Raw genomic sequence first — 72,089 nt, forward strand, 5'->3', positions numbered from 1 at the left:
ACTGCCCGTACCCTGAGGCGGCCCATCAGTCGCCCCTTCAGCTTTGCTAGCCTGCAGTCCAAGATGACCCCCTTCTCGACTGCTTCTTCAGTGGTCTGATTTGCCGTTTGTAGGAGTCCTGCAAAACGCTCTTTCGACTCCTGGTTACCGCGATCCAAAGACCAGACATCGAACCAGAGTGATGAGTTCTGCCCCTTTATTGGGTGTACTCACATAGCTATAGCACAGCAAGGAAACGAAGAAAGAGTTAGGAGTCCTAATCAGTAGGGCAGGCTCTGCAGGGCTCGATCTAAACACATAACAACTAAACATAGCAGCAATGCCTCTTATATACGAAGACCCCTCGTACCAGTTAGCCCTCCCAGTATTTGCAGGATGTCTCTGATTGGGACAGTTCCCGTTCTGCAACCTTGTAGTGTAGAAGTTTTGTGCCCTTGCTGTGGGTTGCTCAGGCGGAGGGAAGGGGTGAATTCACAGATAGGGCACTCTTCCCACAGGCCACAGTCTAAGTGGGAGGGAGAACAGGTATTGAATCCCTATTTTACAACTGAGTTACCTGAGGTGCAGAGAAGTGAAATGACTTTCCCAAGGTCACCCAGCAGACAGGTGGCGAGCCGGAATTAAAACCCAGGTCCTCTGACTCCTAGACCTGTGCTCTTTCAACTATGTCGCACCACTTCCTGTTATCATATTATCACAGGATACCACTTCTAGTTACAAGTGAGTAAGGACTGAGTCTAGCTGAGAAAAGAGTTGATTATTCAAGAATATTTATTCAGCACCTGAAATGATAACATGGGGACCAGTCCCTCTAGGCTGTAAGCTCACTGTGTGCAGGGAACGTGTTCATTATATAATAATAATGATGATATTTGTTAAGTGCTTACTATGTGCCAAGCACTGTTCCCATCTGTACTTTCCCAAATGTTTAGTTCAGTGCTCTTACACAGTAAGCGCTCAAAAACTGCAACTGATTGATTGACTGACCAAGCTTTGTTCTCTATTGGGAAGGGATGAAGAGGGATTGTGAGTGGGTGCCAGCCTCATAAATGTTTTATTGACCGATGCATAGGGTAGGAACGTGGAGACACAGAGATCAGACGAGTTTGATGATTTCGGACATAGTAAATCCAATCTAGGAAAACATTTTGGAATGCCACAGTCACAATAAGCAGATTTAGGAGCTCAGGAGACCAATCCATGAAAGCATTTAGACTATTACATGCAATTTAACTGCCGAACCCAGACAAGATAGTTTGGATGAAACAGAGGGAATACTTCCCATACACCGTTGCTCCCCGTGGTTTCGGGGGCAACTCTCGGGTTCTTACCCTCTCCGGGTCTTCGGACGTCTCCGGACGCGGCCTGCGCGTTCACACCAGGAAGTGTCAGCCAGAGGTTCAAAGCTTGGTTGCCGTTTATTTGCTACCAGCGATTACATGGTTGAAAAAGACAGAGAGAGAGAGATAGAGAGAGAGAGAGCGAGAGGGAGAGAGAGAGAGGGAGAGAGAGAGAGAGAGGGAGCGCCCCCCCTTGTCCTGTTCGTCTCTTATACCCTCCGTTGCCCGGGGGCAGGGTTTTCTCGGGGAATGGTGTATCGAGGCTTTGCCATGTAGCACACGCCGCCCTCCAGCCACTAGCCTAGCAACAGCTCTGTCCAGTCACGAAGCGTTTGCTCTGGCTCGCCCCCAGCCACCCGTTGCCAACCATCACTGGCTGCGGATATGGCCTTGAGGTTGCCTCCGAGCCTTGCAGGTGCAAGCTTGTTTTTCTTGCCCTGGTCTCTTTATCTCCTGTTGTTGAGTCTGTTTGGCCTTGAGCTGTTGGGTATGGTTTGTGTGCACATACTGCCTGTCTCAGCGCCTTCCCCCGCTCCCTACGTGTCCCCCTCTCGTTATGGCGGGGACCGCTAAGGGCGTCCGCGCATTGGGAGCATCTCGACCTTAATCTCGCGGACCACCCGGGCAATAGTGGAGCAAAAGAGACGAAGGAGGCACGGGAGGCACATGAGCAAAAGCAAACCCCCCCTTTGATCCTTCCGAGGCCCATGGCCACCGGGAGGATCACATACGACCCTCCTCGGGATAACAAAGGTGTTCCGCAAAGCCGGCGCCTAAAGTAAAGGATAAGAAAAAGACAAAAACATCCAGGCAAAAAGAAAAGATAGAAAAATCCAACAGAAAAATTCAAGCACAACTGAGCACACACAACAATCCAGGCACAACTGAGCACACACAACAATCCCCCTCCTCAGCGAAACACAGCGTCCAGACGGCGCTGCATGTCTGTGACTTCAGTTTTGGAGAAGGGTGTGGTCGGGGTTTGTAGAAGCATCAGGGTAGATGAAGCGCGTCGGAGGCAGGCCTTCAGGAGCTGAAAAACAGCACAGCAAAAAACCAAACCAGCGGCAAGACACACAAATAAGCAACCAGACAAATCTCACGGGACCGAGGCCCATCCGGTAGAAGGTCGACGCAGCCGTAAAGCTGGGACAGCAAGTGGCTCAGAATCCTGAGAGTCAGCAGAAACCGATGGGGGAGTACAATCAGGAGGCGAAGCATCAAAAACGGCTGGTTTCACCTGGGAGTGGTGGATCCATGAGGGGCGCTCAGCAACACGAACTGCAGAAAAGGAAGACAAGAGAACCTGGTAGGGTCCCTCCCAGGATGGCTTAAGTGAAGCGTTGCCGACCACGTGCTTAACCCAAACCCAATCTCCAGCGATGAATAGATGCAGATGATCCGTGAGAGGGATGCGCTGATGAAGGATTCCAACAGCCTGCAGCTCAGCTAGAATTCCCTGGAGAGACAAAACATAGGCTCGCAGGGCATCATCGCCCTGGTATGGTGCATGTAAAGAACATTCAATTCCAAGTGGTCGATTCATTCATTCATTCATTCAATCGTATTTATTGAGTGCTTACTGTGTGCAGAGCACTGTACTAAGCGCTTGGGAAGTCCAAGTTGGCAACATATAGAGACAGGTCGATAAATTTCAGATAGAACAGACTCAGTAAAATGTGATCCTTGATCAGAATCAATAACAGCAGGTGGCCCAAACCTGGGAATGACTTCCCGCAAGAGGCATTTCACCACTGTAAGAGCGGTTGCTCGGGAGGAAGGGAAAGCCTCCATCCCCCTAGTCGGGTGATCAACAATGACTAGTAAATATCGGAAACGACCAGCCCTCGGAAGTGTCACAAAATCAACCTGCAAACCCTCAAAAGGGAAATAGACCCAAGGGCGTCCCCGCCAAGGGAACCCGATGACCAGGGTGAGCATTGAAGCTCTGGCAAGTAGCACAACTGGCTGTGACACGTTTGGCAACAGGATGGACACCTGGGGCAAACTAAACTCGAAGAACTGTGGCTGCCAAGGCATCTGAACCAAAGTGAGTCTCCTGGTGAAGACCCAGACAAACTGGTCACAGTGCAGCAGCAGGCAAAATAGGGCGTCCATCAGGGACCCAAAAGAGTCCGTCCCGTTCCAGTGCCTCATATTGCCGAGGCCACTCAGCTCTTTCCTTATCAGTAATCAGGGAGGGCAACAGCGTGCCAGGCATAGACGTGGGGGCCAGGGTCATAACAGGAGCTACACATACAAGGGGGGCATGCCGAGCTGCCCAACGAGAGGGCTTGTCGGCTAGGCGATTGCCCAAACTCGGGGAATCAGTTCCTCGGGTGTGGGCATGCACTTGCACGACAGCCACCTGGGCTGGGAGCAAGAGGGCCTGTAATAGGCATTCTATACGATCCCCATTAGCAACCTGACGACCCGCTGAGGTGAGGAACCCCCGACTTTGCCACAGGGTACCTGTAGCATGACAGACCCCAAAGGCATACTTAGAGTCTGTATAGATGGTCACACGCTTCCCTTTACCGAGTAATAATGCCTGTGTAAGGGCTTCAAGCTCAGCTGCCTGCGCACTGCAAGAAGCTGGGAGTGAGCCGGTCCACAGCACAGAGGTTAGGGTAACAACAGCAGCGCCGGTGAGGCGCACCCCTTGGTCCATAAAGGAGGAGCCATCTGTAAACAAAGTTAGATCAGAAGAGGACAAAGGCTCATCGCGAAGGTCAGATCGAGGATCGACAGTTTCCCGAACTACTTCATCACAATTATGAATTTAGTCAGTCATGGGAGAGAACTCAAGCAGGGTAGCTGGATTCAAGGAGTCACAACGCTCCACATGTACCTGCGGATTTTCCAATAAAGTAACTTCATATTTAGTCAGGCGTGCCACAGATAAGGCTTGGGTGGCTGCTCCACGAAGGAGGCGCACAACTTCATGCGGAGTCCGAACAACAACGGGATGTCCCAAGAGGATATCCTGAGACTTTTCAAGCAGCATTACCACCGCAGCTATGCAGCGCATACAAGGTACTTGACCTAGAATGACAGGATCAAGGACACCTGAATAATAGGCTACTGGTCGATAGTGAGGACCGAGAGTTTGGCACAAAACACCTGAGGCCACTCCGCGGCGTTCATGAATGTACAAATAGAACGGCTTACTGTACAAATAGAACGGCTTACTGTAGTCAGGGAGTCCCATGGCAGGGGCTGAACTCAGGCATGATTTTAGTGTCTGAAAGGCTTCTACAGCCTCGGGAGTCCAGTCCAGGGGCTCTGGGGAAGTCATTTTTAGGAGCTCAAAAAGGGGTCTGGTTAACAACCCAAATTCTGGAATCCAAGCTCGACAAAACCGAGCCGCACCTAGAAAACCTCACAGGGCCCGCTTAGTAGTGGGGCAAGGCATGCATTGAATAAGACTTGCTCGCTTGGGGGCGATTGCTCCTTCTCCCGCCCGCAACATGAACCCAAGATATTTTACCTGGGGCTGACACCACTGCAATTTCTCGTGACTAACTTTAAGACCAAGCTGATGCAAACAAGCTAGGGCCTGGAAGGAACCTGACCGACACAGATCCTCCGTGTCCCCAGCAATAAGGATATCATCCATATACTGGAACATACTGATCCCTTCGGGTAATATGAGGGGAGATAGGGCTCTGCACAATTCTCTCGAAAAGGTAGTTGGCGAGTGAACAAAACCCTGGGGAAGCCTCGTCCAGGTTAGTTGACGACCTTCCCAGGTAAAGGCAAAAAGGTACTGGCTCTCACAGGACACCGGGATAGTAAAGAAAGCACCAGTTACATCAATACAAGTAAAACAGGTTGCTTCGGGGCTCACGGAGCTAATTACTGCCGTGGGACTAGGAACCACAGCATGCATAGGCAAAACGTAAGAGTTAATTGCACGCAAGTCCTGGACTAACCGATAAGACAGAGGGGAGCCCAGTTTTCGCACAGGCAACACAGGAGTATTACAGGAAGACCGACATTCGACTAAAATTCCCTCGTGTCTCTTCTCTTTCTCCTTCATACACATACAATTTCCTTCAGAGGCATTCTCTCCACCCATCATTCGCCCTTATGGGACACCTGCTTCGCAGGGTGTAGATGCCTCAGCAAAAAATTTCCTTCAACTGCAATTGCTTCACCTTCTCTTTTCTTTCTCCTTTTCCCTCCTTCTTCCTTTATACACATACAATTCTTTTAACCATCGTCTCTTCTCTCTCACTAAGACGAGTGAAAAAGTCATCAGAGGTTTCCCTTTCCCTCTGGATCGTCCCGTGGAAGGAGTCCCAATTAGTAGGTTTCCGGCCCAATTCTTGTACGGCAGCCAGGAGAGTCTGCTGCCCTTGAAAGGCTGCACGGAGGATACCGTGTATAAGGAAGTCCACGTCCTTTAGCTCCCCCGGGTGGGAGCCTTCATAGGCCGTCATCTGTTCCCCAATAACGTCCCACCGCTCCTCCGTGATCCCGGAATCAAATATCCACGGGGAGGTCATAATTATCTTCCCTATAAATTCCCTTATTGTTTTCAGCTCAATCTTTATCGCTTTACTTCTCAATATCTTGTAACAGTGCCGGGTGTACAGTTCCTTATCTTCTGGCTTATATATGGGCAACGATCGTGCCATCCCCATCTCCCGCCTGACCTTTAGCTACCTGGCCTACGGAGTACTCTCCCTGGTCTTCCCCAATGGGGGTACCCGAGCCCCACGTTGGGCGCCACTCGTTGCTCCCCGTGGTTTCGGGGGTAACTCTCGGGTTCTTACCCTCTCCGGGTCTTCGGACGTCTCCGGACGCGGCCCGCGCGTTCACACCCGGAAGAGTCAGCCAGAGGTTCAAAGCTTGGTTGCCGTTTATTTGCTATCAGCGATTACATGGTTGAAAAAGAAAGAGAGAGAGCAAGAGGGAGAGAGAGAGAGGGAGAGAGAGAGAGAGAGGGAGCGCCCCCCCCCTTGTCCTGTTCGTCTCTTATACCCTCCGTTGCCCGGGGGCAGGGTTTTCTCGGGGAATGGCGTATCGAGGCTTTGCCATGTAGCACATGCCGCCCTCCAGCCACTAGCCTAGCAACAGCTCTGTCCAGTCACGAAGCGTTTGCTCTGGCTCGCCCCCAGCCACCCGTTGCCAACCATCGCTGGCTGCGGATATGGCCTTGAGGTTGTCTCCGAGCCTTGCAGGTGCAAGCTTGTTTTTCTTGCCCTGGTCTCTTTATCTCCTGTTGTTGAGTCTGTTTGGCCTTGAGCCGTTGGGTACGGTTTGTGTGCACATATTGCCTGTCTCAGCGCCTTCCCCCGCTCCCTACGATACTCTTCCTTTTTCTAAGCTGATTTCACCTTTCCATGCCTTTCCTTGGCCTTACAGCCCACGATTGTCCTACCACTGATGCGGCTGCATCCATGAGTGTGATATTAAGAGAGACTTTCTCCTGCACACTTTGTCCATGAACATAGTGTCCCTTGTTTAGTCAATTGGCATTCAGATGAGCCTTCCTCAAACATCATTGAGGTATGTAAGTTACCTGTGGGCAGGGAATGTGTCTACCAACTCTGTTGTAATAATAATTATAATAGTGGCAACTGTTAAGTGCTTAGTATGCATCAAGCACTGTGTTAAATACTAGTGTAGATACAAGATAATAATAACAATTCTGGTATTTTTTAAGTGCTTACTGTGTGCCAAGGCACTGTACTGAGCACTGATCGGGTCCTACATGGGCTTCACAGTCTAAGTAGGAGGGAGAACAGGCAGTGAACCCCCATTTTGCAGATGAGGGAACTGAAGCACAGGAAGTTAAATGGCTTGCCCAACGTCACACAGCAGGCAAGTGGCCTAGATGGGATTAGAATTCAGGTCCTCTGAATCCCAGACCTGTGGTTTTTCCACTAGGCCATGCTGCTTCTCTCCCTTATTCTCACCGAATTACTTAGTCCAGCTCTCTGCACACAGTAAACAATAAATACCATTGATTGATTGCTAAAAAGGGGATAGTCTGGTCTACCACCAGGAGGCCTTGCTTCTTGTGAGCAGGCATCACATCTACCAACTCTTGTATTATACTTTCTCCATAGCTTAATACAGTGCTTCACACCTAGTAACTGCTCAATAAACCTTTTTATTAACTGATGCTCCTCAGTTTCTGATCCATCCACACTTTGGCCCACTCCCTCTCCCCATTCATTAACCTCTATTGTGAGGTAGTAGGCAGGACATAGAGCCAGAAGATCTTTCTTTGAGAGAAAATAGACCTGGTTAGAGTTCCAGAAGCATCAGAAAAGTCCAAAAGGGGCATTCACCTGGGAGCTTGGTACTGAGCTTAAGTGGTGAGAGTCAGATAGGAGTTGAACACTGATGAGTTCACCCCAATTTTCCATCATTCTTGTTTGTATGTTCTTTCTCTCTTTGCAATTAGAGTACTTTGATTTGTCATTGCAAAACTTCCTTCAGTGGGAGAGAATATGCAGAGAAACTGAAGAATTCAACAATGCTCTCAGCAGGTGTCCCTCTGGGAAACTATGCAATTTTGCAAATAGCATGATTGACCCTCAATATGCTAACAGCCTGAACTGCTCTTTTTTAGACCTCTCCAACCCATTGCACCCTCTGCAGGTCCCACTTGGACTTGGTGAACAGCAGAAGACTCCAATTGAAATTATCATGAAGTAAGGTGGCTCAGTGGAAAAAGCACGGGCTTGGGAGTCAGAAGATGTGGGTTCTAATGCCGGCTCCACCACTTGCCTGCTGTGTGACCTTGAGTAAGTCACTTAACATCTCCGTGCCTCAGTTACCTCATCTGTAAAATGGGGATTCAGACTGTAAGCCCCATGTGGGACAACACAATTACCTTGTATCTACCCCAGTGCTTGCAACAGTGCGTGGCACATAGTAAATGCTTAACAAATACCGTAAAAAAGGCATGAACATCCTCTCTGTGCACCATCTCTGGCATTTTTATTACATTATCCTTCTGGGCAAAGATACCCTCCACTGATTATAGCCAGACATAAATGGTATAATTGAACGTAAGGTCAAAGATACTATGAATAATGCTACTCTTTGGGGGACTTTGGGTAGGGTTTTTTGTTTTTGGGGGGAAATTAGAGTAGATAGTAGTGTTCATCGAGAAATCAGATCCCAGACTGTAGCAGCAGGTGGGTTGAGAAGCAGCATGGCATAGTGGATCGAGCACGGGCCTGGGAGTCAGAAGGTAGTGGGTTCTAATCCCGGCCCTGCCAATTGTCAGCTGGGTGATTTTAGGCAATCACTTAACTTCTCTGGGCCTCAGTTACCTCATCTGTAAAATGGGGACTAAGACTGTGAGCCCCCAGTGGGACAGCCTGATCACCTTGTAACCTCCCCAGCGCTTAGAGCAGTGCTTTGCACATAGTAAGCGCTTAATAAATGCCATCATTATTATTATTATTATTACCCCATTTTACAGATGAGCTACTGAGGCCCAGAGAAGCAAAGTGACTTGACCAGAGTCACACAGCTGATAAGCGGCGGAGCCAGGATTAGAACCCACGACCTTACCTCCTTCCCTTCCCCACAGTACCTGTATATATGTTTGTACGTATTTATTACTCTTTATTTTATTTGTACATATTCTGTTTATTTTATTTTGTTAATATGTTTTGTTTTGTTCTCTGTCTCCCCCTTCTAGACTGTGAGCCCACTGTTGGGTAGGGACCGTCTCCATATGTTGCCAACCTGTACTTCCCAAGCACTTAGTACAGTGCTCTACACACAGTAAGCGCTCAATAAATACGATTGAATGAATGAATGAATAGCACACAGTAAGAACTTAAAAAATATCAGTATTATTATTATTATTCCCCGTAGAAAGCTAAAAACACACACTACACTCTTCTGGAAGAAGATGGAAAAGAAGCACCTAAAATCTGGAGAGGTTTCTAAATAAAGAAAGGGAATACACAATTAAAGTCAGCTGCTTCTCTCATTTCAGTTTCATTTTGGACCATTTATCTTCTGGCTTCACACTTTTCTTCTCCATAATTTCCTCATGGCATTTTTCACCTCTGCATTTCTCAGAGTGTAGATTAGGAGGTTCAGCAGGGAGATTACCAAGGTATAAAACGCAGCTAACGTTTTATCTACAGGCAAAGTGGTCATGGTTCGCTGTCACCAGTCACCTGGGGATGGGTTCACTCGGGAATCTGTACGGAGAGTAAGAGAGAGAGAGATGCCGGGGACAGAAAGCTTGGGTTTTATATAAAATTTATTCTGCGAGGTGAATTGAATTATGTAATTGTTTAGGCGCAATGAATCGAACTTACCTTTCAGGAGGAATGTGATTAATTAGTAATATGAAAGCTTCCCTAAAGGGAGAAAATCCTCATACGTTAGTCGCACGTGGGTGAGGAGACTAGCTCTAGTCACGTGCTTTCCCACACGGGAAGAATCCACTTACTTTGCCCGTGCGTGGTGGGGCGGCTAGCTCTCGCCCACCTGTGCTCCACATGGGAGGAATTCACTCATGCATTGCCCGCATGCGTGTTGAGGCGGCTAGCTCTCACAATGTGCTCTCCCTACACGGGAAGAATCTACTTATGTTTCCCTTCCGCAGCGGGGTACCTGGCTCCCACTCACGAACTTTCGGCGAGACACTCCCCGGTCCCGCGGCCCTTTTCTCAGTGGCTTACTCCTGGTTGCAGAGCAGGCGTCTGGCCTTCTGGGCAGAGAAAGACACGTTGGGACACTGCTGCAGCTGCTGCTACTGCACGTCTCGGTCTTCTGCCCAGAAGGTCAGAGGCGACTGGTATTTATTTCCTGTGGTTTGGGCCGTCCCGGCTTCCGTCCACTGCTTGCTCAATCTCCTCCCCTTTCATCCCCCATACCTAATTTGGTCGGCATGGAGGTGAGGGACACCTATTTTTCCGCCACGCCCCCTCTGGCTAGAGACGTTACGTTAGAGGTAGCATTTTTGACGTTGGGATGGCCGGTGCCCAGGGTCACATACCTACAACCCCTTGGCCCTAGCCACACGTACTCACTTGACCTTAACCTTCCCTGCGTCCCTTCCAGGACGTGCGGTGGTGGGTTGACGTGCCCTTCAGCATCATCCCTCCCTTGATCACAGGGACCAATGTCCTTCCCCAGCTGGCCACGGAACCTGGGAATGTGGATCCATGGGTTGGGGCAGAGGATAAGGCCCAGTCCTTGGCCAGGGGTGATGGGAGGCGGAGCCCTCAAGGTTTGCGGACCAAAGGTATGGAGGGTGATTTAATGCAGCTGAGTCATTCCACCGGAGGGTGCCAACCCTTCCCTTTTCATTCCGGGGGACTGTTCGAACCCACTGTACCGCGAGGGGCACACCTTGACTGTGAATGTGGGTCACATCCACCCCTGGGCCCAAATCTAGACGGCTGCTTTCATTTGGACTGATGTCCACCTGGGAGGCTGATCCCTTCCATACCCTGGCCAGCCAGCCTATCACCGTTCCCTGGGGTCCCGGGAAAACTCTCTCTCTCTCGAGAGAGAGAGAGAGCTGCCTGAGCTCAGTGGCTGTGAAGCTTGTATTCTGGGTGGTGACCTTTCCCTGAGGATTCTCTTCCTTGATAAAAGGGTAGAGGGGCTTGGGCTGCCTCTTGGGGTTCCCTGGGGACACCTCCCAATCCCGCAGGGAAGGGGGCGGTTTCAGTTCTGGTATGGGATCGGGATCTTCCTTCCCCTCCTCAGAGGAATTTTCCCCACTCAGCCCCGATTACATTACCCGCTTAAATTCCTGTTCAGTAATGGGGAGTTTCCTCCACCCTTCTAACTCCTTAGCTACCCGGGGTACCAATTTCCACTCTAAAAGGTTGCCTGCTGCATTTTTACCTCAGCCGCTGTCTGCAATAAGAGGCATTTCATGTCATTTTCCTTTAGTTTCACCTCTAGGGCTTCCCTTTGCTGCCGCCACTATCGTCGGCCCCGCGGGGGAGCTTGCAGTACCATTGCTTGGAGATAGAGAAGGGTGGTCTTTCCTTCCCTTTTCCTGATTTGGGTAGCCTTCTATTGAGCGTTCACCTTCGGTAGAGGGTACTGTTGTCCTCCAGCAGACTTGGCATGACTGACTTCATTTTGTGCAGGCCGAGAGCAACTCCTTTTTGTACTTTCTGCTAGGCTCAGCAACAGGATGTCTTCAAGGCCAGTAACAAGTAACACCTATCTATCCAAGGTCGTAGGGCAGATAACAACATCCTGTACAAGGCAGTGAGAACAGAGACTAATGTTAATTTATAACATCGTATCGGTCCTAATTGACTCCCTGAAGTTCCCATTGCTCACCCCCGCGTTGCTGTAACTCAATAAAAGACACAGTGGGAATGGGATCGGGGCTGCTTGCCACTCGTATCTCTCTCGGTAGGAGAACGGGAAAGTAGTAAACCTTCCTCCTTTCCTGCTCTATCTGTACTCATGTCTCCGAGTCATTTTTCCTATCTGCATCACCACCTTGGGTTCTCGAACCCTGTGGACGATTTACACCGGTTAACCTATTTTGTACTCTATTTGTCGATAACAGTAACTTCTTTTGGCGACCACAAAGGGACTCGAGTGCTGTGATCTGGATAGAAACGACCTCCGTTGGTGAGAATCGTAGACACTCCTTGTCGACGAACTCTGTAAGTAAGGATCCGCTTTTAGGGTCCTAGTCTCCCCTTCTCTCCTTTTGATTTGTTCATTTATAGCGCCCGGTGAGGTTCTGGGTTAGCGGATTTCCCCTCCCTAATTGTCTGCGGGAGGGAGGTGCGCCCCTTGGGTTAAGGGATAAGCGGGTTGTCGACCTCTGAAGATGTTCTGAGGGGTTTAGGAGACGTCCTAGGGGTTCCTTCCGGGTTAAGCAGAAAGGGGGTCCGGTTGTTGGAACCATGGGCTCGAGTTACTCTAAAACAGTGTCTGACTAAAATTCTCCAATCATGGAACGAGGGCCACCTTCCCATAACTAAAGGAATGTCTAAAAGACAACTTGTAGGATGTCACAAGGCCTGGACTAATTGGTGACCTCATTCGCTCCCACGGCTTCAACTATCATCTCTACGCTGATGACACCCAGATCTACATCTCTGCCCCTGCTCTCTCCCCCTCTCTCCAGGCACGCATCTCCTCCTGCCTTCAGGACATCTCCACCTGGATTCAATCGTATTTATTGAGCGCTTACTATGTGCAGAGCACTGTACTAAGCGCTTGGGAAGTACAAATTGGCAACATATAGAGACAGTCCCTACCCAACAGTGGGCTCACAGTCTAAAAGACCTCTTGGAGGACATGTGCTTGCAATAAGACTTTGAAGGAGGGGAGGAAGATCGTCTGTCATTTATGAAGATTAATGGCACTCCAGGCCAGAGGTATGATGTGGGTGAGAGTTTGGCAGTGAGGTATATGAGATTGAGGTGCAGTGAGTATGTTGACATTAGAGGATTGAAATGTGAGGGCTCGGTTGTAGTAGGAAATCAGGGAGGTAAGGTAGGAGGGAGCAAGGCGATTGAGCGCTTTAAAGTCAATGATAAAAGTTTCTGTACAATACCGAGTTTCATGGGAAACCACTGAAGGTTCCTGAGGAGTGGGTAGATGTGGTTTTGTTTTCTGTCTCCCCCTTTTAGACTGTGAGCCCACTGTTGGGTAGGGACTGTCTCTATATGTTGCCAACTTGTACTTCCCTAGCGCTTAGTACAGTGCTCTGCACACAGTAAGCGCTCAATAAATACGATTGATTGATTGAGTCTGGAACCAACAGCGTGATTATTTCTGGCCCGTGGGGTGTCTTTTGATCCTCAAATTCTTCGGAAACTCCGGGAGGTTTTATCCTGTTCCCGGTCCGATGAAATGTGTTATTGGTATTCTTAGGCTAAAATGAGTAAGGATCATCATCATCATCATCATTCTCAGTCTCTTTTGCAGGCTCCTCCTCCCCCTCCCATCCTCTTACTGTGGGGGTTCCCCAAGGTTCAGTGCTTGGTCCCCTTCTGTTCACGATCTACACGCACTCCCTTGGTGACCTCTCCTCTCAGACTGAAGCAGCAACATCGTCACCTGTAGGAGAAAAGGCTGTGTTGCCTCCAGCCCTGTATCCGCAGTCCCACTCAGAAGACCTGATAGGTACCTCAGGTCCTACCCCACCTGCTTATTTGCCTCCAGTACCGCTGCTAGCCCCCGTTCGTGCGAACTACCAGCAGATCCCAGGGGCAAACGGGAATATCATAGCAGCCGGAGTAAGGGCTTATGTCCCCTTTGAGACCCGAACCCTTTTAATCTGGCAGCAGAACACTCCGCCCTTTCAAATAAATTCTCAGGAAGTGTATCGAATGGTCCTAGGAATTTTTAGAACCCATCTTCCTACTTGGGCAGATGTAGGGGATCGGGTAGCCGATATTCAGTCTGGAAAAGGGCTGCTTTGTGCAGTGCAGCAGCCGTGCTGAGCCTCCCCACACAACCCCAAGCCCCCAGCCTTTCTGTCTTTAGCCACAATGAATTGATTGCTTTTATCGTCTGTCTCCCTCGGAGACTGAAATTTCGCTGTGGCCCGAAATGTGTCTCTGATTGTTTGGTTGTACTACCACAAAAGCAGAGTACAGTGCTCAATACACAGAATGCACTCAATCAAAACGATTCCTCGATCAATCGGTCAATTGATTTATTTAAACAGAACACCAAAATACAGACTTGTGAGACAGGAAGAAAAGTCATACGATTTACAGTTATGTGAAAGGAAAGCAGCTGGATCTGGTAGCGAGAGCTCTAATTATGTTTCTTGACTATGTCACCCTGTGGGCAAGTCCCCTCTTTGTAAATGACTGATTGATTAAATTTTTTTCTTTCCTTCTTTATTTCTGAAGTATATTAACTTCTGTCTCCCCCTCCAGACTGTGAGCTTACTGTGGGCAGGGATTGTGTCTGTTTATTGTTATAGTGCACTCTCCCAAGCTCTGAGGACAGTGCTTTGAATACAGTAATCGCTTAATGTATAGGAAGGAAGGAAGGAAGGAAGGAAGGAAGGAAGGAAGGAAGGAAGGAAGGAAGGAAGGAAGGAAGGAAGGAAGGAAGGAAGGAAGGAAGGAAGGAAGGGGGAAGGAAGGAAGGAAGGAAGGAATAAATGAATGAATTCTCGGAGTCTCACTGACCTCATCTGTAAAACGGGAAGGTGAAGTCTGTGAGTCCCATGTAGAACAGGATTGTGCCCAACTAGAATAGCTTGAATTTACCCCAGCTCGAGGATGGTACCTGGCACCTAGCCAGTGTTTAAGAAAAAATATCAGTAGAAGAAAAAGCAGAGACCAATGAAAAAGCAGGTGTTGAGACAGATTTCGAATTGGACGAGTAGGAGGATGGTTTGGACCTGTGTAGTTGGAGCTGTCGGAGAGCCCTAGTACATATGATCCCTGGCCCAAGGAACTGGACAATGTAGACGGGAGGAGGGACAAAAATTATACTTTCCCAGTAGAAGGACGTCATAGAGGATAAGTACAAAAGGACTGAAGCTTTGGTTGAGGGCTGATGTAATACTCCAGAGTTGCCACAAGAGGGCAACTGCTCGGCTTCATCTGGCCCCGGCCGGCTCTTCTGGATTCCCAGAGCCCCGTCACTATCGAAACAACCTCGCATCCCCCTTAAGAAGCAGCGAAGCAATTTGGAAAGGGCACAGGGCTGGGATGTGGCAGACCTGGGACCAGGTTCCAGTGGTGATATTTTTGCGCTGTATGACACTTTGGTCAAGACACTTTAGAATCTGTGTGGCTCAGCTGCCACAACTGTGAGCCTGAGAATGAACTAAGTGTTCTCTCTCTTCCACATGCTACGATCTCCAATGTGTGACGCAGGCTGCCAATGATCTATGCCGACGGTCCCCACACGCGCGATTGTCCATGAATGATAGCTGAACAAACACCACTTTGATAATGCAAATAAACTAGAGCCAGCCCAGGGACCCGCACCCAGCCAATCAGGCCATGTGGCCAAAGGAGGGAGGGTGGCGAGGCGGCTTGGGACATAAAGACTTCTGGGAGTCGTAATCTGACGCTCTCTCTTAAGGTTGGTCACCTCCACAGAAAGAACTACTACCGCCAAGGCTCATTCCGTCTGGGACCGCAGCCATTGGCTGGAGCGCGGAAAGCGCGGACGCCAGTTGCTAAGTCTGTTTTCCGATGGAGAATGATAATAACTAGGGGATTTGTTAAGTACTTGCTACCCCTGCCCTTGAGGTGTAGTGTAGAAAACACGGAAACCCTAAACTCGCTCCAAACCTGGAGTATCAGTTGAGCGCCGATATAATACTCCAGAGTTGCCACAAGAGGGCAGCTGTCCGGCTTCATCTGGCCCCGGCCGACTCCTCTGGATTCCCAGAGCCCCTCCGCCTTCCAAACAACCTCGCATCCCCCTTGAGAAGCAGCGAGGCGAGTTGGGACGTGGCAGACCTGGAACCAAATCCCGGTTCTGACGCTTCTGTGCTGAGGGACCTTAGCCAAGGCACTTTGTAATCTGTGTGCCTCAGCTGCCACACCTATAACCCTGAGGATGAACCATCTGGTAACCCTCTTCCTCAGGTTGGGAAACCCCAGTGTGAGAGGCAGGCTGCTTCTGCTCTGGTCGTACGGCCCCCACACCAGCGAGTGGCCAAGTGTAATCGCTGAACCAACACCACTGCGAGAAGGTGGAGGCGGCAGAAGCCAGCCCAGGCAGCCACCCTGCCAATCCCGCCTTTCGCATTGGGAGGGTGCGTGGGGTGCCGCATCGAGTAACAATGCCTTCTGGGAGTCGTAGTCTGATGCTGGCTCTTAAATGGCGTTCACCTCCACCTCACGAACTACCAGTCCCATCGTGTCCCGGGTCGGGGCCCGAGGCTATGGGTCAGCAGGAAGACGCTGGCAGCGGTTGTTTAGAATGTTTTCCAGTTGAGATTGATGGTAATTATGGTATTTCCTAAGTGTTTTCTACAACTCCCTGTGAGGTGTAACGCAGAGAACGCAGAAACCCCAAACTCGGTCCAAATCTGGCTCCTTTCCTCCCATTCACTCACTGGAGAATTTACCACACAACCAACCGCCAATGCTCTGAGCGGCCCCATGCACTGAAGGGCGGTCCCTTAAATCGGGAGGGGTTTTTAGACATACATTAATTGGCACAGGCCCGTTCCCCCCAGTCCATGCATCTGCCCTTGGCCCTCCCTAAGATGCTCCCATAGGAGCGAAACCTCATTAGTACCCGGCGCTGCCCGTCGGATCCCCTGGAGCCAAGACCAGGCACTGACCTAGTCAATCATACCCTTAGGGAGAGTTCTTTGGAGGCTTGAGGCCCAAAGTCTTCTGGCAGTCGTACTCAGATGGTCTCCCTGGATAGCGATCGCCAACCGAATCACAATTTTCGTCGTGCCCCACGCCCTGTGTTGTAGCCGTTGGGGGGCTCGCAGCAGGCTCGGGTAGCCGATATTCAGTCTGGAAAAGGGTGGCTTTGTGCAGCGCTGCGGCCACGCTGATCTTTGCCCCGCAACCCCCAGCCCCTCTGCCCTACCGTCTATAGCCGCAAAGAATTATTTACTATTGGTGTCTGTTATCCCCCACTCCCCAATCCCCACTGGAGACTGAAAGCTCATTGTGTCCAGTGAATGTGTCTCTTTGTTGGGTTGTAGTCCCACCAAATCTGAGTACAGTGCTCGATGCACAGAACGCACTCAATCAACACGATTCCTCGATCAATCGATCGATTGATTGAGTCAAACACAACACCAAAATTCAGACATGTAAGTCAGGAAGAAAAGTCGTATGATTTACAGTGATGCGAAAGGAAAGCAGCTGGATCTGGTGGAGAGATCTCTAAGTCCCACTCTTGACTATGTCACCCTGTGGGCAAGTTTCCTCTCTGTAAATGACTGTTTCATTTTTTACTTTCCTTCTTTATTTATTTCTGTATATTAAAGTCTGTCTCTCCCTCTAGACTGTGAGCTCACTGTGGGTAGGGATAGTGTCTGTTTATTGTTATAGGATACTTTCGCCAGCTCTGAAGAAAGAGCTTGGAATAAAGTAAGAGCTCAATCAATTCTATTGAATGAATGAAGGAAGGAAGGAATAAATGAATTAATTTTTGGGGTCTCACTTACCTCATCTGTAAAACGAGAAGGGGAAGACTGTAAGTCCCATGTGGGACAGGAGTGCGTCCAACCAGAATAACTTAAATTTACCTCAGCTCCGAGGATAGTACCTGGCATATAGCCAGGGCTTATAAAGAAATATCAGTAGAAGAAAAAACAAAGAGACCAATAAAGAAATAGGTTCTGGGACAGGGTTCGAATTGGAAGAGAAGAAGGACGGTTTTGGACCTGTTTAGTTGGAGGTATCGGAGGGCCCTAGTACATACTGTCCCTGGCCCAAGGAACTGGACAATGTAGACGGGAGCAAGGACAAAAACTATACTTTCCCAGTAGAAGGACGTCATAGAGGATGACGAAGTACAAAAGGAATGAAGCATCGGTTGAGGGCTGATGTAATACTCCAGAGTTGCCACAAGGGGGCAGCTTCCCGGCTTCATCTGCCCCCGGCCGGCTTCTCTGAGTTCCCAGAGCTCCGTCACCGTCGAAACAACCTCGCACCCCCCTCGAGAAGCAGCGAACCGAGTTGGAAAGGGCGCAGGGCTGGGATATGGCCGACCTGGAACCAAGTTCCGGTGGCGGTACTTTTGCACTGTGTGACACTTTGGTAAAGACACTTTGGAACCTGTGCGCCTCAGCTGCCACGCTTGGGAACCTGGGAATGAACTCTCTTCCACAGGATGCGAGCCCCGATGTGTGACGCAGCCTGCCTCCGCTCGGTGCCGACAGTCCCACACCCGCGATTTTCCATGAATGATGGCTGAACCAACATCACTTCGATAGTGTGGGTAAACTGGGAACAGCCCAGGCACCAGGACCCAACCAATCGGGTCGTGTAGCCAGGAGAGGGAGGGAGGCGAGGCAGTCCGGGGCACAAAGACTTCTGAGAATCGTACTCTGACACTGGTTCTTAAGAGAATCAATAAACCCCAATAAATAAGGGCTCAATAAATACGATTGATTGAAGAGTGGTCACCTCCGCCTAAAGAATAATAATAATAATGAAGGTATTTGTTAAGCACTTACTATGTGCAAAGCACTGTTCTAAGCGCTGGGGCGGATACAAGTTGATCAAGTTGTCCCACGTGGGGCTCACAGTCTTGAGCGCTATTTTACAGATGAGGGAACTGATGCCCAGAGACGTTAAGTGACTTGCCCAAAGTCACACAGCTGACAAGTGGCGGACCGGCGTTATGAACCCATTACCTCTGACTCCCAAGTCCTTGGTCTTTCCACTGAGGCACGCTGCTTCTCATAAGAACTAACAACCCAAGGTTCCCCTCAGCAGGGCCCGCGGCCGTTGGATGGTGCTCCAAATGAGGTGTAGCGTGGTGTAGCGAAGAGAACACAGAGACCCCAACCTTGTTCCAAATCAAGCATCTTTAATCCCATTCCATCCTGGGAGAGTTTACCACAGAACCAATGGCTCAGAACACTGACCGGCCCCACCAACGGAGGGCGGGCCTTTTACAAGGGCGGGGTTTTGCATCACCTTTTCCCTGGCATAATCCCGTTCTGAGCTGTTCCATGCAGCTGACCTTGGCCCTTCCCAAGATCCTCCCACAGGACCAAACCCTAATTAGTTTCCCCACCTCGCACCGTCGGGTTCTCATGTAGCCCAGCCCAGGTAACCACCTAGACATCCAGACCTTGTAATAGGGGTTTCAGTAGTGGCTCCAAGCCCAAAGTCTTTCACTCGCTTTGGACAGCTTTCGTCTCTGCCTCCCGAAATACCAGTCCCCTCCTGTCTCTCAAAAGGGCTCACAGCCAACGCGGGGAAGGCGCGCAGAAGCTGCCTGAAGCTGATATTCAGCTTGACAAATGGCCGCATTGCACGTAGCTGCGACCACGCTGAGGTCCTCTGAGACCCTTCCCACCAACCACAGCCCCCTTCCACTTCCCTCTATACCAGTAAATCCAATTGTTCCTATAGGTGTCTCTCACTCCCTGGACACTGAATGCTCCTTATGGCCAGGGAATGTGTCTGTTATATTGTTGTGTTGTCCTGCCCCAAGAGCTTAGGACAGAGGTCTACACGCAGATTGCATTCAATCAACACGATAGAGCGACCGACTGACTGATTGATTTAAGCACTCCGCGCCCCAAAGAAACACGGTTTTGGAACAGGAAGTAAAGTGATTTGATCTAGTGCGTTGGGAAAGGAAAGCAGCTTGATCTACTGGATAGAGCTCTGACCAGCCCTCGACAAGGTGACCCTGTGAGTATGTCGCTGACCCTGTATGACATCTTTCTGTAATTTACTCGTTTCCTTCCTTCCTTCCTTCCTTCCTTCCTTCCTTCCTTCCTTCCTTCCTTCCTTCCTCCCTTCCTTCCTTCCTTCCTCCCTTCCTTCCTTCCTTCCTCCCTTCCTTCCTTCCTTCCTTCCCTCCTTCCCTCCTTCCTTCCTTCCTTCCTTCCTTCCTTCCTTCCTTCCTTCCTTCCTTCCTTCCTTCCTTCCTTCCTTCCTTCCCTCCTTCCCTCCTTCCTTCCTTCCTTCCTTCCTTCCTTCCTTCCTTCCTTCCTTCCCTCCTTCCGTCCTTCCTTCCCTCCTTCCCTCCTTTCCTCCTTCCCTCCTTAAGGCTTGTGTTAGGGATAAGGCTAGAGTTTAGCTAGGGATTAGGGTTAGTGTTAGGTATAGGTTCATAGTTAGGATTATTGGTAGGGCTAGGACTCCTGTAAAGATTAGTGATACAGTTATGGTTAGAGACAGGGGTAGGTCTGGGGCTAGTTTTAGAGCTAGCTTTAGGGTTAAGGTTAGAGTTAAGGTTAGGGTTAAGTTTGGCGTTTGGCTTACTGTTAGAGTTGGGTTACAGGTAGTATTATGGTTAGTGTTAGTGTTAGGTTTAGGGTTATGATTAAGGCTCTGGCTACAGCTAGAGTTATGACTAAAGTTAAAGTAAGAGTTGTGTTTGGGTTAAAGCTAGAACTAGGACTAGGGTTAGTCCGAAGGCTTGAGGTTATGTTTAGGACAAGGGTTAAGGTAAATCCTAGGATTAGGTTTAGGGCACAGGTTAGGTTTAGGTTTAGGGTTAGTGCTAGGCTTAGTATCATGAAATCTCTCGCTCCATCCCTTCTCCCCTCCTTAACTTCCATCTTCAACCGCTCACTCTCCACTGGTTCCTTCCCCTCTGACTTCAAACATGCCCATGTCTCTCCCATCCTAAAAAAAATACCTCTCTTGACCCCACCTCACCTTCTAGTTATCGCCCCATATCCCTCCTACTATTCTTTTCCAAACTCCTTGAACGTGTTGTCTACATTCGCTGCCTCGAATTCTTCAACAACAACACTCTCCTCGACCCCCTCCAGCCTGGCTTCCGTCCCCTACTTTCCACGGAAAATGCCCTCTCAAAGGTCACCATTGACCTCCTGCTTGCAAAATCCAACGGCTCATACTCTATACTAATCCTCCTCGACCTCTCAGCTGCCTTCGACACTGTGGACCACCCCCTTCTCCTTAACACGCTATCTGACCTTGGCTTCACAGACTCCGTCCTCTCCTGGTTCTCCTCTTATCTCTCCGGTCGTTCATTCTCAGTCTCTTTTGCAGGCTCCTCCTCCCCCTCCCATCCCCTTACTCTGGGGGTTCCCCAAGGTTCAGTGCTTGTTCCCCTTCTGTTCTCGATCTACACGCACTCCCTTGGTGACCTCAGTCACTCCCACGGCTTCAACTATCATCTCTACGCTGATGACACCCAGATCTACATCTCTGCCCCTGCTCTCTCCCTCATCTCCTCCTGCCTTCAGGAAATCTCCATCTGGATGTCTGCCCACCACCTAAAGGTCAACATGTCCAAGACTAAACTCCTTGTCTTCCCTCGCAAACCCTGCTCTCTCCCTGACTTTCCCATCTCTGTTGACGGCACTACCATCCTTCCCATCTCACAAGCCCACAACCTTGGTGTCATCCACGACTCTGCTCTCTCGTTCACCCCTCAGATCCAAGCCATCACCAAAATCTGCCGGTCTCAGCTCCGCAACATTGCCAAGATCCTCCCTTTCCTCTCCATCCACACTGCTACCCTTCTCATTCAAGCTCTCATCCTATCCCATCTGGACTACTGCATCAGCCTTCTCTCTGATCTCCCATCCTCGTGTCTCTCCCCACTTCAATCCATACTTCATGCTGCTGCCCGGATTGTCTTTGTCCAGAAACGCTCTGGGCATGTTACTTCCCTCCTCAAAAATCTCCAGTGGCTACCAATCAATCTGCGCATCAGGCAAGAACTCCTCACCCTGGGCTTCGAGGCTCTCCATCACCTCGCCCCCTCCTACCTCACCTCCCTTCTCTCCTTCTGCAACCCACCCCGCACCCTCCGCTCCTCTGCCGCTATTCTCCTCACCGTACCTCGTTCTCGCCTGTCCCGCCATCGACCCCTGGCCCATGTTATCCCCCGGACCTGGAATGCCCTCCCTCTGCCCATCCGCCAAGCTAGCTCTCTTCCTCCCTTCAAAGCCCTACTGAGAGCTCACCTCCTCCAGGAGGCCTTCCCAGACTGAGCCCCTTCCTTCCTCTCCCCCTCGTGCCCCTCTCCATCCCCCTCATCTTACCTCCTTCCCTTCCCCAAAGCACCTGTATATATGTATATATATCTGTGCATATTTGTTACTCTATTAATTTATTTATTTTACTTGTACATATCTATTGTATATATTTTATTTTGTTAGTATGTTTGGTTTTGTTCTCTGTCTCCCCCTTTTAGACTGTGAGCCCACTGTTGGGTAGGGACTGTCTCTATATTTTGCCAACTTGTACTTCCCAAGCGCTTAGTACAGTGCTGTGCACACAGTAAGTGCTCAATAAATACGATTGATGATGATAATGATGATGATGATGGTTAATGTTAACTTTAGGGTTAAGGATAGGGTTAATTGCTCAGGGTAGTATAAGACCTTGGGGTTAGGGTAAGGACTTAGGCTGGGTTAGGGTCAGGGCTAGACCTAAGGCTAGGCTTAAGGTTAGGTTTGGGGTTATGGATAGAGCTGGCATTAGGGCTAGGATTAAGTTTAGGGGTAAGTGTCGAGCTAGGCTACAGTTTACCTTCCACCTTGCCTTGATGATGGAAATGATGCTCTCAATACCACCCTCTCTACTCAACTCAGTTCAATAGCTTCCCTATACCTTCGTCGATCTATCTTGTAACACTAACCCACAGTCCTGGATAACTACTAAAATCCACCTCCTCCGTTCTTGTGCACAAGATGCACAGCACAGCTGGTGGAAATCTAGATATTCGACTGACCTCAGCCACTTCACATTTGTCCTTAACTCTGCTTTAACTCTGCCTTAATTCTGCCCTCTCCTCTGCGATTTTGACCCCTTTCTCACCTTCCTTCTCTCCTTTTCCATGCCCACTCTGATACTCGGAGACTTCAACATCCACATGGATGTCCCCGGTGACTCCTCTGCCTCCCACCTTCTATCTCTCCTAGACGCTGCCAATCTCCTGCTCCACCCCACCTCGCCCACTCACCAACTTGGTCACACTCTCGACCTCATCATCTCCTACCGCTGCACTATCTCCACCTTCACCAACTCTGAAATCCCTCTCTCTGATCATAACCTTCTCACCTGCCTCCTCACTCACACTCCTCCCCCCGTAAATCTATATTACTACCTCACAGAGACCTCCACTCTCTCGACCTCATCCATCTTTCTGAGGGCCTCACACCCCACCTCGCCACCCTTGCCTCTCTACCCAATCTTGATGATCAGATTAATGCTCTCAACACTACCCTCTCTACTCAGCTCATCTCGCTCTCTCCCCTTTACCCTTCGCCTCTCTCGTATCACTAACCCACAGCCCTGGATCACTGCCACTGTCCGCCTCTTTCATTCTTAAGCTCGAGCTGCTGAAACGCTGCTGGCAAAAGTCTAAACACCAAGACAACCTTGTTCACTTCAGGTTTATCTTTCCCTGCCTTATGTCTGCCCTCTCCTCTGCCAGGCAAAACTATTTTTCCTCCCTTATTGACACCTATGCCCATCATCCCCGTCAGCACTTCCGGTCATTTAACTCCCTTCTCAGGCCCCCTGTTCCTCCCCCTCCTCCATACCTCACCCCCAATGATATGGCCACCTTCTTCATTAGTAAATTAACACCATCAGGTCTGAGCTCCCCAAAGTCACTCCTCCCCCTTCTCCAACCCCCCTGCTCTCAACCCTCTCCGCTACTCTCCCATCCTTCCCAGAAGTATCTTCAGATGAGATCTCCTCCCTCCTCTCAGGTGCTACTCCAGCCACCTGTGCTTCTGATCCGATTCCCTCTCATCTTATGAAATCTCTCACCCCTTCCCTCCTCCCCTCCTTAACTTCCATCTTGAACCGCTCACTCTCCACTGGTTCCTTCCCCTCTGTCTTCAAACATGCCCACGTCTCCCCCATCCTAAAAAAACCCTCGTTTGACCCCACCTCCCCTTCTAGTTATCGCCCTATCTCCCTCCTACCATTCCTTTCCAAACTCCTTGAACGAGTAGTCTATACCCGCTGCCTCAAATTCCTCAATGTCAACTCTCTCCTCGACCCCCTCCAATCTGGCCTCCGTCCCCTACACTCCACCGAGACTGCCCTATCAAAGGTCACCAATTATCTCCTTCTTGCCAAATCCAACGGCTCCTACTCTGTTCTAATCCTCCTCGACCTCTAAGATGTCTTCGAAACTGTGGACCACCCCCTTCACCTCAACACGCTATCCATCCTTGGCTTCACAGACTCCGTCCTCACCTGGTTCTCCTCTTATCTCTCCAGCCGTTCATTCTCACTCTCCTTTGCGGGCTCCTCCTCCCTCTCCCATCCTCTTACTGTAGGGTTTCCTCAAGGGTCAGTTCTTGGTCCCCTTCTGTTCCCTATCTACTCTCACTCCCTTGGTGAACTCGTTCACTCCCACGGCCTCAACTATCATCTCTACGCTGATGACACCCAAATCTACATCTCTGCCCCTGCTCTCTGTCCCTCCCTTCACGCTCGGTTCTCCTCCTGCCTTCTTAACATCTCCAACTGGATGTCTGCCCGACATCTAAAACTCAATATGTCCAAGACTGAACTCTTTATCTTCCTCCCAAACCCTGCCCTCTCCCTGACTTTCCCATCACTATTGACAGCACTACCATCATTTCCGTCTCACATGCCCGCAACCTTGGTGTCATCCTCGACTCTGCTCTCTCGTTCACCCCTCACTTCCAATCCGTCACCAAACACTGCCAGTCTCACCTCCGCAACATCGCCAAAATCAGCCCTTTCCTCTCCATCCAAACCGCTACCCTCTTATCCTATTCTGACTGGATTACTGCATCAGCTTCCTCTCTGATCTCCCATCCTCTCTCCCCACTATAATCTATGCTTCTGCTATAATCTATAATCTACGATGCTGCCCGGATCATCTTTGTGCAGAAACGCTCTGGGCATGTTACTCCCCTCCTCAAAAATCTCCAGTGGCTTCCTGTCAACCTACGCACCAAACAAAAACTCGTCACTCTTGGCTTCAAGGCTTTCCATCACCTCGCCCGCTCCTACCTCACCTCCCTTCTCTCCTTCTACAGCTCAACCCGCACCCTCTACTCCTCTGCCGCTATCCTACTGAATATACCTCGTTCTCGCCTGCCCCTCCGTCGACCCCCGTCCCATGTCCTCCCGCTGGCCTGGAATGGCCTCTTCCCCCACATCCTCCAAGCTAGCTCTCTTCCTACCTTCAGAGCCCTACTGAGAGCTCACCTCCTCCAGGAGGCCTTCCCAAACTGAGCCCCCTTTTTCCTCTCTTCCTCCTCACCCCCCCGCCCTACCTCCTTCCTTCCCCATTGCACCTGTATATATGTTTGTACAGATTTATCACTCTATTTTATTTTACTTGCACATATTTACTATTCTATTTATTTTGTTCATGATGTGCACATAGCTATAATTCATTTATTCTTATGATTCTGACATCTGTCCACATGTTTGGTTTTGTTGTCTGTCTCCCCCTTCTAGACTGTGAGCCCATTGTTGGGTAAGGACCGTCTCTATATGTTGCCAACTTGTACTTCCCAAGCGCTTAGTACAGTGCTCTGCACACAGTAAGTGCTCAATAAATACGATAGAATGAATGAATGGCAAAATTGCTTCTTCATCCTTATTGACACCCATGCCCATTGCCCTCACCAGTTATTCCAGATGTTTAACTCCCTCTTCAAACCCTCAGCTCCCTGTCTCCCCCAAAGACCTGGCCACCTACTTTATTGAGGTAACTGAAACCTTCAGGCATGATCTCCCTAAAACTTCCCTGCCCCTCCCCAGTCCTTCCTCATTACTGACCCTTCTTCAACTCTCCCATCTTTTCTGTCAGCATTTCAAAATGAGGTCTCCTGCCTTCTTTCAAAATCGACCCCTTCCACCTGTGCATACAACTCAATCCCTTCACACCTTTTCAAAACACCTGCCCCCTCCCTTGTCCCTCTCTAACTGCCAACCTCAACTATTCACTCTCCAGTGGCTTCTTTGCCACTGCCTTCAAAAGTACTCATGTCTCACCTATCCTAAAAAAAGTCTCTTGACCCCACGTCTCCATCCAATTATCGCTCCAACTCTTTCTTCTATTTGTCTTCAAAACCCTTGAGAAAGTGATTTAAATCTGCTATCTCAAGGTCTTTTACTCCAATTCTCTCTCCTTGAACCCCCTCAAATTTAGCTTCCATTCCCTTCACTCCACAGAAATTGCCCTCTTAAAGGTCACCAGTGAGGTACTTATTTCCAAATCCATTGACTTTTACTCCATCCTAATCCTCCTAGACCTCTCAGCTACTTTCAACACTGGAGACCTTCGCCTTCTGTAAACATTATCCAACCTCAGCTTCACTGACACTTTCCTCTTCTGTTTCTCCTCCTAGCTCTCTAGCTGCTCATTCTCAATCTCTTTCATGAGCGCCTTCTCTGCCTCCCACCCCCTAATCGTTGTGGCGGGGTGGGGGCGGGTCCCTCAAGGGCCGTTTTGGGTCTTCTTCTGTTTTTCATCTATACCCATTTCCTTGGAGAACTCGTTAGCTCCCATGGCTTCAACCTCCACATCAATATGGATGATTCCCAAATCTACATCTCCAGCTCTGATCTCTCTCCCTCTCTGCAGTCTAACATTTCCTCCTGCCTTCAAGACATCTATACTTGGTTATCCCATCATCACTTCAAACAGACATCATCTTTACACTCAAACCTTATCCTCCCCCTGACTTTCCCATCATTTTGTAGATGCCACACGGTTTCTCATTCAGCTCATATAGTCAATCCATCACTAGGCCTCTGTCTAAGGTTAAGGTTAGAGTTCAGGTTAGGGATAGAGTATCAGATGGGGTAGCATTTAAGACTAGGAATAGGGTTAGGTTTAGGGGTAAGTCTAAGGCTAGGCTTAGGGCTAGGTTTAAGGTTAAGGTGATAGGGTTAGGGTTAGCATTAGGGTTAAAATTAGGGTCAGTGATAGGGCAAGGGTTAGGGCTAGGGCTAGGTTTGTGGTTAGGATGTTAGACTTCAACATCCACATGGATGTCCCCGGTGACTCCTCTGCCGCCCCCCCCATCTCTCCTTGACGCTGCTAACCTCCTGCTCCAACGCACCTCGTCCACTCACCAACCTGGTCACACACTCTACCTAATCATCTCCTTCAGATGCACTATTTCCACCCTCACCAACTCTGAAATACCACTCTCTGATCATACCTTCTCACCTGCCTCCTCTCTTACACTCCTCCCCCCTGTAAATCTGTATTAATGCCCCACAGAGACCTCTGCTCTCTCGACCCCATCCATTTCTCTCAGAGCAACACACCCCACTTCACCTCCCTATCCTCTCAACCCACTCCTGACGACCAGATTACTGCTCTCAACTCCACCTGCTCTACTCAACTCAACTCGCTCGCTCTACTTTCCCTTCGCCGCTCTCATACCACTAACCCACAGCCTTGGATAACTGCCACTGTCCACCTCCTTCGCTCTTATGTGCTAGCTGATGAACGCTGCTGGCGAAAGTCTAAACAACAAGCCTAACGTTTTCACTTTAAGTTTATCCTTTCCTGCCTTAACTCTGCCTTCTTCTATGCCAGGCAGAACTGTTTTTCTTCCCTTATTGACAACCATGCCCATCAGCCCCGCCAGCTGTTCCTCCTTCCTCAGGTCCCCTGTTCCTCCCCCTCCTCCATCCTTCACCACAAACGATCTGGCCTACTACTTCTTTAGTAAAATTCACACGTTCAGGTCTGAGCTCCCCAAAGTCACTTCTCCCCACTCCATCCCTCCAGCTCTCAACCCTCTCTGCTACTCTCCCATCCTTCCCAGCAGTATCTTCAGATGAGATCTCCTCCCTCCTCTTAAGTGCCACCGCATTCACCTGTGCTTCGGACCCCATTACCTCTCATATTTTGAAAGCTCTCGCCCCTTCCCTCCCCCCCTCTTTAACAACCATCTTCAACCTCTCACTCTCCACTGGTTCCTTCCCCTCTGCCTTCAAACATGCCCACGTCTCCCCCGTCCAAAAAGAGCCCTCTCTTGACCCCACTTCCTCTTCTAGTTATCGCCCTATCTCCCTCCTACCCTTCCTTTCCAAATTCCTAGAACGAGTCGTCTACACTCGCTGCCTCGAGTTCCACAACTCCAACTCTCTCCTAGACCGCCTGCAATCTGGCTTCTGTCCCTTACACTCCACCGAAACTGCCCTCTCAAAGGTCGTGGTGACCTCCTTCTTGCCAAATCCAATGGCTATCTCTATCCTAATCCAAATCGACCTCTCAGTTGCCTTCGACACTGTGGACCACCCCCTTCTCATCAACACGCTATCCAACCTTGGCTTCACAGACTCTGTCCTCTCCTGGTTCTCCTCTTATCTCTCCGGCCATTCATTCTCAGTCTCATTCGCGGGCTCCTCGTCCCCCCTCCCATCCCCTTACTTTAGGAGTTCCTCAAGGGTTAGTACTTGGTCCCCTTCTGTTCTCTATCTATACTCACTCCCTTTATGAACTCATTCGCTCCCACGCCTTCAACTGTCATCTCTACACTGATGATACGAAAACCTACATCTCCACCCCTGCTCTCTCTCCCTCCCTCCAGGCTCGTCTCTCCTCCTGCCTTCAGAACATCTCCATCTGGATGTCTGCCCGCCATCTAAAACTAAATATGTCGAAGACTGAGCTCTGTATCTTCCCTCCCAAACCTTGTCCTCTCCCTGACTTTCCCATCACTGTAGACGGCACTACCATCCTTCCCGTCTCACATACCCAGACCTTGGTGTCATCCTTAACTCTGCTCTCTCATTCACCCCACACATCCACTCCGTCACCAAAACCTGCCGGTCTCACCTCCAAAACATCGCCAAGATCCTCCCTTTCCTCTCCATCCAAACCACTACCTTGTTGGTTCAGTCTCTCATCCTATCCCGACTGGATGACTGCATCAGCCTCCTTTCTGATCTTCCACCCTCCTGTCTCTCCCTGCTTCAGTCTATATTTCACTCTGCTGCCCGGATTATCTTTGTACAGGAAGGCTCTGGACATGTCACTCCTCTCCTCAAAAATCTCCAGTGGTTCCCTGTCAAACTTCGAATCAAGCAGAAACTCCTCACTCTCGGCTTCAAAACTCTCCATCACTTCTCCCCCTCCTACCTCAACTCCCTTCTCTCATTCTCCAGCCCAGACTGCACACTCCACTCCTCTGCCGCTATCCTTCTCACTGTGCCTCTTTCTCATCTGTCCCTCTGTCGATCCCTGGCCCTCGTTCTTCCTCTGGCCTCTGCACATCTGCCAAACTAGCTCTCTTCCTCTCTTCAAAGCCCTACTGAGGGCTCACCTCCTTCAGGAGGCCTTCCCAGACTGAGCCCCCCGTTTTTCCTCCCCTCCTCCTTCTTCCCTCCCCATCGCCCCCTCTTCCCCTGCCCCCTCCCCTCCCCCTCCCCACAACACTTGTATATATTTCTACACATTTATTACTCTATTTATTTTATTTGTACATACGTACTATGTTTATTTTATTAATGATGTGTATATAGCTGTAATTCTATTTGTTCTGATAGCATTGACACTTGTCTACTTGATTTGTTTAGTTGTTTGTCTCCCTCTTCTAGACTGTGAGCCCGTAGTTGCATTTGAACCATCTCTATATGTTCATTCATTCATTCATTCAATCGTATTTATTGAGCGATTACTGTGTGCAGAGCACTGTACTAAGCGCTTGGGAAATACAAGTTGGCAACATATAGAGACGGTCCCTACCCAACAGTGGGCTCACAGTCTAGAACACTGTGCCAATATTTTGCCGATTTGTACTTCCCAAGTGCTTAGTACAGTGCTCTGCACACAGTAAGCACTCTATAAATACGATTGAATGAATGAACGAATGAATACCCAGAGCCCTAACCCTAAACCTTAGCTCAGCCCTAACCCCAACACTTACCTGAGCTATATCCTTAAACTTTACTCTAACACTAACCCTTTTCCTTACTCTAAATCTATAATACTCCTAGCCATATCTCTATCCCTAACCGTAGCCTTAGCCCTAACCCTAACCCAACCCTAACCCTAATTGTATCCCTATCTCTAACATTTACCAGAGCAATAGACCTAACCTTAACCTTAACCTTAATCCTAAACCTGGCCCTAAGCCTAGGTTTAAGTCTACCACTGACCCTAACCCTAAACCTAAGCCTAAACCTAACCTTAAACATAGCCCTAACAATAAGCCTAACCCTATACCTAAACCTAACCGTAATCCTACTCCTAGCCCAAGGCCTAAACCTGACCCTAATCCTAGGCCTAGGCCTAGGCTCAGAGCCTACCACTAACCTTAAAACTAACCCTTTCTATAACCCTAAGCCACCCCAAATGCTAACCCTAACCTAACCCTAACCCTAAACCTAACTCTAGTTCTAGTGCTAACCCTAACCAAAACCTTAATCCTAGCCCTAAACCTAACCCTAAAGCTAACCCTCGCCCTAACCTTAAACTTAACCCTACCCCTATGCCAGTGGCTAAAATTGTCACTGTTTATTGCTGTATTGTACTTTCCCAAGCAACTAGTATAGTGCTGTGGTCAAGCCTTAAATCTGCTCATGTATATGCATTACTATCACTGAATTTATATACGGATTAGTTTGTATTGAGTTCCCACTCAGGCAAACGGCAACTGGCAAGGCCAGGATCCACCTTATCAGCAACCTTAGTAGCAGCCAATCACTGACCGCCATCCGTAGCCTTGAGACCCAAATTATCAGCAAATGTACCAGCAATCAATCCCTAACTACCGCCCGCAGCCTTGAAACCCAAAACCTACGCTTGCTGGTGACTTCTTGCTGAAGACTTCTTCAGCCACAGAATGTCCTCTGGATGACCCAGAGCCGATAATGAAGGAGCTTGGCGTTTAATGAAGGGCTAATGAAGACAACAGCAAACAGGGGCAGAGCAGCATGTGATATGCCAATCAAGCGCACAAACAAATGGGACATGAGGGAAAGGGTCGGACTAGAGTTAGGGACGTGGGGATGCATCACCCAAGGAAGTGGGACCAGAGGCAAATATAAGGATGGGCTCATCCTTAGTTCTTTGTCTTTGGATACCAAATAGCCACTGAAATTTTGTTGCAACGAAATAAATAAAAGGCTGGCCTAACCTAACTCATTGCTTGGGATATTTTCCAACAGTGCTCTGCACACAATAAAGCGCTTAATAAATATGTCTGACTGAATGAATGATCCCTAGTGCTAACGTTAACCCTAGCCCTAGCAGTAACTCTATCCCTAACCCAAACCTAACCTTAACCATAACCCTAGCCCTAATCCTAACCTTAGCCTGAGTCCTAACCCTAAACCTAATTCTAATACTAGTCCTAGACCTCATCCTAACTGGGTTGGGGCGGTGGCGGGGGTGGGGAGGAGGAGAGGGAGGGATGGGGGTAGCCCGGCAACTAGTGCCAAGGTATGGTGAGAGTTAGGGTTAGGGGTGGAGTTGGGGCTATGATGAGGTTTATTGCTAGATTTATGGTTAGGGATAGGGTTAGGACCAGGTGCTCTGTTAGCATTAGAATTATGGTCAGGTAGAAGGATAGGCTAATGTTAGGGTTAGGGTTAGGGTTAACCCTAAAGCCAGCGTTAGGATTAGGAATAGGCTTACCACTAGGTCTAGGTTTATGGTTAGGGTTAGTGTTAGGGTCAGGGTTAGCACTAGGGCTAGGGCTAGGTTAGGGTAGATTTAAATTTCAGGTTAGTGTAAGTGCTAGGTTTGGGGTTAGGGTTATGGTAGGATTAGGGTTAGGTTTAGGGCTAGTGTTCGTTGTAGTGTTAACGCTAGGACTAGGGCATTCTTAGTGTAAGGTTAGGGCTAGGCCTAGGACTAGGTTTAGGATTGAGTTTAGAGATACTGTTAAAACGAGGATTGGGGTTAAGTGAGGTTTGGAGGTATTGTTAGGATTAGCACTAAGGCTGTGGCTAGGGTTAGGCATGGGGATAGGTTTAGGATTATGTTTAGGCTTAGTCTTCTGCCTACATTTGGAAGTAGAGTTAAGGTTAGCCTTCGGGTTAGTGATAGGCTTCTGGATAGGCCTAGGGTTATGATTAAGCTTAAATTTAGGGCTAGACCTAGGGCTAGATTTAGGGTTCAGATTTAGGGTTTTAGGTTTAGCGTTAGTGGTAGACTTAAACCTACTCCTATGGCTAGGGTTAGGTTTCAATATAGGGTTAGGGTTAAAATTAGTGTTAGGGTTAGGCTTCGGGTTAGTGGTAGGCTTAATCTAGGCCTACGGTTAGTTCTATGGTTAGGGTTGGGTTAGGTCTGTAGCTAGTGCTAGGATTACGGTTAGAGATAGGGTTAGGTTTAGGTTAAGGGTTCTGAGTAAGGTTAGTATTAGGGCTAAATTTGATGTAGGGTTAAGGTTAGGTTTAGATTTATGGTTATGGTTAGGGTTAGTCTTTGGGTTAATGGTAGCCTTAAGGCTAGGCCTAAACCAAGGATTTGGATTAGGTTTAGGGCTAGGCTGTGGGCTGTTTTTAAAGTTATGATTGTGGTTAGTTTTAGGGATAGGGTTAGGTTAATGGCTATGGCTAAATTTATGTTTAGGATTAGGGTTGGATTTAGTTGTAGATTTAAAACTTAAAACAAGGGATAGGGTTAGGATTAGGGTTAGGGATATGGTTAGGTTAGGGCTAGGGTTAGGTTTAGTGTTAGGATTAGGATTAGGGTTAGGGTTAAGATTAGGATTAGGTTTAGGGTTAGGATGAGGTTTAGGGTTAGGTTAAGTTTTAGAGTTAGGGTTAAGGTTATAGTTGGGTTTGGGATTAGTGCAATTTGTTGTAAGGAGAGTTTCAAGGTGAAGGACATTTTGGGGACTGGAAGAGCCCATCGACACAATCTCTATGATATGCTTCCATAGCCTCGGGGATTTAGGGTAGGTTGAGATTTAGAATTGGGGTTAAGTTTAGGATTAGGGCTAGATTGAGGATGAGGTTTAGGGTTACGTTTAGGATTAGGGTTATGGTTAGGATTAGAGGTAGGGTTAGGTTTAGGGCTTGGGCTAGGGCTAGGGTAAGGGTTATTGATAGGGTTTGGGTTAGGGTTAGGGTTAGTGTTAGGTTTAGAGTTAGGATTAGGGTTAAGGTGAGAAGCAGGCAACAGTTTGTTGCCTTGGAAGAGTTGCAAGGTGAAAGCATTTTCAGGGCTGGAAGAGCCCACCCACACGACCCCCCAGACATGCTTCCACAGCTCAGGGATTTAGTGTACTGTAGGAGGGCAGGGGGCATGAGGTCTCCTGAGACTGTTAAAGGGGAGCGAGCTATAGTCTTCCTTAGACTCCAAGTGGGAGGGAGCTGCGGCTCTTCTGGGACTGTAGGGGTTGGTGGGAGCAGCAACCCTCCCGGGATTGTAATGGAGGAGAGAGCAGCCCTTCTCTTGGAACGGTGGGAGGAAAATGAACTCCATTTCTCCACAGTTGCGGGAAGGAAGCTAGGGATAGATCTCCTGAGAGTGTAGTTTGGGAGGGAGCCACAGCTCTCGAGGGACTGTAGATGGGGAGGGAGCAGTAACTCACCTGGGACTGTATGAGGAGAGGGAGCCACATTTCTCTTGGGACTGTGTGAAGGAAGGGAGCTGCGGCACTTCCGGAACTGTAGGAGGGGAGGGAGTTGCATTTCTCCAGAGAATGTAGGAAAGGAGAGAGCTGCACCTCTCCTGGAACTGCAGGGTATAAGAGGGAATCACAGCGCTCCTGGAACTGTAGGAGGAGAGGGAATTGCAGCTCTACTGTGACTGTAGAAGGAGAGGGAGCCGCATCTCCTCAAGGACTCTAGGAGAGGAGGTAGGCACAGCTCTCCCCAGACTGTGGTGGGGCTAGGAACTGCAACTTGTCTTTGATTGTAACAGGACAGGGAGCGAAAGGTCTCCCAGAACTGTAGAAGTGAAGTGAGTCACAGCACTCCTGAGACTGTAGGAGGAGAAGGAACCCCACTGTCCTGGGAATGTAGACGTTAAGAGAGACAACTCTCCTGGGACAGTAAAAGGGGTCTAGGCACAGCTCTCATGAAACTGTAGGAGGGGGGAGAGCTACAGCTTTCCTGGGACTCTTGGAGAAGAGGGAGCCACAGCTCTCCTGGGATAATAGGATGGCATTCAGTCAATAGTATTTATTGGGTGTTTACTGTGTGCCGAGCACTGCACTAAGAACTTAGATGGCAACATAACAGAGACATTCCCTGCCCTCAATCAGCCTACACTCTAGAGGGGAAGGTAGACACTCATCTACATTAATAAAATTACTCTATTTTACTTGTACATATTTACTATTCTATTGCAATCAATCAATCAATCAATCGTATTTATTGAGCGCTTACTGTGTGCAGAGCACTGTACTAAGCGCTTGGGAAGTACAAGTTGGCAACATATAGAGACGGTCCCTACCCAACAACAGGCTCACAGTTTAGTTATTTTGTTAATATCTTTTGTTTTGCTGTCTGTCTCCTACTTCTAGACTGTGAGCCTGTTGTTGGGGAGGGACCGTCTCTATATGTTGCCAACTTGTACTTCCCAAGCGCTTAGTACAGTGCTCTGCACACAGTAAGCGTTCAATAAATATGATTGAATGAATGAATGAATGAATGAATAACTGCTCTGGCTGGGAATGAGGATGAATAAAGGGAACAAGTCAGGACAACGCAGAAAGGAGTAGGAGAAGAGGAAAGGAGGGCTTAGTCAGAGAAGGCATTTTGGAGTTATGTCTTCAATAAGGCCTTGAGGTTGGAGAGGGTAAATGTCACGTATGAAGAGGGAGGGTGTTCCAGGGCCAGGGAGGGTGTTCCAGGAATTAGGATGTAGGTGAGAGATCGGTCGTGAGATAGACAAGACAAGATTGAGGGACAATGAGAAGGTTAGAATTAGAGGAGCAACTTGTGCAGGCTGAGAATAGTGAGGTGAGGTAGAAGGGGGAAGGTGATTTAGTGCTTTAAAGACAATGGTAAGGAGTTGTCATTAGATACAGAGGTGGATGCGCAATTACTGGAGGTTCTTGAGGAGTGGGGAAGTGTGCCCTGAACATTTTTGTAGAAATTTTCTGCATAGTCATTCAATCTGACAGAAAAGAGTCAAGGATAATGCAAAGTATGGAGACATAGCTCTGCAGGAACTAGGTGGTGAGAGATTGTGCCACGGTGACCCTGGGCACCGGCTACCCAAGGTCAAAATAATAATAATGGCATTTATTAAGCGCTTACTATGTGCAAAGCACTGTTCTAAGCGCTGAGGGAGGTTACAAGGTGATCAGGTTGTCCCACCGGGGGGCTCACAGTCTTCATCCCCATTTTACAGATGAGGTAACTGAGGCCCAGAGAAGTTAAGTGACTTGCCCAAAGTCACACAGCTGACAATTGGCAGAGCCGGGATTTGAACCCTTGACCTCTGACTCCAAAGCCCGTGCTCTTTCCACTGAGCCACGCTGCTCCTCAATAAAATGCTACCTGTGACGTAACTTCTCTGGCCGGAGAGGGTAGGGAGGAAAGATAATGGTCCATCACCTCTGTGCCGACCAGATAAGGTATGGGGCGGGGGGGGTGAAAGGGGCAGAGATTGAGCAAGCGGAGGACGGAAGCCGGGACAGCCCAAGCCACAGGTAATAAATACCTGTCGCCTCTGACCTTCTGGGTAGAAGACCGAGACGTGCAGCAGCAGCAGCAGCAACAGCAGCAGTAGCGGGAGCAGCCGCAGCAGCAGCAACAACAGCGGCCCAGTTGTCTTTCTCTGCTCAGAACACCAGACGCCCGGTCTGCAACTAGGACCAACCCACTGAAGAAATGGTCGCGGGACGGTGAGTGTCTTGCCGAACGTCCTTGGGCGGGAGCCAGGTGCCCCACTACGAACAGGTAACATAAGTGATTCCTCCCGTGTAGGGAGAGCAGATGGTGAGAGCTAGCAGTCTCACCATGTGCGGGTAATGTAAGTGGATTCTTCCCGTGTTGGAAAGCACGTGGATTCTTCCCGTGTGGGAAAGCACGTGGCGAGAGCTAGTCGCCTCACCACGTGCGGTTAACGTACAAGTGTATTCCTCCCGTTAGGGTAGCTCTAATATTACTAATTAATCACATTCCTCCCGAAGGGAAGTTCAATTTACTGCGTCCAAAAATTAAATAATTCCATTCACCCGTGGAATAAATTTTGTATAAAACTCAGGCTTTCCGTCCCCGCCCCCCCACCTCTCTTTCTCTCTCGCCGCACCGATTCCCAAACGAACCCGTCCCTGACAGCCTATACACAGACTGTTTAGCCAGTGGATAAACAGAACACTTCCTATTCTGGACTTCATTCATTCATTCAATCGTATTTATTGAGCACTTACTGTGTGCAGAGCCTTGCACTAAGTGCTTGGGAAGTACAAGTTGGCAACATATAGAGACGGTCCCTACCCAACAGCGGGCTCACAGTCTAGAAGAATTCAGAATTAATATCATCAAACAGTACTCTCTTGAGCAGGGCATGCAGCACACCGCCATCAAATGAAAATTAATGCACACATTTCGAGGAACGAGGACTTAGCTTGGAGTAAAAGCAGGAAATGCGGAGCTCAGATTTACTGGATCTAAGTTCTAAAAATCCTCCTCTACTCCCATAAGCACTTATTGCAGTGCTCTGCAGAGAGTAGATGCACAATAAATACTAGTGCCTTACTGGAATCAGATAATGCATGTGGCCATGAATAGGCATTTGGGCTTCTGCATGAGTTTGTTATCGCTTGGAAATGCAACAAACTGAGCAATTCCTAGAGCCATCTCTCTGCCTGTCCTGCAGTCACCATAACCTCAGGCGTTGTCTGGTTTCTCTTGAATCCTGGTGATTCTAGCCCAGGCATAGTGGTCTGGTTACTAGACCCTTGCAGTAAAAGGGTTGAATTGGAAAATGAGTAGGATTTCATGAATTCAATTCTGAAGTGGACAGACATCTGAAATGTGGAGAAATATATTGGCTGATTTATCAAAAGGAAGGTTTTAAGATGGAAACATCCAGATTTAAAGTCCTGGCCAGTTTAGGTATTCAGAGAACACTTTTTTCAAATGATTTTTGACCTCACATAATACAATTTCCATAAAAGAAAGAAATCTACATTTTAAAAGAAAGGTCTGTTAAATATATTATTACAGTGTTACTACACTTCTTGAAACAATAAATTATTTTACTTTAAAGCTCAAACTTGGAACACTAATCTGCTTAAGAAAATACTGAGTTTCTAAACAGATACTACTCAGTTCAATTAGCTACTACTGTTCTTCTCTCTATGTTTTGAACCAAAGCAGCGTGGCTCAGGGGAATAAGCCCGGGCTGTGGAGTCAGAGGTCATGAATTCAAATCCCAGCTCCGCCAATTGTCAGCTGTGTGAATTTGGGCAAGTCACTTAACTTCTCTGGGCCTCAGTTACCTCATTTGCAAAATGGGGATTAAGACTGTGAGCCCCCCGTGGGGCAACCTGATTACCTTGTAAACTCCCCAGCGCTTAGAACAGTGCTTTGCACATAGTAAGCGCTTAATAAATGCCATCATTATTATTATTTTGTGACATACCCACTGGAACATACTATAGGTATTTACACTCCCTCTTTAAAAGAGTACAGCAGTTAAATGGAATCCCCACAGACTCTCGAACAAATGGAATTAATCACAGTAATCTCTCCTAATAAAAGACTTGTTGACAAAGACACTTCTTTTCTTAATATCAAAGTGTGGCCAAACAGGCCGGCTTATTCAAAGAGCCGTCTTTACTGAAACCTAGGGCAGAGGTCCCAGGTTTCTTTGACTTTCAAGGGCCAACCTGATACTACCCAGTTTAACAGTCCCCCAGAACACCCTGCCACATGTCTGCAAAAGAACACTGCATTTCAGAAATCCCCTAGGCATTTCCAATTAAGAAAAATGAAAGGCGTCTCAGAAGAAAAGTGGTGACAGAATCTACTTCCACCATACGTTCTGGATCTCTTCACTCAGGCTGTGTTCTTTGGCCTCTGCAAGCATCTGGAATTGGACACAAAGAAGAGTTGAAATTTGTAGGATAATGAAGGCAAGCCTTAAGGGTTTTATTGAGGTTCCATGGGCTTATACACTTCCCTGAAACCTGCTGCATCAGCAGAAAGGGAAGCTACTCATCCCTGATTCCCTTTGCATTGGAATGTCCAACCACGTGGCCCATGATCCCCCAAGCCTCTGGAGTGGGTGGGCCCTGCCTGTCATCACACATTGAAAACACTGGGAAGGCTGGAGCTGTTGTAACACTGAGAAGCCTAGAAAATTGAACCCCAATTCAGCTATTGCCCTTATTCTTTTCATTTGTGAGCTATTTTTATCATTTAAATCCTCTGTTGTGCATCTCTTGTCATTTCGCTCATCACATTTTTAGACTGTGAGCTCTCTGAGGGCCAGGGACCCTTCCCTACCCAATTCTCATCCTCGTATCTCAGCAACCAATAAATATCATTCTATGAATGAATGTATGAATGAATGAATGAATGAATGAATAAAAAGGAGACCCTGAGATGTGCATTTAGTTATTTCTTCTGCTTGAATTATTTGTAAATATTTTTGTACCTATCTCCCCTGCTAGAGAGCATACGTTCCTTGTACACAGGAAATATTTCTTGTACTTCTGTTGACCCTCTCCTAATCATCATCATCATCATCAATCGTATTTATGGAGCACTTACTATGTGCAGAGCACTGTACTAAGCGCTTGGGAAGTACAAATTGGCAACATATAGAGACAGTCCCTACCCAACAGGGGGCTCACAGTCTAAAAGGGGGAGACAGAGAACAAAACCAAACATACTAACAAAATAAAATAAATAGAATAGATATGTACAAGTAAAATAAATAAATCAATAAACAGAGTAATAAATATGTACAAACATATATACATATATACAGGTGCTGTGGGGAAGGGAAGGAGGTAAGATGGGGGGGATGGAGAGGGGGACGAGGGGGAGAGGAAGGAAGGGGCTCAGTCTGGGAAGGCCTCCTGGAGGAGATGAGCTCTCAGCAGGGCCTTGAAGGGAGGAAGAGAGCTAGCTTGGCGGATGGGCAGAGGGAGGGCATTCCAGGCCCGGGGGAACCAAGTACTGAAAACTCAGTTAGTACTCAAGAGATACCATTACTGCTACTACTAATTAAAAATTGTGATATCTGTTAAGCACTTACTATGTGCCAGGCACTGTCCTAAGCATTGGGGTAGATACAAGATGACTGGGTAGGACACTACTACTACTCCTGCTGCTACTATTACTACTACTACTACTTTTAACACTCCCATTAGGTACGTACGACAGTGCTCAACACACATAGACATTCAGGACACAGCTTTTTAAAACAGTGCCCACTACAACATTTCACTAAAATTAGGCACTCAGTACAGTTTCCCTGAAAACAGGAGGCAGATTGTACAGTGCTCTGCACAGAGAGGGCGCTCAACAAATCCTGTTGATGAAAATAGCCAGAATATGTTGCTTAAATGTTAGTCTTCTGTTGTCTGTGAGAGCTTCATTTAATTGTATTTATTGAGCACTTACTATGTGCAGAGCACTGTGGCAAGCACTTGGGAGAGTGCAATATAACAATAAACAGACACGTTCCCTGCCGATAACAAGCTTACAGTCTAGAGACGAGCTGGTCTGTAAGAGATGATTTCCTGTACTTAGTCTAGTTCTTTCATTCATTCATTCAATTGTATTTATTGAGCGCTTACTGTGTGCAGAGCACTGTACTAAGCGCTTGGGAAGTACAAGTTGGCAACATATAGAGACGGTCCCTACGGAACAGCAGGCTCACAGTCTAGAAGGGGGAGACAGACAAAAAAACCCAAAACATATTAACAAAATAAAATAAATAGAATAGTAAATATGTACAAGTAAAATAAATAAATAGAGCAATAAATACGTACGAACATATATACATATATGCAGGTGCTGTGGGGAGGGGAAGGAGGTAAGGCGGGAGGGTTGGGGAGGGGGAGGAGGGAGAGAAGAAGGAGGGGGCTCAGTCTGGGAAGGCCTCCTGGAGGGTGTGAGCTCTCAGTAGGGCTTTGAAGGGAGGAAGAGAGCTATCTTGGCGGATGTGCGGAGGGAGGGCATTCCAGGCCAGGGGGAGGACATTCCAGGCCAGGGGGAGGACGTGGGCCGGGGGTAGACGGCGGGACAGGCGAGAACGAGGCACGGTGAGGAGATTAGCGGCAGAGGAGCAGAGTGTGCGGGCTGGGCTGTAGAAGGAGATAAGGGAGGTGAGGTAGGAGGGGGCGAGGTGATGGAGAGCCTTGAAGCCGAGGGTGAGGAGTTTTTGCCTGATGCGTAGGTTGATTGGTAGCCACTGCAGGTTTTTGAGGAGGGAAGTAACATGCCCAGAGCGTTTCGGCACAAAGACGATCCGGGCAGCGGCGTGAAGGATAGATTGAAGTGGAGAGAGATAGGAGCATGGCAGATCGGAGAGGAGGCTGATGCAGTAATCCAGTCAGGATAGGATGAGAGATTGAACCAGCAGGGAGCTATTTGGGTGGAGAGGAAAGGGCGGATCTTGGCAATGTTGCGGAGCTGAGTCCGGCAGGTTTTGGTTACGGACTGGATGTGAAGAGTGAACGAGGGAGCAGAGTCGAGGGTGACACCCAAGGTTGCGGGCTTGTGAGACGGGAAGGACGGTAGTGCCATCAACAGTGATGGGAAAGTCAGGGAGAGGGCAGGGTTTGGGAAAGCAGATAAGGAGTTCAGTCTTGGACATGTTGAGTTTTAGATGGCGGGCAGACATCCAGTTGGAGATGTCCTGAAGGCAGGAGGAGATATGAGCCAGGAAGAAGGGAGAGAGAGAAGGGGCAGAGATATAGATTTGGGTGTCATCAGTTTAGAGATGATAGTTGAAGCCGTGGGAGTGAATGAGTTCTCAAGGGAGTGAGTGTAGATAGAGAATAGAAGGGGACCAAGAACTGACCCTTGAGGAACCCCTACAGTAAGTGGATGGGAGGGGAAGGAGGAGCCCATAAAAGAGACTGAGAATGAATGGCCGGAGAGATAAGAGGAGAACCAGGAGAGGACAGATCTGTGAAGCCAATGTTGGATAGAGTGTTGAGGAGAAGGGGTGGTCCACAGTGTCGAAGGCAGCTGAGAGTTCGAATAGGATTCGGATAGAGTAGGAGCCGTTGGATTTGGCAAGCAGGAAATCATTGGTGACCACTGAGAGGGCAGCTTCCTAGGAATGTCGGGGATGGAAGCCAGATTGGAGGGGGTCAAGGAGAAAGTTGGCCTTGAGGAATTCGAGGCAGCGTGTGTAGATAACTCGTTCAAGGAGTGTTGAAGGAATGGTAGAAGGGAGATAGGGTGATAACTAGAAGGTGAGGTGGGGTCAAGAGAGGGTTTTTTTAGGATGGGAGAGAAGTGGGCATGTTTGAAGGCAGAGGGGAAGGAAGCAGTGGAGAGTGAGCATTTGAAGATGGAAGTTGAGGAGGGGAGAAGGGACGGAGTGAGAGATTTCATAAGATGAGAGGGAATGCGTTCAGAAGCACAGGAGGCTGGGAGTAGCAATTGAGAGGAGGGAGTAGATCTCATCTGAGGATACCGCTGGGAAGGATGGGAGAAGAGAGGAGAGGGTTGAGAGCCGGTGGGTTGGAGAAGGGTGGGATGTCTTTGGGGAGCTCAGACCTGATGGATTTAATTTTACTAATGAAGTAGGTATTCAGATCGTTGGGGATGATGGAAGGAGGAGGGGGAGGAACAGAGGGCCTGAGAAGGGAGTTCAATGTACGGACGAGCTGAAGGGGATGATGGGCATAGGTGTCAATAAGGGAGGAGAAATAATTTTGTCTGGCAGAGGAGGGGGCAGGGTTAAGGCAGGAAAGGAAAAACCTGAAGTGAACGAGGTTGGCATGGTGTTTAGACCTTCTCCAGCAGCGTTCAGCTGCTCGAGCATAAGAGCGAAAGAGGCGGACAGTGGCAGTGATCCGGGGCTGTATGTTAGTGGTACGAGAGCGGCGAAAGGAAAGGGGAGTGAGCGAGTCGAGCTGGGTAGAGAGGCTAGAGTTGAGAACAGTAATCTGATCATCAAGATTGGGTAGAGAGGAAAGGGAGGCGAAGTGGGGCCCTCAGAGAAATGGATGGGGTCGAGAGAGCGGAGGTCTCTGTGCGGGAGTAATATAGATTTACAGGGGAAAGGAGTGTGAGTGAGGAGGCAGGTGAGAAAGTTATGATCAGAGAGAGGGATTTCAGAATTGGTGAGGGTGGAGACAATGCAGCGGTAGGAGATGACGAGATCGAGGGTGTGACCAAGTTGGTGAGTGGGCGAGGTGGGGTGGAGCAAGAGGTTGGCAGCGTCAAGGAGAAATAGAAGGTGGGCAGCAGAGGAATCACTAGGGATATCAATGTGGATGTTGAAGTCTCCAAGGATCAGCGTGGGCATGGAAAAGGAGAGAAGGAACGTGAGGAAGGGGTCAAAATCGTTAAAGAAGTTGGAGGTGGGGCCGGAGGGGAGGTAGATGATGGCTACAAGAATCTCGAGGGGGTGGTAGAGGCGAATAAGGTGAAGAGAGTGATCGTCTGCCAAATTTGGAAGGGGGAGGGAGTTCCTAACTGGGGCGGGGGGTGGGGGGGGGAGGCTGGCTGACATGGGAAAGGTGTTGGAAGTGAGATAGACAAGGTCAGGACACAGCAAGTAAACTGGCACATTACTGTATCCACTCTGATGATATTGTATCTAATCCAGTGTTTTGTGTAGGGCTTGGCATATATTAAGTGCTCAACAAAATACCAATATCATTACTGAGGTCCTCAGGCTATAGGGCACAGGATGGTCTGGAGAGGTTTGAGCCACATGCCCTGCCAGTAACACTTTGATAATGTTAAAGGAGCCTTCAGTGCGGTCCCATTCTGGAAGCGAGTGCATGGCCAACCCTCCTTATAAAGACTAAGAACGTTACTGTTCCAGCTTCCAATCTGCTGGCCCTAGCTAGATGCCTGGGGGCATCTTGGGTGTGGATGAAAGGGGGGGACATGCACTGGTCCCCAAGAAGAGACTGCTGTCATGGTAGTGCTCCTAACTACACCTAAAGGAGAAGAGATACGGTGCCTGTGGCAAGACAACCTAGCCTCCATCCAGAGATTTGGGTTTATTTATTCTTTCCCCTGTATCTGTGCCCAGAATGAGCCCAGACCTTTATGTTCATGCTCCAGATGACCTGGAATCAATGAACAGTTCCTGTCCCTTCTCAGTCTCTCAGGTCAACCCTCTCACCCAACCACTTGCATAAATGAAAGAATTCATTTCACTTTCCTGCTCCACAGCTTCTTCATGACACTTTTCACCTCCGCGTTTCTCATGGTGTTGATGACGGGGTTCAACATGGGGGTGATGATAGTGTAAAATATGGCCGCCGACATGACCACAGGGAGAATGCACTTGGGCCTTATGTACATGAAAATACATGGAAAGAAGAACAAAACGACTATGACAATGTGGGAGACACAGGTAGAGAGGGATTTCCATCTCCCTGCAGAAATGTGAGTCCTCAGGAAGTGCCAGATGATGATGTAAGAAAAGACCAGTAGGAGAAAACTGAACATACACATCACCCCACTGTTGGCCACGACCAACAGGCGATGGATCTGGGTGTTTGTGCAAGGAAGATTCAACTAAGGGAACAAGTCACAGATGAAATGATCGATCACGTTAGGGCCACAGAATGGCAACTGGACTATAAAGAGGATCTGGATGGTTGCTTGAAGGAAGCCTCCTATCCAAGCCACCCACATTAGCAGGCCACTCACGTGCTGACTCATAATGGCTGTGTAGTGCAGGGGCTGACAGATGGCCATGTAGTGGTCAAAGGCCATCGCCATGAGGAGGATGATCTCAGCACTGGTGTGCAAATGACTTACAAAGAGCTGTCACATGCAGTCGCGGAAGGAGATCGTTTTCCTCTTCTACAGCAAATCTATAATCATCTTGGGAACCACACAGGATGTATAGCAGGTATCTATGAAGAACAAATAGGCCAGAAAAAAAGTACATGGGGGTGTCCAGAGTTTGACTGGCCTTTATGGTTATGATGATGAGCAGATTCCCCATCATGGTGACAAGATAGGATAAGAGAAAATGATAATGTTCTCTGACTGTTCGGATTTTGGGTAAAACCCAGGAGCATAAATTCAGTCACATTTTTTTCTCCAGGTTTTCCATGAAGGACATGGGTAAGAGTTGGTTTATCTAGAAAGAGAATAAAAATCTAATCCATATTGGAGTCATAATGACCAAATATGAAGACATTTGAGGGTTCTCTATTATGGATATTTTGACATATTTCCAAAATAATTAGGCTAAAAAGGACCTCCAGGTTTCAGCTCTTCTAATTGCACAGTTATATAGCAGCACTGATTGAGAATCTAAACATCAGCTCTGTTCACAAGACAAGGGAGGAGAAAACTCACTTCCTGTCCTTGAAGAGTTTTCCATCTAACAAGGAAGTACCACAAATATAAAAAAATGTGCATAACAATACCACTTCACATAAACTGGATCCTTTTTTATGGAAGTAGGTAAGTACTTACTATGTTCCTGAGCGCTGTACTAAGTTTTGAGATAGATACAAACTAATCAGTTTAAAAACGTCCATGGCCCAAAAGTGGCTCACAGTCTTAATCCTCATTTTACAAATGGAGTACCTGAGAGACATAGAAGTGAAGTGACTTACCCTAAGTCGCACAACAGGCAAATAGTGGAGTCAGTATTAGAACCCAGTTCTTTCTAACTCCCATACTCGTGCTCTATCTACTAGGCCATGCTATGTCTCTAATCATTCAGAACTAAATACAATCCAGATAGTCAAAAATCCAGAAAATCAATAATGTGGATGGGCTAGACCTTAAAGACATTCCCACCACTATCTGACAGTAGGCAATCAATCAATTAATCAAAAGTATTTGTTGAGAACCTTCTTTGTGCAGATTACTCTGCGAAATGTTTGGCATAGTTTAACAGATTTCTAAAACATAATCTTCACTCTCAAGGAACTCATGGCCTAGGTGGGGGTCAGACCCAAAGAACATTACAGAAAAATAAGAGAAAGAAAAAATGGACATCAATAAATTCTATCATATTTATTGAGTGCTTATTGTGTGAAGAGCACAATACTAAGCACTTGGGAGATTATCGCACAGCAGGGTTGGTAGACATGTTCCTTCTCACAACGAGCTCACAATCTAGAGGATATACACATATTCAAAAAGTCAAGGTACCATTTGTAGGTGTCCAAAGACACTAGGTTGTTTAAATAAAGGTGTAACAGAGTAGTATTTCTGTCAGAAATATTCTTAGCCTCGTTTGTACTGCAACAGCGGAGAGGAAGATGGTGGTAGATATTTTACTAGTCTACAGAATGGTTGATATATTTTAAAAGGGAGAGAGCAATTTCAGGTGAGCAAGGAAAAGGTGATCCACCTAAGGGGAAACAATCCAAATTACAATTATATGAGAATGGACTCAGAGTTATCAAGCATGGTTCAAGGGAGGAGATCTCAAGGTAACTTGATTTGTGATCTGGTTGCTCCATCTTGAGAAAGATAAAGTGGAACTGGAGAAGAGCCAGAGAAGAACAACAGAGATGATCAGCGGGCTTCCTTGTGGAAAGAGAACTAAAGCATTAATGTTCAAATCTGAGAGGTGGTGTGATTAAAGTCATTAAATTTATGAAGGCTGCAGACAGAGCAAATCTGGAATTGGTAGGCATTCATTCATTCAATCATATTTATTGAGCACTTACTGTGTGCAGAGCAGTATACTAAGCGCTGGAAAAGTACACTTCAGCAATAAAGAGGCAATCCCTGCCAACACCGCGTTTACAGTCTAGAAGAGGGGAGCGAATAACACCACATGTGGAGAAGGTGACAAGCTGCAAAGATTTGGGAGGATGGTTTAAATCAAACAAAAGAAAACACTTCACCCTGCAGTAATGAGCATTTCATCTTCACTGTATTTTGTTTTGTTTAATAGTACGTTTTAAGCACTTACCATGTTCGAGGCCCTATACTGAGCACTGGGGAAGGTACAATCTGATCAGATCGGACACAGTCTATGTCCCACATGGGGCTCACAGTCTTAACAGAGCTCACAGAGAAGTGAAAAGAAGTGAAGAGAAGTGAAGCTACTTGCCCAAGGTCACACAGCAGACATGTGGTAGAGGCAGGATTAAATCCTAGTTCCTCTGACTACCAGGACCGTGCTCTGTCCACACACCAAGCTACTTCTCTGTAACTGTTCACTGTAACAGGAAGAAGTGCTGGTGGAAAATATTAGTAGGTTCAGGAGATTCGACTTATTGTGTGGATGAACAGATCAGAATGGTATACTAGAGGGACATAGGGATGTTGAAAGGGAGATTAGGAATGTAAGAAAGTAATAATTAATCACTAATATTAATTGAGCACTTACACTATGTACAGAGCATTGTACTAAGTGCTCGGGAGAACATAATACAACCGAGTTGGTAAACATGGTCCCTGCCTACAAGGAGCCTACAGTGTATTTGGGGAAACAGACATTAAAATACCAAAATAAATTATGGATATGTACATAAGTGATGGGGGGCTAAAGGTGGGATGAGGAGCAGCATGGTTAAGTGGATAGAGCACAGGCCTGGGAGTCAGAGGTCATGGGTTCTGACCCTGGATCTGCCACTTGTCTGCTGTATGACCTTGAACAGTTCACTTCACTTCTTTGGGCTTCAGGTACCTCACTTGTAAAGTGGGGATTGAAACTGTGATCCCCATATGGAAGAGGGATGGTGTTCATTCATTCATTCAGTCGTATTTATTGAGAGCTTACTGTGTGCAGAGCACTGTACTAAGCGCTTACGACGTACGTCAGCATCATATAGAGAGGGTCCCTACCCAACAATGGGCTCACAGCCGAGAAGGGGGAGAAAGGCAACAAAACAAAACACGTAGACAGATGTCAAAATTATCAGAACAAATAGAATTAAAGCTATATGCACATCACTAACAAAATAAATGGAATAGTAAATATGTACAAGGAAAATACAGAGAGTAATGAATCTGTACAAATATATACAAGTGCTGTGGGGAGGGGAGGGAGGTAGGGCGGTGGGATGGGGAGGAGGAGAGGAATAAGGGGGATCATTCTGGGAAGGCCTCCTGAAGGAGGTGAGCTCTCAGTAGGGCTTTCAAGGGACGAAGAGAGCCAGCTTGGCGGATATGTGGAGGAAGGGCATTCCAGGCCAGGGGAAAGACGTGGGGAAATGGTCGACGGCGGGACAGGCGAGAACAAGGCACAGTGAGAAGGTTAGCAGCAGAAGAGCGGAGGGTGTTGGCTGGGCTGTAGAAGGAGAAAAGGGGAGGTGAGGTAGGAGGGGGCAAGGTGATGGAGAGCCTTGAAGCCAAGAGTGAGGAGTTTTTGCTTGATTCGTAGGTTGACAGGCAGCCACTGGAGATTTTTGCGAAGGGGAGTGGCATGTCCAGAGCGTTTCTACACGAAGATGATCCGGGCAGCAGAGTGAAATATAGACTGAAGTGGGGAGAGACAGGAGGATGGGAGGTAAGAGAGGAGGCTGATGCAGTAATCCAGTCGGAATAGGATGACAAATTGAACCAGCAAGGTAGCAGTTTGGATGGAGAGGAAAGGGCGGATCTTGGCGATGTTGTGGAGGTGAGACCGGCAGGTTTTGGGGACGGATTGGATGTGTGGGGAGAATGAGAGAGTGGAGTCGAGGATAACACCAAGGTTGCAGGCTTTTGAGATGGGAAAGAGTGTAGTGGCATCCACAGTGACGGGAAAGGCAGGGAGAGGACAGGGTTTGGTAGGGAAGATAAGGAGTTCAGTCTTAGCAGGGGTGGGTCACCGCTCTCTCCATTTTACAAGTAACTTGGCCAGGTTCTGACACTAGTCCTATGAAACAAAAGTTCAAGTTTCCTCTTTCTGGTAAATGATCCTTCTTTCTGTTCTCTTTCACATTCAAGAAAATCTAACTATATATACACACATACACTTGTCTTTCATACTCAAAGGCCATTATGATTACGAACTGCTGGAAGTAAGAGAGGAATTTCTCCAGCCATTTTTCCAGTGTGTAACGCCACTGTCCAGAGAAATACACAACAGAATCACAATTGGGATGGCAGAATCCTGACAGCTTTACAGCTGATGACTTAGCCTCTGATGGGATATGGCTGGGGTCAATATTCAAGTGACAGTGATAGCCAAGTAAACACAAAGGACAGAAATGGCCAAGAATTTTCTCGTGTCCATGCATAGAGTGGAGGAGAAAGTCACTCATTCATTCATTTGTACTTATTGAGCACTTACTGGGTGCACAGCACCGTACTAAGTACTTGGGAGAAACACAATGTCTCCCATATGCACTTACACGGTTTGCACAATAAAGAAGATAAACTACAAATAATTGATCCACAAGCTTCCTTGGAGGATTTAACCAAATAGCAGGGGCATTGCTCCTTCATGGAATGTACCAAACAGCAGTAACTCGGATATAGTTCATTAATTGTGTTTTTGTCAATCACTTGCTAGCTAGAGCTCAAGTTACTTAGCTTACTAGCAAGTATAGCTAGGAAGCCACTGACTTAATATATGCCAAGCACTGTTCTAAGGGCTGAGGTATATAAAAGTTAATTAGGATAACTTTGTTGTTATCTATTTTGCTCAAGAAGGAATGCTGATGGAAGAGCTCAAAGAAACAGATGTGGCTTTATGGTAACAAGTCGGCAGAATATAGAGACGGTTCCTACCCAACAACAGGATCAGAATCTCTAGTGTTAGAAATCCTTTCTTTCAATCCTGAGAAGTTTTCAGAAAATTATTTTCACTTCTAGGGAGAACTCCATTAACATCCAAGAGTCTGATGAAGACCATGTCTCTAATGGCACCAAATCTTCTTTTTTACGAAGGTTTGAAAAAGAAATGACTAAAGTGGATTTTACATGGAACAAACCTGCATGTCCCCCTTTGTAGGATTTGAACTGATCTTGGGAGATCTCACTTCTGTTTCCTTGAAGAGTACTTTATATAGAAAATGTTCACTAGGAGGTGAACGCCATGATATGAATTACCTTAATCCATTATGAACAATAACAACAACAGAGTTTCATCATTCTCGCAGTGCTATTTCCCCACTGGCTGAATTCACTGAGGAGTTTCTCAGTGTCCAGGAAATTTGCTACCTTCTATACCATCCTGCTATGGTGTGTAACATCTGCAGAGATTCTTCAAGGATGAATGCATCCATACGCCAGACAGATGTGAATAAGCAACAAGTTATTTGGCTAGGTATATATGCCCGATTTCGGCCTGATACCTCCTTACAGAAGTTCTGATTGGACAAAATATTTCATATTTCCTAACTAGGCATTTGAAGGTGCACTAAACTGGCCCCGATAAAGCAACAGCAGCTGAACTTTCACTACTTCATTCAAAGGTATTTAAGGAGCATGTACTGTGTGCAAAGCACTGTACTAAGCATAGAGGAGAGTACCATGCAACAACTGACAGATTTCCGAACCATAACAAATTCAAAGTCTGGAGGGAACCGAAGGGATATCTTTGATATCTCCATAGCAGTGAAGTCCAGTATTTCTTCAATCAATTCATTAATAGCATTTACTGAGTGTCTGCTGTATACAGAGCAATCAATAAATCATATTTATTGAGAATTTACTTTGGACAGCACACTGTGCTAAGCACGTAGGAGAGTACAATAAAGTTGGTTGACATGATCCCTGACCTAACGAAGCTTGCAATAGAGTGGGGGAGATAAACATAAAAATAAATCACAGGTAAGGGAAGCAACTGAGTATAAGGATATATATACATATGTGTCATGGATGTGTGAGTACAAAGTACTGTACTAAGCATTTGAAATAGTAAACTAATTATACGAATGATACTTACTAGGGTACCAAGCACGGTACTAAAAACTGGAGTAGATGTAATCAATAAATCAACCAATCAATAGTATTTATGGAGTGTTAACTGTGTTCAGGGCACTTTACTAAGTGACTGGGAGAGTACAATGCACCAATATAACAGACACATTTCCTGTGAACACAGAGCTTACAGTCTAGAGGGGGAGACAGAAATTAATATGAATAAATAATTTCCAGATATGTACATAAGTTCTGTGGGGCTGGGTTGGGGGATGAATGAGGGGACCAAGGCAAGAGAGAAATGAGAGTTTAGTCAGGGAAGTCCTCTTGGAGGAGATGTGCGTTCAGTAAGGCTTTGAAAGTGGGGAGAGTAAATGTCTGTTGGATAGGAAGAGGGAAGGTATTCCAGGCCAGACGTAGGACATGATGATGATGATGGTATTTTTTAAGCACTTACTATGTGCCAAACAGTGTTCTATGTGCTGCGGTCGATACAAGGTAATCAGGTTGTCCCACGTGGGGCTCACAGACTTAATTCCCATTTTACAGATGAGGGAACTGAGGCACAGAGAAGTTAAGTGGCTTACCATGGCGAGGACATGGGTGAGGGGTTGGCAGTGAGATAGATGAGAACGATGTAGAAAGAGAAGGGTGATGTAAGAGGAACGAAGTAATTGTAATAGTAATGATGGCATTCGTTAAGCACTTACTATGTGCAAAGCACTGTCCTAAGCGCTGGGGGGGATACGAGGTGATCAGGTTGTCCCACGTGAGGCTCACAGGCTTAATCCCCATTTTACAGATAAGGGAACTGAGGCTCAGAGAAGTTAAGTGACTTGCCCAAGGCCACACAGCAGACATGTGGTGGAGCCGGGATTTGAACCCATGACCTCTGACTCCAAAGGCCGGACTCTTTCAACTGAGCCACGCTACTTCTTAAGTGTTGGCTGGGTTGTAGCAGGAGAGTAGCAAGGTGAGGTAGGAAGGGGCAAGGTGATCGTGTACTCTAAGGCCAATGGTAAGGAGCTTCTGCTTTACATTACCCCAATGTAAGCAGATCTGACACAGTTGCATTCCCATATGGGACTCCCAGTCTAAGAGAGGAGGAGGACAGGGATCTTATTCCCAGTTTTACAGAAGAGGAAACTGAAGCACAGAGAAGCTAAGTGGGAAGCAACGTAGCCTAGAGGAAAGAGCACAGGCCTGGGAGTAAGATGAACTGGGTTCTAATCCTGGCTCTGTCGCTTGTGTGCTGTGTAACCTTGGATAGGTCATTGAACTTCTCTGTATCTCAGTTGCCCCATCTGTAAAATGGGATCAAATCCTACCCCCTCCCACTTAGACTACGAGCCCTTTGTGGGATATGGACAGAGTCCAATGCTCAATATGGTGCCCAGAGCTTGGTACAGTGTCCAGCACTTAGTACAGTACCTGGCACATAGTAAATACTTAACAAATAGAACAATTATTGTAATCTTGTATCCACCCAGGGCTTAGTACAGTGCTTGGCACAGAGTAAGTGCTTAATAAGTACCACAAAAAAATAGTGACTTGCCCAAGGTAACACAGTAAGTGGAAGAGGGGTTTAAACCCCTTGTCCCTTGACTCCAAGACCAATAGTCTTCCCACTAGGTCATGCGTTCTGCTTCTCATATAAAATGAAAATACCTGATTCCTGTCCTCAAGGAGTTTACAATTTAAATTACAGATGAGACCAAGGAATAGAGTATATAAGATTTGAGATACTGCCCAAGGTAATATCTCACATAGAAAAATAAGTGATGTAATAATGATGATGACATTTATTAAGCACTTACTATGTGAAAAGCACTGTTCTAAGCACTGAAGAGGTTACAAGGTGATCAGGTTGTCCCACGGGGAGCTCACAGTCTTAAATCCCATTTTAGAGATGAGGGAACTGAGGCACAGAGAAGTTCAGTGACTTGCCCAACGTCACACAGCTGACAATTGGCAGAGCCAGGATTTGAACCCATGACCTCTGACTCCAAAGCCCATGCTCTTTCCACTGAGCCACGCACAGGGTTTGCTTGCTCTGACAGGGCTACAGGAGGTCATCATTAAGCCTCTTGAAGGAATTTTAATTCTCCAGAAGATGGACAGCAAACCATCTGGACAATCTAACTAACATTATTGGTAACTTATTTGATTGCTAAACTAAATTTGGATTGGATTTGGAGAAGTAACATGGCCTAGTGGAAATACCACAGATGTGGGAGTCAGAAGACATGAGTTCTAATCCTGACTCTACCATTTGTTTGATATGTGACCTTGGGCAAGTTGCTTCACTTCATGGTGCCTCAGTTTCCTCAACTGTAAAATGGGAATTAAATACCTGCTCTTCCTCCTACTTGGACTGTGAGCTCTTTGTGAGACAGAAACTGTCCAATCAGAATATCCTGTGTCTACTTCAGGGCTCAGTACAGCATTTAGCACATAGTAAGCACTTAACAAATACCACAATTGTCATTATTTTCATTATTCTTCTAATTATTATTATTGTGTTTAGTGATGGTGAGATAACCACTCTACATTAGGTATAGCAACAATAATCTGAATGACTTTCAGGTTTCACTGTCAAAGAGTAATATTGTCCATCAAGAGCTATTTTTGTGTTGGAGTATATTCAAGATGGGTTTTGTTTCATCTGAAAGTGTGTAGCTATTTTGGTGATTAAAATGCTGATGCAGGGCCCACCTGTGCAGGCATGGGACATTCTTATTGATTTTCCCAAGTCCAGGTGGTCCCTAAGGTTTTGCTCCTTCTTTCTTCATCACAGAATGTTGGTTCTGCTGCTTCAAATCTATCCAAATACCAAAAAACATCTCTTCTCCTTCACCCATAAAGTCATTACTATGTCACCCTGGACACATTGATTTCATTTATTGAGTATATAATCCTGAGTGTTCTCTCATTAACCAAAACTATCTGCTTTCCCTTCTATTCTTCCCTTAAGAGGATTCCAATTACCATTAGAATGTACTAAAAGGAGTTTTTTAATTAATGTGTATAATGAGAAGGAAGACTTAAACATGTACAGGAAATGGCATTCATTGTTCCGGCAATTCAAAATACATTAAAACCTTCAAGTAGGGTTCTTGTAGAAGAGATTATTCCAAAGTGATTTTCCTTAAAGCATTTGAAGAACCCACTGGTTTCTTCCTTCTCCCACTGAAAAAAAACAACGTAATTCTCAGAAAGTGATTCACTTATCTCCTGAAGTCATTATTTGGCTCCATATCTTCCTCATGGCATTTTTCACCTCTTCATTTCTCACAGTGTAGATCTAGGGGTATAACATGGGAGTACTGAAAACATAGAATATGGCCACTGTTTTGTCCATGGGGAAGGTGGACGCAGGCCTCATGTAGGTGAAGATACAGGGAACAAAGAACAGCATGACAACCTTGACGTGAGAGCCACAGGTGGAGAGGGCTTTGCACCTTCCCTCTGAACTATAACTTTTTAGAGAGTTCAGGATGACCGTGTAGGAGACGACCAACATGATCAAACAGACAGGGCAGATCAGGCCACCGTTGATAGCCACCGACAGGCCCACGATGTAGGTGTTTGTGCAGGCGAGTTCCAACAAAGGGTACATGTCACAGAAAAAAGGATCAATGACATTGGGATCACAGAAGGGAAGTGGGAATAGAATGGGAATCTGAATTATTGAATGAAAGAAGCCCAATACCCAGGCTACCCCCACCAGTAGGGCACACACCTGCCGGTTCATGATGATCAAATAGTGCAGGGTTTGCAGATGGCCATGTAATGATCAAAGGCTATCACAATGAGAAGGATGACCTCTGTCATTCATTCATTCAAACATATTTATTGAGCGCTACTGTGTGCAGAGCACTGTACTAAGTGCTTGGGAAGTACAAGTCGGCAACATATAGAAACGGTCCCTACCCAACGATGGGCTTACAGTCTAGTCCTTTCCAAAGAAGTGTGATAGAAAGAGCTAGACCATACAGTCATCATAGGATATGACTTTTCTAGCAGACAGGCTGTCTACAATCATTTTGGGAGCAGTGAAAGAGGAGTAGAAAGCACCTATGAAAGATAAGTACCAGAGGAAGTAGTACATAGGGGAGCTGAGATTCTGACTGGCCTTGATGGTTATAACCACAAGAAGGTTTCCCAAAAGAGTTACCAGGTAAATGATTAGAAACAAAACAAATAAAAGTTTCTGCAACTCTGGATTCCGGGTTGTCCCAAGAGAAGGAATTCGGTCACATTGTTACTTTTTTCAATCAATTCAGTGTTGGTGATGATCAGACTGGTGAGCATGCACAACAGAGAACTGGTTTACTTGAAAAGATAAAGATAATTGAATTTCTTTAGCACCATTTTTTTTCCATGGAACCCAAGGTACTTAATTTATATTACCTAACATTTCACTCATTCTTGAAACACCTTGGTCCCATTTGACAGAAAGAAAAATCAAGCCAAGTAACAATCAATGGTATTTACTGAGTGCTCACTCTCTGCAGAGTGCTGCAGAGACTGTTTCGATATGCTGAATCCAGTATTCTTTCCACTTAGTTCAGAGCTTGTCAACCAGCATGATTAGTACCACTGGTAGCATTTCACTGGGATTTTCACCCTTTAGTCACACCTCCCTCAGTCCCACAGAATTTATGTACCTACCTGTAATTTATTTATTTATAATCAATGTTTGTCTCCCCTTCTTGATGGTAAGCTCATTGTGAGCAGGAAACATGTCTACCAAATCTGTTGTATTTCCCTAAGTACTTACTACAGTGCTTCAGGAGCAGCGGGGCCTAGTGGAAAGAGCACGGACCTGGGAGTCAGAGGTCGTAGGTTCTAATCCCGGCTCCACCACCTGTCAGCTGTGTGACCTTGGGCAAATTGATTAAGTCTTCTGTGTCTCAGTTCCCCCACCTGTAAAATGGGGATGAAGACTGTGAGCCCCATGTAGGACAACTTAATTACCTTGTATCTCCCCCAGCGTTTAGAGCAGTGCTTGACACATACTAAGCACATAACGACTACCATCATCATCATCATCATCATCATCAGTGTTCTCCACACCTTAAGTGCTCAGTAAATGTGATTGATTGACTGATGAATTTCACAGCACACTGGAGCTCCCAACAGAAGCCGTTTTGCTTTACTTAGGGATGATCACAACAATAATAATAATAATGCATTTGTTAAACTCTTACTATGTGCCAAGCATTGTTCTAAGTGCTGGAGTAGATACAAGGTAATCAGGATGTCCTACGTGGGGCTCACAGTCTTCATCCCCATTTTACAAATAAGGTAACTGAGGCACAGAGAAGTTTTGACTTGCCCAAAGTCGCACAGCTGACAAGTAGCGGAGCCAGGATTACAACCCACGACTTCTGACTCCCAAGCCCGTGCTCTTTCCACTAAACCACGAATAGGCTTGCTGAATTGTTTGCTTTAGAAGAGTGTTGCCTCTTTTTAGTAGACAAGGTATACGTACTGTCAGGTTAAGTTTATTCCCTCCTCTCGCTGTGAATGCCTCCAATGGCACAAGTTAGACAACTAAACGTTCCTCTTTCAGACAATCCTTTTTCTGTGATTCCACTCTAGAGATACTTCCTTATAAGTAAGGGGCTCTATTGGAGAGAGGAAGCAAATGGTCACAAAGATTCCTGATAATGCTCATAATCCAAAAACCTACAAACTCTCTACTTTTTATTCTCAAAATAGGGGGTTAATTATTGAATTAAGGATATTGAATGCTCTTTCTTGTTCTATTATCAATCAATCAATCAATCAATCAGTGATATTTATTGAGTGCCTGGAGTGCTATATTCAATGCTTGGGAGAGTACAATGCAATAGAGTTTGTAAGCTCGTTCTGAGCAGGGAATGTGCCTGTTATATTGCTATAGAGTATTCTCCCAAAGTGCTTTGTATAGTACTCTGCACATAGTAAATGCTCAATAAATATGATTGACTAGATTAGGTAAACCTGATACCTGCCTACAAGAAGCGTACAGACTGGAGGGGGAGGCAGACATTAAGATAAATGATAGATGGATATGAACATAAGTGCTCTGGGGCAGGGGTGAATGTCAAAGTGTTTAAAGGGTAGATACCTAAGTGCAGGTAATGCAGAAGAGAGGATTGAAGAATCCTCAATTGAAGAAGTGAGTTCATAGTCAGTAAAAGCCTCATGGAGGAGATCTGATTTTAGAAGGCTTTGAAGATGGGGAGAGTAGTGCTTTCAGAAACAAGAACAGTCACAACACGAACATACCTAGGAGTTCACTCCTCTCCTTCCAGGAATAGGATTCTACTAAATCCCCTCTTGGGCTTCTGCTTCCCAGAGGAAAACATGGAAATGTGTAGGATTCATCCTTTAATGCATTGCCCTTGCCCCTCCCCACTTCCTGCTCTCCCTCTTTAATAATTATCAACTCCTTAGATTCCTTATATCGTATATCCTGCAACCTTTATCACAACCTTTCAATGCCCACCCACTCTTTACATCAATCAATCAATCAATGTATTGAATGTCTACTGTCCTGGTTCTCCTGGTTCTCATCTCTCTGGCTGCTCAGTCTCAATCTGTTTCTCAGGCTCCTCCTCTGTCTCACATCCCCTAACTGTGGGGGGTCCCTCAAGGTTCTGTTCTAGGTCCCCTTCTATTCTCCATCTACACCCACTCCCACTCATTCTCTCCCATGGCTCCAACTACCTACCATCTCTATGAGAATAATTCCCGGATCTATACCTCCAACCCAGATCTCTCTCTTCTGCAGTCTCATATTTCCTTCTGCCTTCAAGATATCTCTATTTAGATGTAACACCGATACCTCAAACATAACATGTCCTAAACAGCACTCTCTTATCTTCCCACCCAAACCATGTCATGTCCATGACTTTCCCATCACTGCACACAGCACCACCATCCTTCCTGTCTCACAAGCTCATAAACTTGGTGTTATAGTTGACTCAACTCTCTCATTCAACTCACATATTCAATCTGTCACTAAATCCTCTAAATCCAACCTTTACAACATCGCTAAAATCTGCCTTTTCCTCTCCATCCAAACTGCTACCATGTTAATCCAAGCACTAACCTATCCCATCTTGATCACTGTATTCACCTTCTTGCTAACCTTCCTGCCTCCCATCTCGCTCCTCTTTAATCCATACTTTATTCTGCTGCCCAGATTATTTTTCTACAAAACATTCAGTCTATGATTCCCCACTTCTTACCATCAGCTTTAAAACACTTAATCACCTTGCCCCTTCCTACCTTACCTTCCTCCTCCCTACTATAACCTATCCCAGACACTTCACTCCTCTAATGTCAACCTTTTCACTGTACCGTGATCTCATCTATCTCATTGCCGACCTATTGCCCACATTCTGCCTCTGTCCTGGACGCCCTCCCTCTTCATATCCAATAGACAATCACTCTCCCCACATTCAAAGCCTCGTTGATTTACCTGAATAAACCCTGATTTCCTCCTCTACCACTCCCTTCTGTGTCACCTTTGCATTTGGATTTGCATTGCTCCCTCAGCCTCACAGCACTTGTGTACATATCCATAATTTAGTTATTTATATTGTCTGTTCCTCTAGCCTGTAAGCTTATTGTGGTTAGGGAATGTATCTATTAACTCTGTTACATTGTAATCTTCTAGGCCCGTAGTACAGTACTCTGCACAAAGCAAACCCGTAATAAATGTGGTTGACTGATCAATTGTTTACTGTGTGCAGAGCATTGCACTGAGTGCTTGGGAGAGTACAGATATGGGCAATATTTCTGAAGGGCCACATATAAATGCAGTGAAAAAGACAATTTGAGCACCTGTTTACATCTGAGATTTGCAAGGCCCGCCCGCCCGCCATCACACCACGTGGCCCCCGCTGCTCCCAGAAGGATCCTCTCCTCAGAGCGCCGCGATAGACGCCCGGGACTCCGTTTCCGAGAGGCCCGCCCGCCCGCCATCACACCGCGTGGCCCCCGCTGCTCCCGGAAGGATCTTCTCCTCAGAGCGCCGCCATAGATGTCCGGGACTCCGTTCCCGAGAAGCCCGCCCGCCATCACACCGCGTGGCCCCCGCTGCTCCCAGAAGGATCCTCTCCTCAGAGCGCCGTCACAGACACCCGGGACTCCGTTCCCGAGAGGCCCGCCCGCCCGCCATCACACCGCATGGACCCCGATGCTCCCGGAAGGATCCTCTCCTCAAAGCGCCAGAGAGGCCCGCCATAGACGCCCGGGACTCCGTTCCCGAGAGGTCCGCCCGCCCGCCATCAAACCGCGTGGCCCCCGCTGCTCCCGAAAGGCTCCTCTCCTACGAGCTCCACCATAGATGCTCCCTGCTTCCCCCTCCCGACTTAAGCGACCTTCCTTATAGTGCCCCCCAATCCCCCTTCCCGGTCCGGTCCTGACTGACTCTCCCTCCCCCCCACCCCGGGAAAAAGGCCCTTGTTATCACCAAGTTACATTAACGACAACCTCATTCGCACCTACTCAGCCCTCCTGTCCGGCCATCGACCCCCGGCCCACGTCTTCTCCCGGGCCTGGAATGCTCTCCCTCTGCCCATCCGCCAAGCTAGCTCTCTTCCTCCCTTCAGGGTCCTACTGAGAGCTCATCTCCTCCAGGAGGCCTTCCCAGACTGAGCCCCTTCCTTCCTCTTCCCCTCGTCCCCCTCTCCATCCGCCGCCTCCTTCCCTTCCCCACAGCACTTGTATATATGTATATATGTTTGTACATATTTATTACTCTATTTATTTATTTATTTTACTTGTACCTATCTATTCTATTTATTTTATTTTTTTAGTATGTTTGGTTTTGTTCTCTGTCTCCCCCTTCTACACTGTGAGCCCACTGTTAGGTAGGAACTGTCTCTATATGTTGTCAGCTTGTACTTCCCAAGCGCTTAGTACAGTGCTGTGCACACAGTAAGCGCTCAATAAATACGATTGATTGATTGATTGATTGCTTCAAAGCACTCAGTCACCTTGCCCCCTCCTACCTCACCTCATTACTCTCCTACTACAACCCAGTCCACACACTTTGCTCCTCTAATGCTAACCTTTTTACTGTGCCTTAATCTTATCTATCTCACTGCCGCCCCTTCGCCCATATCCTTTGGATATGTTTGTACATATTTATTACTCTATTTATTTATTTATTTTACTTGTACCTATCTATTCTATTTATTTTATTTTGTTAGTATGATTGGTTTTGTTCTCTGTCTCCCCCTTCTATCATCATCATCATCAATCGTATTTATTGAGCGCTTACTATGTGCAGAGCATTGTACTAAGTGCTTGGGAAGTACAAATTGGCAACATATAAAGACAGTCCCTACCCAACATTGGGCTCACAGTCTAAAAGGGGGAGACAGAGAACAAAACCAAACATACTAACAAAATAAAATAAATAGAATAGATATGTACAAGTAAAATAAATAAATAAATAGAGTAATAAATATGTACAAACATATATACATATATACAGGTGCTGTGGGGAAGGGAGGAGGTAAGATGGGGGGATGGAGAGGGGGACGAGGGGAAGAGGAAGGAAGGGGCTCAGTCTGGGAAGGCCTCCTGGAGGACGTGAGTTCTCAGCAGGGCCTTGAAGGGAGGAAGAGAGCTAGCTTGGCGGATGGGCAGAGGGAGGGCATTCCAGGCCCGGGGGATGACGTGGGCAGGGGTCGATGGCGGGACAGGCGAGAACGAGGTACGGTGAGGAGATTAGCGGCGGAGGAGCAGAGGGTGCGGGGTGGGTTGTAGAAGGAGAGAAGGGAGGTGAGGTAGGAGGGGGCGAGGTGATGGAGAGCCTTGAAGCCGCGGGTGAGGAGTTTCTGCCTGATGCGCAGATTGATTGGTAGCCACTGGAGATTTTTGAGGAGGGGAGTAATATGCTCAGAGCGTTTCTGGACAAAGATCATCCGGGCAGCAGCATGAAGTATGGATTGAAGTGGAGAGAGACACGAGGATGGGAGATCAGGGAGAAGGCTGATGCAGTAGTCCAGACGGGATAGGATAAGAGCTTGAATGAGCAGGGTAGCGGTATGGATGGAGAGGGAAGGGCGGATCTTGGCAATGTAGACTGTGAGCCCACTGTTGGGTAGGGACTGTCTGTATATGTTGCCAGCTTGTACTTCCCAAGCGCTTAGTACAGTGCTCTGCACACAGTATCCATCTTCGTGACTCCTCCCTGACACCTCCTTTGGGTCTCTGGCACCGTAATCATGTCATCCTTCTTGACATCGATTCCGGGACACGGGGCCATCACGGTGCCACCCTCACTGACACTGCCTCTGGGTCACCAGCATTGTCCACCGTGCCACCTTCTTTCGGTGCCACTACCGGGCTGCTGACATTGTGATCCTGTCATCTTCTCCGATACCTACTCTGGTCAGCCAGTAACGTCACTGTGTCAGCCTCAATGCCACACCTCTGGGTCGCCGGAACAGTCATCGTGCCACCCTACTTGACACCACCTCTGGGTCACTGGCATTGTCACCGTGCCACCTTCCACCACCACCACCGTCCTGGCATCTGTGGCACTATCCCAGCTCCAGCCTCCCCAATGTCTCCTCTGGGCAGCCAGCACATTCACCGTGCCTCCCTCCCTGACAGCGGCCCCATCACTGTGCCACTGTGCCACCTTCCTTGATGCCTCCTCTGAGCAACCAACAATATCATAGTATCACCCTTCTCGACACCACCTGAGGCTGTCGACACCATCATTGATACGCCTTCCATGACAGCTCCTCTGGGACCCCGGCACCATCATCCTGCCACCTTCCCTGTATCGCCCCTGGGTCACTGTCAATGTCACCATGACACCCACCCCTGACACTATCACCAAGCCATTGACAATGTCATCGTGCCACCTTCCCTGAAATCTTTTATAGTCTGCCGGCCCTGTCAACAACGAGCCTCCCTGACAACTCCTCGGAGCCACGGACAAAGTCAATCTGCAACCCTTCCACACATGTCCTCTGGGCCACTGGCACTGTCATCGTGCCACTCTACCCGACACCTCATGTGCAGCCGGCATCCTCATAGTGACACCTTTCTCGACACCACCTCTGGGCCACCGGCACAGTCATTGTGCTACCATCTGGGCCAGAAGGTACCATCATCATCATCATCATCATCATCAATCGTATTTATTGAGCGCTTACTGTGTGCAGAGCACTGTACTAAGCGCTTGGGAAGTACAAGTTGGCAACATATAGAGACAGTCCCTACACAACAGTGGACTCACAGTCTAAAAGGGGGAGACAGAGAACAAAACCAAACATAATAACAAAATAAAATAGAATAGATATGTACAAGTAAAATAAATAAATAAATAGAGTAACAAATATGTACAAACATATATACATATATACAGGTGCTGTGGGGAAGGGAAGGAGGTAAGATGGGGTGATGGAGGGGGGATGAGGGGGAGAGGAAGAAAGGGGCTCAGTCTGGGAAGGCCTCCTGGAGGAGGTGAGCTCTCAGTAGGGCCTTGAATGGAAGAAGAGAACTAGCTTGGCGGATGGGTAGAGGGAGGGCATTCCAGGCCCGGGGGATGACGTGGGCCGGGGGCCGATGGCGGGACAGGCGAGAACGAGGTACGGTGAGGAGATTAGCGGCAGAGGAGCGGAGGGTGCAGGGTGGGTTGTAGAAGGAGAGAAGGGAGGTGAAGTAGGAGGGGACGAGGTGATGGAGAGCCTTGAAGGCTAGGGTGAGGAGTTTCTGCCTGATGCGAAGATTGATTGGTAGCCACTGGAGATTTTTGAGGAGGGGAATAACATGCCCAGAGCGTTTCTGGACAAAGATAATCCGGGCAGCAGCATGAAGTATGGATTGAAGTGGAGAGAGACACGAGGATGGGAGATCAGAGAGAAGGCTGATGCAGTAGTCCAGACGGGATAGGATGAGAGCTTGAATGAGCAGGGTAGCGGTGTGGATGGAGAGGAATGGGCGGATCTTGGCAATGTTGTGGAGCTGAGACCGGCAGGGTTTGGTCACGGCTTGGATGTTAGGGGTGAACGAGAGAGCGGAGTCGAGGATGACACCAAGTTTGCGGGCTTGTGAGACGGGAAGGATGGTAGTGCCGTCAACAGAGATGGGAAAGTCAGGGAGAGGGCAGGGTTTGGGAGGGAAGACAAGGAGTTCAGTCTTGGACATGTTGAGTTTTAGGTGGCGGGCAGACATCCAGATGCAGATGTCCTGAAGGCAGGAGGAGATGCGAGCCTGGAGAGAGGGGGAGAGAGCAGGGGCAGAGATGTAGATCTGGGTGTCATCAGCGTAAAGATGATATTTGAAGCCGTGGGAGCGAATGAGGTCACCAAGAGAGTGCGTGTAGATCGAGAACAGAAGGGGACCAAGCACTGAACCTTGAACCAAGCACTATCATTGTGCCACTCTCCCTGATCCCCCCTCTGGGTAACTGGCATAGTCATTGTGCCATTCTTCTCGCCACCACCTCCAGGCCACCAGCACTGTCATCGCGCCACTTTCCTTGACAGGTCCTATGAGCCACCGACACCATCATCGTGCCACCCTGACCGACACCACCTATAGGCAGTTGGCACAGTCACCGTGCCACCCTACATGAAATTTCTGGGCCATTGGCACAGTCATTTTGCCACCCTTCTTGAAACAACTTCCGGTCTGTTGGCATTGTTATCGTGCCAACCTCTCTGACACCACCTCTGGATCACCATGCCACCCTCCACTGACACCACCACCAGGCCACTAGCACTGTCATCTTAACCCCCCCTCCACCCCTGACACCTCCTCATGGCAGCTGGCCCTGTCACGGTGCCACCTTCCTGATCCCTCCTCCAGGCAACTGGTACAGTCTCCATGTTACGCTCCCTGACATGCTTCTGGGCTGCCCCAAGATTCAGCAAACCAGCCACCTCTACGCTTCTTCTGGGCCAGCTGGGCCACCTGCTATGACAGGTCCGCTGGGCCACCACATCCTGTCATCCCAACTCCTCAGCCCTGTCACCTCCGCCTGCCATACCAGCACCACTGGGCCGCTAGCCCCACTGTCCTTACGTCCTCTGCTGGGCCACCACAAGAGCCGCCTGGGCATCTCGGCTGGGCCAATGCACCAGCCGACCTGACACCTCCTCCTGGGCCACTGCTGTCAATCACTCCCGACACCTCCAGGGCTAAAAGAGCAGCCATTCTGACCCCTCCTTCCACTACCGCCTTCCACCCTGACTCCTCTGGGCCAACGCACCTGCCACCCCAAAACCTCAGGTGGGCCACCACTACTACCCAGCTTTACACCACAGGCGGGCCACCACACCAGCCGATGGAGAACTCTGCTGGGCCAGTGGTGTCACCTGATCCAACACCCCTGACAGACCACCGCGGCCACCCCCCGGACACCTCTTCTGGGCCACTGCACCAACCGCCATGATGCTTCCACTGGGTCAGCCCCACCATCTGCCCTGACACCTCCACTGGGCTACCGCCATCACCCTTCCTGACATCTCCACCAGGAGACCACATCTGCCCTGCAGACACCTCTGCCAGGCCACTTCTCAAGCCACCCCAAGACCCTGAATTTGGCATTGAGTTTGGCCGATTCAGAAGGGTCCAGTGCATTTCACAGATGTACTAACTGCCCGACAAACCACAGGTCATCTATCACCTCTTCTCATCTCACCATCTCTTGAATGTCCAGGTTTAGTCATGGATGCCTATTACAGAGAAGAACTTAGAACCCCATTATTATTGTTATTATTATTATTATTATTACTATTATGATGATTGTTATTATTCTGTGCCATCGAGTCATTTGCGATTCATAGTACTCCATGGATATACTTTCTCCAGAACGTCCTGTCCACTGCCTTAATCTGCAAAATTTCTAACGGTTCTTCCATTATTGTTGCTTTGGTCCCTATCTAGCTGCCTATCTACCTCTTCTACGTTTTTCCTGGACTTTTCCTAGCATTAATGTCTTCTCCAGAGAACCAGTCCTCCTAATTGCATGTCCAAAATGAGCTAATGTATGTCGAGACTTTTGGCCCTGAAAAGACCACGTGGGTTTAATTTGTTTGGTTTTCAGGCAGTCCATGGTATTTGCAAAAGCCTTCTCCAATACCGCATTTCTAAAGAATCGAAGTTCTTTGTATCCTGTCTTTTCACTGTCCAGCTTTCAGATACATACATTGTCACTAGGAATACCATAGAGTTTAATCATTTGTGTTTTTGTGGCAATTGGTACATCAGCACAGCACATTTCATGTCTTTTCTGTGCTCTTCATAGTAACTCTTCCTATCATTAATCTTTGGCGTTTTGCTTGGCTACTAGTTCCTTTATTATTGATTATCCATCCCAAGAGAGAAAACAGTATCAACTATTTCAAACTTCTCTCCGTCTAGGACTAAAGTGTTAAAACTTTCAGTTGCCATGATCTCTGTTTTCTTGACAATGAAATATAGGCCCATCTTTTTGCTCTGTTTCTTAATTTTTAATATTAAGCTCTTCAAGTCTTCTTCACTTTCTGCTAGTAGGGTTATATCATCAGCCTAACGAAGCTTGTTTGTATTCCTCCCTCCAATATTTACTCCCCGTTTGTCTTCATCGAGTCCGACTTCTCTCATTAGGCATTCTGTGTAAAGGATGAGCAGATAAGGCAATAAGATACATCCTTGACGTACAACCTTGCCAATGGAAAACCAAACTGTTTCTCCCTATCCTGTTCTTATTGTAGCCACCTGTCTGTCATACAGAGAAGCAGCGTGTTTCAGAGGAAAGAGCACGGGCTTTGAAGTCATAGGTCATGGGTTCAAATCCCGGCTCTGCCAACTGTCAGCTGTTTGACTTTGGGCAAGTCACTTAACTTCTCTGTGCCTCAGTTACCTCATCTGTATAATGGGGATTAAGACTGTGAGTCCCCCACGAGACAACCTGATCACCTTGTAATCTCTCCAGTGCTTAGAAATAGTGCTCTTGTCTGCCCATTTTTGTTACTGACTTCCATTTCTTTCCATATGCTGTTATAATATTCCTGTCTGTCCTTCCTGACAGCATGCTAGACTTCTTTGTTCAGTTCATTAACCAGATTCTTTTGTCCTCTGATTTTTTGCTTCCTTTCCTTTCTTGGCTACTTCCTAAGTAACGTTTGATATCCATTTTAGCATTTTCTTCTTCCTAACCATTTGTAATACTGTGTCACTTTCTTTCTTGATGACATTTTAAATCTCCATCCACATTTCCTCTGGTTCCTTGTCTGTAAGATTAAGCCCATCAAATATGTTTTTTACATGATTCTGTCGCCGAACTGTACTTTCCAAGCCGTTATTACAGTGCTCTGCACACAGTAAGCTCTCAATAAATACGATTGAACGAATGAATGATCCTTAAATACGGGGGAATATTCGTCAGTTCAGATTGGGACACCTATAAAGCATGATTGATCTTCCTAAGTTTTAGCCTGAGTTTACACATTGACAGCTCGTGATCTGTTCCTCAGTCAGCCCCAGGTCATGATTTTGATGCCAAAATAGAACTTCTCCATCTCTTTCTACAAATAGTATAGTCTATTTGATTTCTGCATAGTCCATCTGGTGAAGTCCATGTCGTCGTTTAGGTTGGAACACTAAGGTGTTGGCAATACAAAAGTCATTTGATTCATAGAAATCATAAGTCGGTACCCAGCTTGATTCCTATTTCCAAGACCACATTTTCCAACAACTTTCACTTTCATTCCATTACCAACTTTTGCATTCCAATCCCCAGTGATAATCAACACATCGTGCTTGCAGCGTTTATCAAAATCTCTCTCTACTTCACTGTAAAACCTCTCTATTTCTTCTTGCCCTGCATTTGTTGTTGGGGAATACACCTGAAATATGGTCCTACTGAATGGTTTTCCTCTGAACCTAATAGATATCGATCGGTCATTGACAGCTTTATATCTAATAAGTGTCTTAGCAATTTTCTTTGTTTCAATTATTGCTATGACATTTCTTTTTTCAGCATGGGCAGAGTAATGTACAATGTGCTCATTCGATTGGAAATGCCCAATACCAGTCCATCTCAGTTTGCTTATTCCTATGATGTCAACCTTCAATCGGTTCATTTCATTCTTGACTATTTCCAACTTACCCTGGTTCATATTTCATACATTCCATGATGCAATAATAAGAACATCTTTACAGCTTCAGATACTCATTTCTTGTGTGGCAACGTCAACGACCGGGTGTTCCAAAGGCTTTATTCTGGACGCATCATAAACACCCATGATACTCTGAGACATCACCTGCTCTTCCTCAGCAGCTCATTGAGCTCACCTCATCCAGGAGATCTTCCCTGACAGAGCCCTTCCTTTTCCTCTCCTTCTCCTCTCCTCCCTATCACCTCCTACCTCCCTCTGCTCTACCACCTTCCCCTCCCCACAGCACTTGTGCATATTTGTACATATTTATTACTCCATTCATTTTATTAATGGTGTGTATATAACTATAATTCTATTTATTCTGATGGTATTGACACATGTCTACTTGTTTTGTTTTCTTGTCTGACGCCCCCTTCTAGACTGTGAGCCCGTAGTTGTGTAGGAACCGCCTCTATATGTTGCCGATTTGTACTTCCCAAGCGCTTAGTACAGTGCTCTGCACGCAGTAAGCGCTCAATAAATACGATTGAATGAATGAATGAATAAATAAGTGCCTACCAACCTGAGGGCCTCATCTCCCAGCACTATATAATAATAATAATGATGGCGTTTATTAGGCTCCTACTATGTGCAAAGCACTATTCTAAGAGCTGGGGAGGTAACAAAGTGATAGGGTGGTTCCACGGGTGCCCACAGTCTTAAACCCCATTTTACAGATGAGGTACCAGAGGCACAGAGAAGTTAAGTGACTTGCCCAAAGTCACACAGCTGACAATTGGCAGAGCTGGGATTTGAACCTATGACCTCTGACGCCAAAGCCCGGGCTCTTTCTACTGAGCCATGCTGCTTCTCTGCTTCTCTGATATCTGTAATCATTCTGGTATATGCATCCATAGAGTTTTCTTGGTAAAAATGCAGAAGTGGTTTACTATTGCCTCCCTCCTCTCGGGGAAAATTTGAGTCTCTGCATTGTCCTTGATCAACATTTTGACCATTTGATCACCTTCCTTTGACTATTTCCTATAGCATTGTTGCCCAGCACAGGTGAATCAACTTTGTCTGATTCTTCCGTTTAGACCCTTCCATTATGGGTAATGCAGCGAGAGTATCACTCAATGGCAAAGCTTTAAGCTTCATTGGCATATGCAAACTCTTCTGCCACGTTAAGGCATTGATTCATAAGAGAGCTTCTTGCCATATCCAACAGCATAACCTATTTGTCCTCTACCTCTCATCTGCCTTAAACACTGACAACATTGATAACCACCTTCGCCTGGAAACATAATCCAGCCTCGGCTTCAGTGACACTGTCCTCTCCTGATTCTTCTCTATTCTCTCTAGCCGCTTATTCTCAGACTCATTCGTTTTCAGGTTCCTCCTTTGCCTCCCACCCCCAAACTGTGGGGGTCCCTCAAGGTTCAGTTCTGGGTCCCCTTCTATTCTCTATCTACACTCACTCCCTTGGAGAACACATTCGCACCCATGACTTCAACTATCACCTCTAAGATGCCCAAATCTACATCTCCAGTCCTGATCTCTCTCCCTCTCTGCAGTCTCGCATTTCCTCTTGGCTTCAAGACATCTCTATTTGATATCCTCCTGTCACCTCAAGCTGAACACGTTCAAAACAGAGCTCCTTATCTTCCCACCCAAACCCTGTCCTCCCCCTGACTGTCCCATCACTGTAGACAGTATCACCATCCTTCACGTCCCTCATTATCCTTTACTCCTCTCTCGTCTTCCACCCCAATATTCAATCCATCATTACATCATGTCAGTCGCACCTTCCCAACATCACTAATATATGCTCTGTCCTCTCCATCTAAACGTCTACTACATCAATCCAATCACTCATCCTAACACGTTCCTGGATTACTGTATCAGCCTCCTTGCTGACCTCTCTTCCTTCTGTATCTCCCCACTCCTGTCCATATATCACTATGTTGCCCCGATCATTCTTATGCAAAGACCTTCAGGTCATATTTCCCCACTCCTTAAGAAACTGTAGTGGTTGCCCATTCACCTCCATATCGATCAAAAAGTTGTCACCACTGGCTTTAAAGCACTCAATCACCTTGTCCCCACTTACCCTACTCTCCCACTACAACCCAGCCCCAACACCTAGCTCCTCTAATGTTAACCTTTTCATTATATCTCGATCTCATCTATCTTGCCACCAACCCCTTGCCCATGTCCTCCCTCTGTCCTGGAATTCCCTCTCTCCCTAAGATCCAACAATTACTCTCTCCCCTTCAAAGCATTGTTGAAGGCACATCTCCTCTAAGAGGTCTTCCTGACTAAGCCCTCCTTTCTTCTTCTCCTATCCCCGTTGCATTGCCCTGACTTGCTGCCTTTATTCATACCTCCTCCCAGCCCCAGAGCATTTATTTACATATCTATAATGTATTTATTCCTATTAGTGCCTCTCTCATGCTCTAGAATGTAAGTTTGTTGTGGGCAGGGAAAATGAGGATTAATGGTTAAATTGTATTGCCCATGCACCTAGTATGGTGCTTTACACAGGGTAAGTGCTCAATAAATACTACTAACTAATTGAGTGGGGGAAAGAGAGCCGAGGGGTGGAGAGCAGAGAGATGAGGGGTAGTGCTGCAGAGAGCATAGACCTGAGGGGCACATTTATTTATTTATTTATTTATTTATTTACTTACTTATTTACTTATTTATTTATTTATACAGAGCACTGTACTAAGTGCTTGGGATATTACAATGTAACAATAAAAAGACACATTCCCTGCCCACAACAAGCTTACAGTCCAAAAGGGGAGACAGATATTAGTAGAAATAAATAAACTACAGATACAGACATGAGTGCTGAGGGGCTGTGGCGGGGGGGAATGAATAAAGAGAGCAAGTCAGGGTGAAGCAGAAGGGAGTGGGAGAAGAGAAAAGGAGGGCTTAGTCAGGGAAGACATCTTCGAGGAGATAGAATGACCTACATCCATACCACACTGTAAGAAACGTGTGACAACCAATTGCACCACTTCAGCTCCAGGAACCGCCAAGATGAGCATGGGAACTGGCTCTTCACCCTCACTCAATCTCCTGAGCTGGACACCCTAGAGCCAATCAGAAGCCGGCATGGGATCCTCGGGAGAAGGCAGGAAAGGATGCTAAATTCAGCAACCAAGTTATTCTAGAATGGACAAGGAACCCCACAAATTCATTCATTCATTCATTCAGTTGTATTTACTGAGCACTTACTGTGTGCAGAGCACTGTACTAAGCGCTTGGGAAGTACAACCTGGCAACATATAGAGACGGTCCCTACCTAACAGTGGGCTCACAGTCTAGAAGGGGTACAAATATGATAATAGCAATAATAATAATAATAATAACAATAATAGTAATATTAATAATAATGGAATTGATTAAGCGCTTACTATGTGCAGGTTACAAGGTGATCAGGTTGTCTCATGTGGGGCTCACAGTCTTAATTCCTATTTTACATAACAAGGAACTGAAGCACAGAGAAGTTAAGTGACTTGCCCAAAGTCACACAGCTGACAAGTGGCAGAGTTGGGATTTTAACCCATGACCTCTGACTCCAAAGCCCGTGCTCTTTCCATTGAGCAAAACTGCTCATCTGCCATCTGATCTATCTGATCTCCCTCTGAACAACACTGCCCCTCCAAAAGACATGCACAAAGAGAAACAAATCAGAAATCGCCCTAGAGGAACGGTATCCAACATCCGGCCACCCACCCACTGTCCCGCCTGTCAATGTGTTGTCACACCTGAGGAGGCAGGGGCCCGGATGTTCCACTGTCCACCTTTACAGGTGGGACCGAGGACCTTTGGGCCCTTCCAGTGCTCCAAGTTGCTTCGAGTTTGGCTGGGGCCCAGGGCCACCTTACTTTCTGGCTTAATCCTTGGGCAGTGGTAAGGGACTGGAAAGAGGACACGCTGTCTTCCTCGAAGGATTCTTAGCTAGCATTCTGTGGTCTGTTCCATCCTCCCTCACTCCTCAGGAGCCCAGGGGCTTGGCTCCTGCCACCCACTCACTGATCCCTTCTAGAAAAGGAATCCATGAAAACTCAGTCTGACAAGGCCGGCTTTTTTATTGATTATTGGTAAAACAATTACTAGGTGCCAGGCACTGCACTAAGCAGTGGGAGAGATACAAGCTAATCAGTTTGGACATAGCCCAGGTCCCACCGGGGGCTCACAATGTTTATTTCAATTTTACAGATGTGGGAACTGGGGCCCAGAGAAGTGAATTCATTTGGCCAAGGTCACTCAGTAGACAAATGGGAGAGCTGGCATCAGAACCCACATCCTCTGTCTCCCAGGCCCATGCTTTAAATATGAGGCCATGATGCTTCCCAAGGGAGAGATGGAGGCCAGGGATAAGCCTCTCTAATGTGGGAGAAATCACCATGCCAAACCACTCAGGGGTGAGGGGTGGGGTCCCTTGCCATTATCTAGAAGGGTGATTCCTCCTCCTCTTCCGAAGAAACGCTGCTCAGTTCCCTCGTTCATTCATCCAATCGTATTTATTGAGTACTTACTGTGTGAAGAGCACTGTACTAAGCACTTGAAAAATACAATTCTGCAACAGATAGAGACAATCCCTACCCAACAGCGGGATCACAGTATAGAATGGGGAGACAGACAAGAAAACAAAACAAGTAGACAGGCATCAGTACCATCAAATTAGATAAATAGAATCTATTCTATTCTATTCTCGGCAGCCCCTGCTCCCCATGTCTCCCCACATAGAGAAGGGAGGGAAAGAACCCTTTCCTTCCTCTCCTGCTGCCATTTGGGCCCGCTATTCTAACCTCCATCCCTCCTTAAAACCCCACCCTCTCTTTTACCTCCCTGCCATGGACCAAGTGTCAGAACCCCAGAGTCCAGTGGATCCTAGAGATCCTAACAGTGATTTAGAGATCCGAGAGACAGGGAGCCGAGATGCAGAGAGCAGAAAACTGGGATGTAAAGAGCAGAGAACTGGTGGACAAAATGCAGAAATTTGGGGTAAGATAGAAAAGACCTGGGTGTGGGCATAGAGCAGAGAGCTTAGAGTGAGCAGGGAGCCTGAGGAAGAGTGGAGAGAGCCCGAAGACAGAGGGCAGAAGGCAGACCACTTGGGGGCATGGGGCAGAAAGGCTGGTGAGGCAGAGAGCAGAGTGCTGGGGGGCAAAACGTGCAGCGGGGGCAGAGAGTAGAAATGTGGGGGGCAGAGATCAGAGAGCTGGGGGGCAGAAACATGAGGTATGGGGCCAGAGAGCTGGAGGGGAATAGGGCAGGTAGCTGCGGGGTAGAGAGTTGGTGGGACAATGAGCCCGAGAGCTGGAAGTGGCGGGGAGGGGGCGGACGTTAGAGAGCTTAGTGACAGAGATCTGAGGAGTAGAGAGCTAGGGATCCAGAGAGATGAGTGTCAGAGTGGTTGAGGGCAGATATCAGAGAGCTGGATGCAGGAGGGGCAGAGCAGAAATCTTGGGGAGCAGAGAGCTGGGGCAAGGGGCAGAAAGCCAAGAGCTGGGTAAGGCAGGGGACAGAGAGCTAAAAGTCAGAGAGCAGGGGGGAAAGAGCTGACAGGCAGAGAACTGGGGTTAGAGAGAACTGTGTGGGATAGCGAACTGGGGGGTGGGGAATAGAAAGCTTGGGTGAAAGAGAGATGGGGGACAAAGAGTCTGGGAATAGGAAGCAGGGAGTGGGGTAAAAGCACAGAGCTGGGGGAGGGGGAAAAAGCAGAACACTGAGGCCAAGAGCAGTAAGCACGGGGGCAGAGAGCCAGTTGGACAGGGAGCTGGGGGAGGAAATTGAGCTGATTTGCTGAGAGCTTGGGGGAGCAGGGAGTGAGGGACAAAGAGCAGAGAGATAGGGGTAAGACAGCAGATAGCTGAAGAACAGACTGCAGAGAACTGGGGCGTTGCTCCCCGGGGTTTCGGGGGCAACTCTCGGGTTCTTACCCTCTCCGGGTCTTCGGACGTCTCCAGACGCAGGCCGCGCGTTCACACCAGGAAGAGTCAGCCAGAGGTCCAAAGCTTGGTTGCCGTTTATTTGCTATCAGCGATTACATAGTTAATAAAGAGAGAGAGAACGAGAGAGAGAGAGAAAGGGAGGGAGAGAGGGCACCTGTGTATGTGTGTGCGTGCCCCCCCTTGTCTTGTTCGTCTCTTATACCC

This window comes from Tachyglossus aculeatus, unplaced genomic scaffold (assembly GCF_015852505.1).
Source record: "Tachyglossus aculeatus isolate mTacAcu1 unplaced genomic scaffold, mTacAcu1.pri scaffold_138_arrow_ctg1, whole genome shotgun sequence".
Lineage (NCBI taxonomy): Eukaryota > Metazoa > Chordata > Mammalia > Monotremata > Tachyglossidae > Tachyglossus > Tachyglossus aculeatus.